Raw genomic sequence first — 54,299 nt, forward strand, 5'->3', positions numbered from 1 at the left:
CTCGAACCCATGTCTTCTGCATTGGCAGGCGAATTCTTAACCACTGCGCCACCATGGAAGTCCTATCACAGGATATTGAATATAGTTCCCGGTGCTATACAGTAGGACCTTGTTGTTTATCCATCCTATATATAATAGTTTACATCTGCTAATCCCACACTCCCAGTCCTTCTGTTCCCCACCCTGCTCTTCCTTGACAACCACAAGTCTGTTCTCTGTGTCTGTAGCACTTTCCCTCTTGATGCCTCCATTTCTTCATCTGAGAAGTGATGAGGACATTGCAGCACTAACCTCTAGGACAGGGTTTCTCACCATTGGCACCATTAACTTATTGGGCCAGAGAGTTCTTGGCTGTGGGGGGCTGTCCCGTGCCTTGTGGGATGTTTAGCCGTAGCCCTGGCGTCTATCCACTAGAGGGCAGTATTTCCTCACTTTACAACACCTGCTTCTGCCAAGTTAGACAACAAAAAATGATCCAGACATTTCAAAATGTCTCCTGGGGTCCAAATCTCCCACGATTAGGACCCACGGAGGTGCGGCCAGGCCAGGAGCTCTGCTTGCCTGGGTCTCCTCTGGGTCCAGGGCAGGGCTAGGTCAGGCATTCGCCCACCTGGGTAGGTGAGCTCCTCTTTTGCTTTGGCCCAAATAAGGCCTTTGCCCCCCTATTTTTTTGTCCTGAAAACTTCTATCCATCTTTAAAACAAATCAGTTTCTCCCTTATCTCTGCATTCAATGAATCCTTCCTCACATTTTCTTTTGGTGCCTTCTGGAATGTATCAATTCAACCCTAGTAATTGGCATATTTGACATATATGATACATGATATTGCCCTAAGTAGAGTTCTGATTCCTTTAAGGCAGAGAATGTGTTCTCGATTCTGCTATCCATGGGGCCTAATTCAGTTTATTTTACTTTACTTCACGAGGATGTTGCTCCTCCTCTTCAAAATACGAATAACACTTGAATTACTGGGCACTTCTTTTTGACCACACGGCTTGTGGAATCTTAGTTCCCTGACCAGGAATTGAACCTGGGCCCAGAGCAACGAAAGTACCAAGTCCTAACCACTGGACCGCCAGGGAAGTCCTGAATTATGGGCACTTTATTCCTTCATTCAATGTGTATTTATTGCTCACTGTATCAAATATGTGGCATTATATTGTCTCAAGGATCTCATGAGGTAAATAAACTATATTAAAGATGCTGTAAACTGTATACATGTACTTTATGTCCAAGGAGATTCATGTCCTGTGGTCTTTCTAAAGAGTATCTCTGTGTGGTTTCTCATCAATGTCTGTATGGTATTTCTTTTTTCCATCCTTTTACTTTCAACATTTCTGTAACCTGCTACTCAAATTGTGTCTTTTGTGAACAGCATATAGCTATTCATTTATTTTTACCCACCTGACCATCTTTGTCCTTAACTGTAGTGTTTGAGTTCATTTATGTTTAATGTCATTACAGACACACTTGGGTTTACTACCACCTGGCCACTTACTGTCTTCTAATTCATTTATTCTCTGCTTCATTGTTTTTCTTTGTTGCCTTCTTTTGGATTAACCCAAAACTTTTCATTATTGTAGTCTTCTTAATTAGCTTTCTAGTTACACATTCTTTTATTTTTCTGTTAGTTACCCTAGAAATCACAGTATTAATTTGAGACTTATTATATGATCACTTTCACAACTTTTTGGCCTAACCATCAGACAAACCAAGGGAAGAATAGGCACTCTGATTCTGAGACGTAATGGGATGGAAGTAGGAGAATCAGATGACAGAGCTGTAGATGCACGCCTGCCAAACGTCAGGCTGCGGGCACTGAGTCACCTGCCATCCAGAGGGGATGGGTGGGATTGGAAGGACCCTGTGACAGCTCTTTCCCTTGTTTCCCTCCCCCACCAGGGAAGGCAGGACCCACTCTACCCAGCTCCCTGTGCATGTTCCATTCTCTCTGAGGCATCGGGACTTTTGTTTCGGTTGCACATGAGACAGAATCTTCCAGACACCAGTATGGATTTTAAACACCTGTGAGTCTGAAAGGACGACAGGTTTTTGTTTGGTTGGTTGTTTGTTTTTATTGACCATGGGTTTTTCTGCAGCTCTTTGCTAGCATTTGCCAGCCCCTGTGCCTGGACTGACTTGAATACTCTTTCTTCCTGTGCCACTTCCCCTCCCACTTCCCCTTCCAGCCTTCCACCACCCTTGGATGAATGAATTTTTGTAATTCTAGCTGTTGTATTTTGTGGACTTGTTATTCTTGTTTTTCTGTGAAGCACACGTATTGGACGTGAGAGGTAAAGAAGAATCTGTTGCTCCTGGTCACTCCCTTTATACCCATCACTGCCTTGTTTCTTGTAACTCAGGTTAGATTTTGGTCTCTTGCTCCACTGCGAAACACAAGCCTGAAGAGATGGGACAGGAGGAGAGACCTCACAGCCCGATCTGCTGGGTTTTGAGGAGTGATTTTCTTTCTTCCCCTTGAACAGGAAAAAGCTTTTTTCACTGCTACATTTAAAGTTCCCCAACTATAGGGAAGTACCAATTTTAGACAAGTGCCACTCCAACACAGAATGCTCAGAGAACCTGAACTTTGAAACTCTGGAGGTCTGAACTTTACTTTGGCCATTGCTGGGTCTGTCTGGTATTTCCGAGGAATATTGGGTGCTGCAAATAGAAACTGAAGGGGTAAACTTATTAAACCCACTAAACATGTTGGTGGGGGGAAGCTGTAGATGCAGAGGCATCTGAGGCCTCTTCCTCTTGAACCCCAGCCCCAAAGACCCTCTCCGACTACGGCTGTCCCTGGCCTAGAGTTGAGATGCTCCAGACCCGGCCAAAGGTCACCTCCCTTTTCACAATGCGGTCATGCGCAGTGGCGACATGCATTGCCCTGAAGATGATCTGGCCTCTGAGACTTGTCTTTAAAAAGGAATACAGGGGACTTCCCTCATGGCGCAGTGGTTAAGAATCTGCCTGCCAATGCAGGGGACACGGGTTCGAGCCCTGGTCTGGGAAGATCCCAAGTGCCATGGAGCAACTAAGCCCGTGCGCCACAACTACTGAGCCTGTGCTCTAGGGCCCGAGAGCCACAACTACTGAGCCCACGTGCCACAACTACTGAGCTCATGTGCCTAGAGCCCGTGCTCTGCAACAAGAGAAGCCACCACAGTGAGAAGCCCGCACACCACAACAAGGAATGGCCCCCACTCACCACAACTAGAGAAAGCCCGCGTGCAACAATGAAGACCCAACAAAGCCAAAAATTAATTAATTAATTTAAAAAAAAAAAAAAAAAGGAATACAGGGACTTCCCTGATGGCAAAGTGGTTAAGAATCCGCCTGCCAATTCAGGAGACATGGGTTCAAACCCTGGTCCGGGAAGATCCCACATGCTGCGGGGCAACTAAGCCCATGCACCACAACTATTGAGCCTGTGCTCTAGAGCCTGCAAACTGCAACTACTGAGCCTGCATGCTGGAACTACTGAAGCCTGCATGCCTAGAGCCCGTGCTCTGCAATGAGAAGCCTGCTCACTGCAACGAAGAGTAACCCCCACTCGCCGCAACTAAAGAAAGCCTGCGCACAGCAACAAAGACCCAACGCAGCCAAAAAAACAAACAAACAAAAAATCCACTATTTTGTCTGTGCAGTGAATATTTATTACAATTTTTTGTCTACCATGCCTATTCCTTGCTAGTGCACCCCAGTATGCTTTAGGGAACTGTGATATGCCACCTGGATATAGCCTGGAAGGCCTGCTGATCAATGTTGATCTCTTCTTTTAGTGAAGGAGCGGACAGCAGGCCCAAGCTATATTGACTGGATATGCTGTCACGGGAATGTGAACCCTGAGCTAGTGCAGGAGTGTGAACATTGTGTGGTATTATATTTATTATCCCAATGGTCGTTCCTTAATGAGACTGAGGATCAGTTGTTGCTGCCCCTGTCCCAGCGCTGCCCTGGCCCCCACCTTCCCTGAGCCTTACTTCTTCGGCTGCACCTATGCGTCTATAACTTATATCCATTATTCCCAACACATTCCCTTTTTCCCACAGAGTAAGACTGCTTTTGTTTTTTACAAATAACCCAACAGATTACTTCACAAAGTACACAGTGCTGTGGGGATGTGACCTCAGATATACAGAGATGTTATTGGACCATTTTAATCTTTTTTTAATTAATTTATTTTTATTTTTGGCTGCTTTGGGTCTTCGTTGCTGTGCGCAGGCTTTCTCTAGTTGCAGCGAGCAGGGGCTACTCTTCGTTGAGGTGCACGGGCTTCTCATTGTGGTGGCTTTTCTTATTGCGGAGCACGGGCTCTAGGCACGCAGACTTCAGTAGTTGTGGCGCACGAGCTTAGTTGCTCCCCGGCATGTGGGATCTTCCCAGACCAGGGCTCGAACCCATGTCCCCTGCATTGGCAGGGGGATTCTTAACCACTGCGCCACCAGGGAAGTCTTGACAATTATTACCTTAAAAATAGTAAAAGTGATGAGTGATTTAAAAAAAAAAAAAAAAACGTGTTTATTACCTATTCAGTATAATTCCTAGTGTCAGGTGGAACTTGTAGGATTGTGAAGAGGTTTTCCAAATGAAAATCTAACAGATGAGTATATGTGACCCTTGTAGAATTTAAAGCATATAAGTGAAGGCAAACACAAGATTTGTCCAGGAACATAAAATACATGTTAAACAAGTATTCAGGGAATTCTCTTGCTGTCCAGTGGTTAGGACTCTGCACTCTCACTGTGGAGTGCAGGAACTAAGATCCCACAAGAAACGTGGCCACAAATACCCCAAAAACAAACAAACAAAAAACAAATATTCAGGGCTTCCCTGGTGGTGCAGTGGTTGAGAGTCCGCCTGCCGATGCAGGGGACACGGGTTCGTGCCCCGGTCTGGGAAGATCCCACATGCCGTGGAGTGGCTGGGCCCGTGAGCCATGGCCGCTGAGCCTGCGCGTCCGGAGCCTGTGCTCCGCAACGGGAGAGGCCACGGTGGTGAGAGGCCCGCGTACCGCCAAAAAGCAAACAAACAAACAAACAAAAAAACAAATATTCAGTGGGGTAAGCAGGTTAGCTCAGGGCCACAACTTTTTTGGGGAGAACTCAAGGAGAGTTAGTCCCTTTTTCCATCAGGTTAATGCCCACAGACCATGAGTTCTCACGTGCTAGTAGAATCTGAGGGACCCATTCTCATTTACCACCATGACCTTGGTCTCTAGGCTTACACTCTGATACACATCCCACGAAATGAACATAGGCCCATTTAAGTGGTTGTCCAGCCTGTGTTTGTCCATCCTGATTAATGGAGACCTGATTACCTTCTGGCTTTGGAGATTGTTCTTCTTCATGAATATCTGTAGCTATTTCCTCTCCCTTCCACCTAGACATAACCCATGAGGCCATATAGAATAAGCCTAATGTCTGTCATTTTGCCAACATTTATTCTTATAATTGAAGACGCACATCTTTTCTCTTTCTTTTTTTTTTTTTTTTTTTTTTTTTTCCGGTACGCGGGCCTCTCACTGTTGTGGCCTCTACCGTTGAGGAGCACAGGCTCCGGACGCGCAGGCTTAGCGGCCATGGCTCATGGGCCCAGCCGCTCCGCGGCATGTGAGATCTTCCCGGACCAGGGCACGAACCCGTGTCCCCTGCATTGGCAGGCGGACTCTCAACCACTGTGCCACCAGGGAAGCCCCTGTGAGCCTTTTTGTTCCACGACCTCTGGATAGCTTCATGGTACTGTACCAGGAGGCCACTGTGACATAAGTTAATTTCCCACACTACAACCCAGTTCTGACTTAAGCAAGCAGATAGGTCGGATGGTGATGCCACCTACCAGAAATGTAGGATGAGGACCAGATTGTTCCCTGGTGGGGGCTAAGGGGATATCCTTAGTTTAGATATGTTGAATTTAAGGTGATGTAGGACATTCTGTCAAGATGGCCAATAGGTGGTTGGGTACACTGATGTGAAGTGCAAGGATTTGGATAGTGGAGTCATTACTATCTAAAACTATGAGCCTGGATGAGATCCTGCAGGGCAGCCAGAGTTTCCCTTCCCATTGTTCACTCCCCATGCCCCTTACTCACTCTTTTGCTGTCCTAATGATAGTCCTACCTCTTTACCTTCTTACAGGATACTTGTGGAATCATCTCCCCAAAAAAGTGCCCACTAGAGATAACCCATTCCCACCATTTCTTTTCCCCTCAGGAACCTATTCTCTGCACTACAGCTTCATCACTCCTTCCCAGCCCAGCCCTGAGCAAGGCCCTTATGAATTCTCAAGCTCTTGGATGACCAGTCTTTCTAATGGTGCTGCAAGGAGGGCAGATGGGCAGAGTTCCAGGCATCCTGGTCTGAAGCCAGGGACCTAGGGGTTTGGGCAAAGCTGATTCTCAAAATGAAGGCCAAAGCCCAGTACCTTGTCATCAACTGAGAAGCATCATGGAGCAGAAGAATCAGAGCCAAGGTGATGGGGAGTGAAGGGAAGAGCTCAAAGCAGTCCTAAAGATAGGGAGTTGTTCATTCATTATTGTTAAACTAATATTTATTAAACTCGAAGCCAGGCCCCCTGCTGAGCGCTCTGGATACAGCACCCTTCACAGATGCTGCCTTCTCCTCCTGGGGCGTTTCATCCCTGACTCCAGACCCTAGTGTGTACCTGATGGTGTCCAAAAGATTGGATATTGAGTATTGGGTGTTGGAAAGGGTAGGACTTAAGTATAAGACTCCTACCTTTCTCCAGTCAGGGAACAGGCTAGAGAGTTCTCCGTTGTCTCAAGAACCCCAGGCCTTCCCTTCGGATGAAAAACAAAAAAATTGTATCCAACTTTTTCAAATCCAGGGTCGGGACATAAATGGCCTTTCTGACATAGCCACCTCCCCATCTCCACCAGTAGTTATAGGAACCCTGGAAACCTGGTCAGGGTCCCAAGAGAAGTATATTTCTAACCTACATCATTTTTTTTTTTTTTCATCTAGCAATATTTGAGGGTCTAGTAAATGCTGTTTATGGTGCTTTACCAATAATAAATATTACAATAGCAACTACTGGGACTTCCCTGCTGGTCCAATGGCTAAGACTCAGAGCTCCCAATGCAGGGGGCCCAGGTTCGATCCCTCATCAGGGAACTAGATCCCACATGTCAAAAGTAAAAGACCCTGCATGCTGCAACTAAAAAAGATCTGCATGCCACAATGAAGATAGAATATCCTGCGTGCCACAACTAAGACCCAGCATGGCCAAATAACTAAATAAATATTAAAAAATAAATAGCAGCTACTAGTTCTTGAATTTCTTGGATTCTTATTGGCAGGTATGACATTAACACTGGCATGCATTATATCATTTGATCACTATTGTTATCTCCAGCTCCCAGATGAGGAAATTGAGGCTTAGAGAGGTCCAGTTACATTTGCTATGGACAATATATCTAGTAGTGGCATTTAGATCTGGGATTTAAACATGTTGCTGTGTAAGGCATACGGTTAATATGGTTAATAATATGGTAGTAACATTTTTTTAAAAATATTTATTTATTTATTTAGGCTGTGCTGGGTCTTAGTTACGGCATGGGGGATCTTCGTTGCGGCATGCGGGCTCATTCATAGCTGTGGCATGTGGACTTCTTAGTTGTGTCATGCATGTGGGATCTAGTTCCCCGACCAGGGATCGAACCTGGGTCCCCTGCACTGGGAGCACGTAGTCTTACCCACTGGGCCACCAGGGAAGTCCCCAGTAGCAACACTTTTGGAGACAGATGGATACTACTTTTCGTGATGATCATTTCATAATGTATGCAAATGTCAAATCACCATGTAGTACACTTGAAACTAATATAATACTGTATGTGAACTATACTTCAATTAAAAAAAAGCTTGATGAGGCTTCCCTGGTGGTCCAGCGGTTAAGACTCTGCGCTTCCACTGCGCGGGTTCTATCCCTGGTCAGGGAAGTCCTGCATCGGCAAGGTGCGGCCAAAAACAAACAAAGAAACAAACAAAACCCCATGATGCTGGGCACAGGGCATGGGTCCCTGCCTTCAGGAGGGTTCAGTGTGGTCAGTACCATGACTGTGGCATGAGCAGGGCATGATGGGAGCAAAGGAGGGAGCCACTTGCTGCAGGGCATGAAGGGTGGGGTGCAGCATGACTTTGGTGGGGATGTGCATGACCGGGAAGATATATCTTGGAGAATGAGTGAAGGTTTATCAGCCGAGGAAGGGAATTCCAGGCATTTTGGGAAGTGGTGGGAGTGGAGGTAGAGAAAACTAATGTTTTGTTCTCCTTTGGAGTTCTGGGACTTCGGCATTTCAGAGTCACAGGACTTGCTTGGGAATCAGAGCACCTGGGGACACTGGCAATACAACTCTGATGGCCAGGACTCCCTTCTCAGTACACTTGAGTCTTTCAATTCCAGCAAAAGCAAGCTAGAAAAAAACAGAACTACAGATGGAGAGAAGTGAAAAGAGTAATCCTTCTTGACCAAGAGCCGCCTCCACCATTTCAGGAAATACCTGGAAGCTGGGGTGGGGCCCCAGCCTGCAGCCTATGATAGGAATGATAGGTGGGGACTGAGCAGTGGGGAAGGTGAAGGGGCCGAGGGCATGGCGGGGAGGGGTGAGGGAGCAGACCTCTATTGCATTCAATGTGCCCTTCGTGAGCACAGTTTTTTGTTTGTTTGGCCACACCACGTGGCATGTGGGATCTTCCCAGACCAGGGATCGAACCCGTGCCCCCTGCATTTGAAGTGCGGCGTCTTAACCGCTGGCCCACCAGGGAAGTCCGTGCATTATCTTTGTCCTTCATGAGCACAGTTCTGTTGCTGACCAGGCTAGCCACTGGCCTTGCCTTCTCTCACACATATTTGGTCGATCCATTCTCTACTTGGTGTTCAAGTTCTGGCCCAGGGCTTAGCACCCCAGGGTACTCAGGGCGGGGCGTGACCGACAGTCACCATGGAATGTGGTATGAATGGTGCCTGGGTGGCAGCCCAGGCCCTGTTGTGGAGGATGCATGGCAGTGTGGCAAGACCAGAGTTGGCAAGTCCCCCTGGTCTAGGAGTTTCTAGGTCCCCTTTGCCACCACTCCTCCCTGTCCCACTGGCCCCCTCAGTGCGTGTGCCTCTCGACAAAGCCCCCTAGAAGAGAGCCCATCCCAACATGCAGGGCCCGTGGCTTCTGTCCTCTGGTGTCCAGCTGTCCCTGAACCCTGGGTCTTTGGGACCTCAAGCCATCTGATCCCAGTGGGATGGGACTACTTAGAGCCAGCAGTCCACTGAGATGCCCTTTGACACAGCAGAGGTTTCCTGTCTGGTGGCATCCCAGTCTGATGCTGGGTCTCTGCAGGACCTCAGATGAGCAGACAGGGTAGCCCAGGGAAAGGGTGGGGGAGCCAGGCTGGTCTGTCAGTGCCTCACATGCCCACACCTTTCAGAGCCTCCTGGTTTTTTTTTTTTTTAAACCTATCTCCTTTTTTTAAACTTGTTCAATATGCTTTCTTTCTTTTTTGTAAATTTATTTTATTCATTTTTGGCTGTGTTGGGTCTTCGTTTCTGTGCGAAGGCTTTCTCTAGCTGCGGCAAGCGGGGGCCACTCTTCATCACAGTGCACGGGCCTCTCACCATTGCAGCCTCTCCCGTTGCAGAGCACAGGCTCCAGACGTGCAGGCTCAGCAGTTGTGGCTCACGGGCCTAGTTGCTCCGCCGCATGTGGGATCCTCCCAGACCAGGGCTCGAACCTGCGTCCCCTGCACTGGCAGGCAGACTCTCAACCACTGCGCCACCAGGGAAGCCCGAGCCTCCTGGTTTTAAGCAACACACACCCACCCTTGTCTGGATCTTCTTTGGGCTCCTGGCCTCTGGAGTGGTCACTGTGGGAGTTGTAGGCACCTTCCTCTGGAAGAAGTGGCAGAAGGGAAGGGCAGCAGGTATGCTCAGAATTTTAGAACTGGCTTTTTTTCTCTTTTTAGTTGCGGCATGCATGTGGGATCTAGTTCCCCAACCAGGGCTCGAACCCAGGCCCCCTGCATTGGGAGCACAGAGTCTTACCCACTGGACGACCAGGGAAGTCCCGACAGGTTTTGCTTTCTTTTTCTTTTCTTTTTTTTTTTTAGAATTTTAGAGCTGGAAGCGACCTTAAGGATCATCTGGTTTCCCTCTCTCTGGGAGGCTGAGGTCCAAGAGCAGCAATTTAGAGAAAAGCAACTGAGGAGGGAATATGAAAAATATGAAAAGAAGAAGGAGTAGGTTAGGACTTCCGTTTCCTCTCTAGCCTTTGTCCACACACACACACACACACACACACACACACACACACACACAGTTTTACTTCCTGAAGTATGTTTCTTATAAGTTCCCAAACACCAAAACCAAATCAAAACTGGCCTCCCAAACTCAGCAAACAAATCTTGATCAAACTCGAGGGGAAACTCTGCTAGATTTCCCAGGAAGGCTGCTGGGAGATGGGGGTGCGGGGCGGGAAAGCCTGTGCCAGCATCTCACCGAGTCCCTCCTCTCCCACCCCTCCAACCCCAATTTCTCTTCACAGGCGTGCAGAGAGAGATTGCTAGTCCCATGACAACTAAATGGTGAGGATAGAGAGGAGGGTGTACGGGAGAGGGGCAGCACTTTTATGTCTGAGCTGGAAGGAAATTTAGGGCTCATTTGGTCCAATTCCTCTTTATTAGATGAGGAAACCAAGGCACAGAAAGCGAGGCGCCGTCCGCTGGGGTGTCAGAGCCAGGGCCCAGGACCCTGGTCTGCAGACCCTTGGTTTATTCCTGACCTCTTCTCCTGGCTTCCCCTCCCTCTTGCTCTCACCTCTCTATCTCCCTACAGACTACAAGCAGAGAGCTGACTCCTAGATTTGAGGTAACAGTACCTGGATTTGGGAAAAGAAGATTTCAGTTTGCAGACCTCGCAGGAGAGATCATAGGGTCAGTTGTTGAGAAGAAGGGGTGTGGATTACAGTGAGCAGTGGAAAATGTGTAAACTGAGATTAAGGGAGATATTCTCCCAAAGTGGGCAAAGCCTGAATCCTTCTCTCCTCAGCCTTCCATTCTTTCCCTTTCTTCTGCCTTCAGATGGACAGCAGCCAGAAGTCAAAATAAGGGGTTTGCTACCGTGGTCTAGAGCAAGTCTCCGTTGGTCCCCTGAGCCATTTCAGCTGGTTTTCCCAACAGAAGAGCGAGGGGATGGCTGGGCCGACAGCAGCAAGGCCACCATCGCACCTCTTAGCAACCATGCCAGGCCAGCCACACCTGGCAGGGAGTGGTGGCCTTCACCTGTCCTCCCTGGGTCATGCTCTACAACCAGATACTTGCGTTTGTCTTTGTGTAGGACCTTGACATTGCACTATAATAAAGGTGTATGCGGAGAGTTTGTGAGCCCAGTCCTAAATTGTTTTTGGGGACTTGAAGTTGTTTCGTGACTCCCTAAGATCCAGGAGAGTGGAGGAGCCAGGTTTATTTATGACTTAACCCCGCTTCCAGTCTCCTCTGGGCCTGCGCAGAGCTGGCCTGGGTAGGGGCTGGCTAGGACTGCAGACAAACTTAACTTTCCATTAAGGTTCTGGGTCAGGCTCCAGGCAACACCTGACTGATCTGGCTCAGATCTCTGGCTACAAGCCAGCCAGGCAGCCAGGCACCCTCCCCTCCTCTGTCTCTCCCTCTGGAATGGGACTCTTGCCCAGGCCAGAAACATACCACCTAGAGCAACTATTGATTGAAATCTAAAAAACAGAGGGTGTTGTTGAGTGGGAGGAAAAGGGGAAGGTGTTTTAGGGGCCGCTGGGAAGACAGGGGTACAGGAGCTCTCTGGACCACATGGGGGAAGGGGTTTCTGGGAGCCTAGAGGGCGGCGAGCCAAGAAGCACTGCTGTAGATTTCCCAGGTCCGCCCATCCCCCTCCTCCGGGAGGCCGTCTTCTTGGCAGACAGCAGATAGATGCATGACAAAGGGGCTGTGATGGCTCTGTCCTGGGGGTTGGGGAGATGGCTGGGGAGGGGCCCCTCCTGGTCCAAAGCACACCTCTCCACCCCCACCAGGCCCCTTAATCTATCTGCCTTTTGGGCAGTTAGTGGTTTAGCGGTGAATACAGCTCCAGTTTCACTGCCCTGTAGATCTTCCAACAGACCTATGGGAAGTATTGAAATGCATGCACACAATTAGTTGCCCAAAAAGTACTTAGAGATGGGCTGGAGCAGGGGCTGTGTGATACAGATTCAGAGGAGAAAAAAAAACAAAACCCAAAAAAACAGGCTCAAAGGACTCCCAGATACCACCAAGTTGAAGACAGCTGGCCACAGTCAAGAGGACCCCCAGCAGGACCCCCGAGCCCCTCAGAAGGCAGATGCTGAGCAAACAACCTCAGACGGGGCTGAGATGAAGAGACGTCTAAGTCGGCAGAGGTCCATGTCCGAGGCTCAGGATTCTGGCCTTCCAAGCTGTAGGGAGCTCTGGTCTACAGCCTTTCCGGAGGCCCCCCAGTTCACCTCGGGGCCTTCATTTAGGGCAAGTTTGGGGAGCAGACAGGCAAACCTCATCCCAAGCAGACAGGCAGTCTGAAAGCTATTCTCCTGCAAACAGAATCAAGCACTATGCCTGCAGTGTGAGCCCTCAGGACAGGCCCAGAAAAATAGACCCTGTGGGAGAGCTTAGGGGCAGGCTTCCTGCACACACCCCCAAGTCGCTCTCCACCTCCTCCTCATCTTTTCACCAGCCCCACTACACAAAGGCCTGGGGGGGCTGGGGGAGGGGTAGATGATGAGGCTGGACGCCTGAGTCCTCTAGAGGGGGACAGGAGACCTAGGTCCCAGTGGGGGTCCCTGTCTGAGGCTCAGTCTTTGAGGGGATGGGGGCGTTATTGCTGGAGCTCTTTTAGCTGCTCTGAGGGGGATTCCGTGTGAGGGGATTGGGGCTGGGGGGTTGTGGGGCAGGAAGCTGTCCCCAGGGGAGCCATCCAGGCCCATTCAAGGGTTGAGCACTTGTTTAGGGTTAGAGTTGCCCCCTCTGGGGACCAGGATTGTCCAGCCAAGGCCATTGTCCGGCCCCCTTCCCCCGTCCCTCCCAAGCCTCTTTGAACCTGAAGTCAGATATTTTTTTCTTCCCCCCTCCCTCCTGGTCTTTCCCCACCCAGGGCCTAGGGCCGGAGGCCTGGGCTGGGAGGTGGGGGAGGGAGAACAGTCAACTACGGACTAGATAATGTGGGTCTCTGAAGAGGGGCGCAAGGAACTTGATGTCCGTGACCCACAGTGGGGCACTCATGAGGGGGCGTCCGATTCTTCTGTCTGGACAAAGGTTGGGAGACTCAGGACCAGTCAGCCCAGAGCCTGGCCCCTAGAAGGGAAAGTAGGGGTTCCATCTCTGACTCTGGTAGGTGAGGGGGCTCTGAGGCCGGGAAAGCCAGGGATGGAATGGAAGCCTGTCTGGCAGTCTGCCCCTGGTGATGGGGTGGAACTTAGAAGGCTGGGCAGATAGATGGCTGCTGGGCATCGCAGCTTTGGGGTAACTGAATCTGGCCAGTAGTCTAAATGGGAACACCTAGGTTCCTGGATTGGGGGTGCAGGAGGACAACGGGGAGGGGGGCTGTTAAGGAATTGAGGGGTAGCCCCATCAGGACTTGACACAAAAACAATTAATGTTTGAGGAGCCGAGAGGGTGGCTGGGCTCGGGTGAGGGGATGGTGCCAGGGTGTTTGGAGAGGGGTCCAGCAGCCGGGCTCCTGAAGAACGGGCAGGAGGTGTGGAAGAGATCCCAGGCAGCTCTGGTGTGTGCGGAGCGTCGGGAGGGCCGGGCGGCCTGCTGGGAGTTGGGAGTGAAGGCCCGCATGGGGGATCTGCACCAAGAGCCTCGGGATCTGGGGCCTGGAGAGGCGCCCGGCTGGAGCTGCCTGGCTTTCGGCTTCCAGACACCACCGCCACCAGCCGGCAAACACTCTCCGCCTCAGTTTCTCCCACCCCCACCGTCCCCTCCCCCACCCATCCAGGGGGCGGGGCCAGAGGTCAAGGCTAGTGGGTGGGATTGGGGAGGGAGAGAGGTGTCGAGCAGTCCCTTGGAGAGCCCTCGTTTTCCTAGGCCCCCGGCTTGGGGCGCCTTCCTTCCCCATGGCGGGACACCTGGCTTCCGACTTCGCCTTCTCGCCCCCGCCGGGCGGTGGAGGCGATGGGCCGGGAGGGCCAGAGCCGGGCTGGGTTGATCCTCGGACCTGGATGAGCTTCCAAGGGCCTCCTGGTGGGCCAGGGATCGGGCCGGTGGTTGGGCCCGGCGCCGAGGTGTGGGGTCTTCCCGCGTGCCCCGCGCCCTATGACTTGTGCGGAGGGATGGCCTACTGTGCACCTCAGGTTGGAGTGGGGCTGGTGCCCCAAAGCAGCCTGGAGACCCCTCAGCCCGAGGGCGAGGCGGGAGCCGGGGTGGAGAGCAGCTCCGAGGGGGCCTCCCCGGAGCCCTGCGCCGCCCCCGCTGGCGCCGTGAAGGTGGACAAGGAGAAGCTGGAGCCGAACCCCGAGGAGGCGAGTGAGCTGCTGGGGGCGGGCGGCGGGGGGCGACCGCGCCGGCCGGGGGCGGCCACGCGAGGGGAGGCGGTCGCCTGCAGCTGCCCGGGTCGCCGACCCAGGAGGGGAGCGGGCGAGGGCGGCGCCCCGGGACGCGTGTGTGGCGACTGCAGGCCACCCTGAGCAGGGGCCAGGTGGGAACTAGGGGCTGGAATTTAGAGAGAACCGCAGGTGAGGGCAGGGCGGCCTGGGGCAGTCGGAAGTTGGCCTTGCTTCCCCCCTCGGCCCTTGTCAAGTAGGTCCTTCCATTTCCTAGGTCTGACCTGGGTCGGGTCACTCATTACCAGCCCAGCACCAGACCCAGCTTGGGGTTGGAGCCCCTTCTTCTACCCGGATCCCTTCTTGAAAATTTGAGCTTGATCAGATCCAGGATCTCCGCCTTAGGGTTGAGTGTGGCCTGAGGGTGAAAACAGTGCTTATCCCTGGGTTATTGTTCCTGAAAGTCTAGGGTGTGACTGGTTTCTGATAGAAGCTCCTGTTTGGGCTGCGTGGATGTGTGGAGTTTGGGTTTACCCTCCATCAAGTTTAGGGCTTGTCTTCTCTTGACCTCTGCCTTGGGCCCAGTGAGTCACCGTCAGGCAGAGTGCACACCCTGACACCCCCTTGTAGAGAGCTGGAAACACCAATTTCAGCCGTAATTGCATAAGTAGTGAACAGGGGGAGAAAAGGGGAAGAAGTCATCTCCAGGCCATTCCCCAAACGTAGGGTTTGCTGAGGGAATTGAAGACTTCCACATCCAGCCCTGCTGGGGACTATTAAGGATGTATCTTCTAGTCCGAGGAAGAGACAAGTGCAAGCAATTAGAGATCAAGTACTAAACCTTTAGACCTCTTCGAAGGAGGTGTGATTGGTTGCAGCTGACCGAGTAGCCCTAGACCCTTTGCTCGAGGCGACGGCTGAGCCTTGAATGATAATGGCTGCCAATTGTGGTCCATTTCCTAAATGCCTGGCTGTGGGCTCAGTTTCTACATCATTATCTCATTAACTGGCACAAAATCTCCTAGGGAGGTATTATTAGCCTATTTCACGGGTCTTAACTGCCAAATGGTAAAGCTAGGATTTGAACTGGGGTTTACCTTATTTCAAATCCCCAAAATATGATTTGGAAAAGCCGAGATGGGAACAGCTGACGTTTATAGGTTTGCGACATCGGTTGAGCAGAAGTTGGGAATGGAAGTTACCGTATTTGAGTTTGATGTGATTGACGACCCTTGAAATACTTCCCTTAGGTTTCCAGGACCGCACAGAGGCCTGGCTGCTCCTCTCCATCTTCTGGCCACTGGCCTTCATTGGAGAGCTTCAGGGCTCCATCCGTCAACCTCTGCTCTGTCTACCTTTCATCCACCTCTCATCCACCCTCAAGACTCAAATATCTTCTAGACATGACCACCGCATTTTCTGTCTTCTGTTGGGATGGCTCCCTGCACTGCCCCACCCTGTCCATCTCCCAGTAGCTTAAGGCCCAAACCAGTCATCCTCATTCCTTTCACATCCTTACATCCAATCCTTTGGACACGCTGCTATCTTTACCTTGGATATATATCCTGAATCAATCACTTAGAGCCATCCTGGTCCCAGCCACCATCATTATGCTGGGATTGCTGCAGTTGCCTCTTTAGTCTATGGTCAATACATCAACTGGAGTGAACACTTAAAAATGTGAGAGTCTGATCATTTCACTGCACAAAACCCTTCAGCGGCTTTCCATTTCTCTGAGTAAACCAGAGTTACGGCGGCAGCTCCAGGATCTGCTGTGCTCACCTCTGACCTCATCAGCTCCTCTTCTTCCCTTTCCTCAGCCCTCTCACCCTGCTCCGGCCATGCTAGCTTTGCTGCTGGCCTTGCTGCTGGCTTTGCTACTACCAGGGCCCACACAGCTCAGGGCCTTTCCACTTTGCTCCTTCCTTTTGCTCAAACATCACCTCTGACTGTCTTATTTAAAATTGTCACCTTCCCCATAACTCCCTACTCTGCTTTACTTTTTTCCATAGCACTTCTAACATACTGGATAATAATTATATCATCACAATGAAAGCCCCTTGGGGCTAGGTTTCTTTCTTTCTTTTTTTTTTTTTTAAATTAAAAAAATATTTATCTAACTATGTGGCTGCGCCGCCAGGTCTTAGTTGTGGCACGTGGAGTCTTTTAGTTGAGGCATGCAGGCTTTTAGTTGTGGCGTGTGGGATCTAGTTCCCTGACCAGGAATGGAACCCGGGCCCCCTGCACTGGGAGTGTGGAGTCTCAACAGTTGGACCACCAGGGAAGTCCCTGGGGCCAGGGTTTTTGGTCTACTTTGTGTAGCCACTGGTTTGCAGAAGGTGCTCAATAAATATGTTGCATTAGTCAATGAGGATGCTTTTATATTGCAAAAAGATACAGTTAAAAATAAGGGATAATCAGGTTTTTTAAAACTGAGCACTAACTATATACAAAGCATGTTATTCATACCTCGTATGATGACTGTTTTGTAGTGTGTTTGTGTTTGTGCATGTGCATGCCTTGTCATAGTTAGTGGGACCCTCAGAGTAAGCTGGAGAGAGTATATTTGGAAAGAGAACCAGAGACATGGTGCTCTGTATCTCTACACTCAAAACGTCCTCAAACTGAGGTAATACTAGAGTCAGAAAGCTTTTGTGAGTGTTAAAGAACTGAAGGGCAGGATCCCCCTTCATAACCTGATAGATGTTCTCATTGAGGCCGGGCTTTTCTTTCCATTATCGAATGATGTTCTGCATCTGATGGATGTGTCACTTTCTGGGGTAAATGACATTTGTATATAGTTTATTTCTACTTGTTAGGTGGGCAGCCCGGAAGCAGAGATACTCCCATAGACTATTCCTTGGGGCCCAAATGGAAGGGTGGGTGGGGTGGCTAACTGGTATGTTTATATTCTTACATGTCCTCTGCTTTTTAAAATGCAGTCCCAGGACATCAAAACTCTTCAGAAAGACCTCGAACAATTTGCCAAGGTGCTAAAGCAGAAGAGGATCACCCTGGGATATACCCAGGCCGATGTGGGGCTCACCCTGGGGGTTCTCTTTGGTGAGTCTCGCCTAGCATGTTCTGACCCACAGAACACAGGGACCACATCTCCCCTGGAAGGAACATCCCTGAATGTGGGCCTTTCCTCCCCACCAAGGGAGTGAGAGAAGGGTGTTTCCACCCTCTGTAGGGGTGAGGGTAGAGGGGAAAGAGATACCGTACTTGGGTGGGATCTTGGGGGGGCAGGGGGAGGGGGCGAGCCCTGGGTCTTGGGGTCGAAGGGCCCTGCCTGTGGCCTCACCTGGCTTCTTTCAACCCACCTCCCCAGGGAAGGTGTTCAGCCAAACGACCATCTGCCGTTTTGAGGCTTTGCAGCTCAGTTTCAAGAACATGTGTAAGCTGCGGCCCCTGCTGCAGAAGTGGGTGGAGGAAGCTGACAACAACGAGAATCTGCAGGAGGTGAGGGTGGGAGGGATGCATAGGGACCTGCCTGGTCTCAGCCCGATTTCCACGGCTCCCATCCGTGGCTGGCAGCTCTCCCTCTTGGAGGCAGTGGTCCTCAGTGGGATGGAATGCAATTCCAGTTCTGCTGGGAGAAGCTCCGGGGCCACTGGTCTAAACCCAACCTTCCAGGATCTTTCTTGTGGCCCTGGTGCCAGCCAGTGCTCCTGAGCAGCTGGCTCTCGAGTCACTGACCTCATGATGCTGTTGCTCAGCAGGTTCGAGGCTTGCCCCCCCACTTCCTTCCTTGTCATCTCCTCCCCACCTGCCCAGATATGCAAGGCAGAGACCCTCGTGCAGGCCCGGAAGAGAAAGCGGACGAGTATTGAGAACCGAGTGAGAGGCAACCTGGAGAGCATGTTCCTGCAGTGCCCAAAGCCCACCCTGCAGCAGATCAGTCACATCGCTCAGCAGCTCGGGCTTGAGAAGGATGTGAGTGCCCCTGTCCGCGTCCCTGTGTGCTCCATCTCCCCAGTCACACCTCCCAGAGCTTATGATCGAATGTCCCTCTCCCCTGTCTTCCACTCCCAGGTGGTCCGAGTGTGGTTCTGCAACCGTCGCCAGAAGGGCAAACGATCAAGCAGTGACTATTCGCAACGAGAGGATTTTGAGGCTGCTGGGTCTCCTTTCTCAGGGGGACCAGTACCCTTTCCTCTGGCGCCAGGGCCCCATTTTGGTACCCCAGGCTATGGGGGTCCTCATTTCACTACGCTGTACTCCTCAGTCCCATTTCCTGAGGGTGAGGCCTTTCCCTCGGTGTCTGTCACCACTCTGGGCTCCCCCATGCATTCAAACTGAGGTGTCTGCCCTTCCCAGGAATGGGGGCAGAGGTAGGGGGACAGCTAGGGAGAGAACCCTGGGGTTCGTACCAGGGCTTTGGGATTAAGTTCTTCATTCACTAAGAAAGGAATTGGGAACACAAAGGGTGTGTGGGGGCAGGGAGTTTGGGGGAACTGGTTGGAGGGAAGGTGAAGTTCAATGATGCTCTTGATTTTAATCCCCACATCACTCATCACTTTGTTCTTAAATAAAGAAGCCTGGGACCTAGCAGGTGGATACTTTTGTCTTTGGTTTATTCTCCTCTAGTTACTGAAGAGTGGATGGGAATAGTTAATAGTGGATATTAATAGCTCTCCCACCCAAATGACCCTGAGACCAAGGATGCCACTTAAACTGCCCAGAGTCACAATGTCAGAGGGAGATCGGGGATTGGATCCCAAGTTTATACATAGAGGGCTCTTATAGGTGTGAGCTAGTTCTTAGGAGCCTGTGACCTGGGGAAATTGGAGGTGAACACCTTATTTTTGCCCAAAGATGCAGTTATTACATATCCCATTCCCTATTAGGAGCTGGCTTTTTGCTTTTCCCCCACTCTACTCTGGAAGTCCTCAGTGGCTTTGTGCTAAGAAATCAGGTCTTTTAGGTACTCATTTCTTCTGCACATCACCCCAACCGGAAACTCTACTTTGTGCTCTCTTGATACCTGGGTCCATTTGGTTTCTTAAGGTTTTTGCCTACCCTGTCTGACTCACCAAAACTCCCACATTTTAGTCCTGCCTCTGCCACTTCCTAATTAGGGCCCTTGCTCTGGAGCCTTTCCTCAATGTGTAAGAAACTTGGGTTGGTAAGTCTAAGTAGAGGAGGAAGGGGATGGATATGCAGGTACAATAGGATAGGTCAAGATAGGGCTTTCCTAATAAGAGCTACAGAAATGCTACTTTGACAGTATCTTGGCGTACGACTCTCAGAAGAGAATCAGTGTAGCATACGTGGGTTACGTTGATACACTGGGCCAGGTCGCCATCTGCTGTAGCTGGTGTCTCAGGTTTTCTGTTCTTGGTAGTACTGGTGAACCTTGTAAAAGTTCTGCCACCCTCATGAACTTGACCAAATCCCAAGTACCTTATTTTAATGGCAGTGGATCTGTTGTTTGTTGTTGTTGTTTTATAAATATTTATTTTGGCTGCTCCAGGTCTTAGTTGCGGCACGTGGGATCTATTAGTTGTGGTGCATGTGGGCTCTTAGTTGCGGCATGCGGGATCTTTAGTTGCGGCATGTATGCGGGATCTAGTTCCCCAACCAGGGATCGAACCCGGGCCACCCTGCATTGGGAGCTCAGAGTCTTACCCACTGGACCACCAGGGAAGTCCCAGATCTGTTTTCTTTTAAACTAGAAACTAATTACCTGGATTCCTTTTTTCCTGTCTTCCCACCTCCAGCTTACCTCATACATTTGCACCTTTTCAGCGAGCAGGTTTGTATTTCTCTGCCTTGCCTGCTCATCTCCTCCCCTAAGAATCTGAATTAGTTTTCCAGACTTTACCACTCCATTCTCAAGAATTGGAAAGCAAGGAGTATCAGACCCACAAAAAGAGTAAGCACCTTGGAGTATATGAAGCTGCTCATTCTTTATTTGGAAATGGAAGCAAAGCTCTGAAAAGTCAGGTCACAATCATGGTGATCAGCGGCAGGACTGCCCACAATGTAAGGAAGTTTGGGGGCTGTGCCCTAGGTTTTCCCAGAGATGCCTCAGGCGATGCCATCAAGAACATTTAGAACTTGCTTGTTCAAGTCTGGGGCTTATAACTTCCCAGGCATGACCTCTGCAGTTGATGGGTTCTCTTGACCAGACATTCTAGTGTCCATGACAACAAGGACCTACAGCTTGTGACAAGTGGGAATTTCCAGCTCACTGGCAACTTCCTGGAGGCAGCAATATCTTTGGCAGGAAGCCATCTCTTCTGTTACCTTGGCCATGAGGGCCTGCTCCAGGCCTTGAATTGATAATCCATAGGAATGGACCCTTCCCCTGTAGTCATTCCCTCCTAGAGAGGCAAGGGAAGAAGAAGGCATCTCTTAGGACCCATTGGCACCCCAGTGGAGGTGCCAGCTCTGTCCTCTGGTGTTTTGGTGGTGGGCCTTAGGTCTGGATGCCTACACGACAGCCTGGGCACTGGAAGTCGGCCTCCCTGGCAGCCTGGATGCTGCAGCCAACACAGGCCACGTGGAACCAGATGTCACAACCATCACACTGAACCCAGGCTACTGTCTCTTCTTGGGGTAGGCAGCAACAAGGGGCTGCACAGTGCTCCCCGCCCCCAACTGCAGGGGGAGCCCTGGGGTTGCTCACTGGGTGTTTCCGAGGACGCCCACGTCGATTTCTGAAGAAAGTGATACAAAAACCAGGGTCACTGGAAACCTGCAGAAGCCTAGAACTTTCCCCTGGATAACTGCAGAGTGAACCTATATAGATTCACTAGACTAAAGGTGAATCTGGTTAGAAGAACTAACCCAGGTCTTGTCATTCCAACCTCTTCCATCTCCTATCCCCATCCCCAAGCAGAGAGCTACCTCCCAGCCTAGGGCTCTAAAAGAATCAAAAGACAGTGAAATAACGAGACAAAGTTCTCTCCACTTACCCACTGGGTGTCAGTGGGGTTTTCTCTACACGGAGTTTCTTCCTGGGCTCCATAAGGACTGGTGGGGGGCTCTTGGGAGCCTCTCTCTCATCATCCAGTTCTGCCAACACGCGGTGAGCTGATTTCCTCCGGTTTCTTGGGGGTGGGACAGAAGGGGTTGTCCCCACTTCCCCAGCTGGAGTGGGAACAGGCAGGCTCTGTGGCCTACCCCCACTCCGTGAGAAGGTGAGGGGCTGGGAGTGGAGCTTGCTGAGGCTGCCAATGGAGTTGAGGATCAGCGTGGCTTTGGGGGCAGGGGAGAGGGTGCTGAGGGGGCGCTGTGGAGCCCCCTGGGAGGGCAGCATGGGCTGGAAACCAACCCCGGTTCCCTCTTCTCCCCTAGACCGTGGGGTAGTAATGGCAGCAAAATCTTGAGGTTTGACTCGGACTTGCTGAAACAAGTAGAACTCTGAGGGGCTGGTTTCTGGGGGCCCTTCAGGGCCAAAGGTCAGAAGGTCACCATCACTCAACTCCAGTCTGTGACCCTTTGGGAGTCGGACATTATTGACCAAAGTCCCTGTTGATTGTGGGGCACCAGACAAATACAGAGAACGACAAAAACAAATGACAGGTCAGAAGTGGAGAAATCTGGTCCTGTCTGGTTTTCTGGGGAACATGAGGAAGAACACGACACCTGTCATCAAATTCTCACATTCTAAATCTCAGCAGGTGACATCGGATATGAAACTCCTTGTGAGTTGGGAATGAGTTTATTTTTCTTATGCCCTCCCCCAGGGCACATGGAGGGAATGAACTCCTTCCCTCAATTCACTGAGGTCCAATTCTCAGAGATGCCCACTTTCACTCAGTTCCAACTCAGTACTAATCAGCATAGCTCAGATTGTCTGGGTTCAAATCCAAGCTCCACCACTTACCAGCCATGTGACCCTGGACAAGTTAGCTTCTTTATGCCTCATTTTCCTTGTCTGTAAAATGGGGTGTTTGTGCTCACCTACATTTAATGCCCTTAAAATGTTCTTGTCTCATAATAGTAAGCACTAAATGAATGTTGGCCACTATATCCAATCCCCACAGCACTCCCCAAAAACAGACCTTACAAAGATTTACATTCTACCTAAGAGGAAACCAAGATCTAAAAAGGTGAAGTGACAGGCCTGAGTGATACTGCCAGGTCCCAGTAGCAGAACTGAGATGGGAACCCAGGCCTTCTGAGGCTGACTTAACTGCCTCCAAGACACATGTCCAGATAATTAAGACATAATTCAACATATAATTGCCCTAAGCCAAGGACAAGGTGCCTAAACAAATCTGGAAACTTAGTCAAGTCTGAGCTTGTCCCCCAGTGGCCCAGAACAACCCCACTGTGATACTGCAGGCCCTGGATCTACCTCCCAGCCCCTCTAAGAGCTAAACAGGGTCAGCCCCACAAAGATCTGACACTGCACATTTCTGGTGGGAAGACAGGTCTGGATGACAACCATCCATCCAACCTGATGGGGAGTTTGGGAGGCAGGCAGAGTGCCTGTGGAGACTCTTGGTCATTCCAGCCCAGAACTGCAACTGCCCAGGCATAAGGCTGCTCTGCTCACTCCTCACCTTGGCTGCTATGGTTCTCCAGGCTGACCCTCCAGTCGTCACCCCGGCGTTCAGCGTGCAGCTCCGCATGGACTCCAGAGATGAAGCCGGGCTCCTGCTGGGGCCGCAGGGCCACATCACAGAGGTCGGCCCTGCAGCCCAAGCGGTAGGTGCAGCCAGCCCCACTTGGGGGGTGGAAGGTGTAGAGATCGCCACCCTTGCCGCCCCCTATGCGCAGCAGCTGGAAGCAAGGCAGCATGGGCGGTGCCCCCTCCACACCACTTCTTCCACTTTAGGAATCCATCACCTTTCCCACTCCCTGGGCCATGCACATCTGGCCTAAGTTCACTTTCCGTCTGATGCAAACTTGAGCTGTCCTTTGTGCAATTTCAACTTGGAGCACACTCCCTGAGTAGGGCAAATTCAGAGCGCAAGGAGCCTAGGACGCGATGCAAAATTGGCTGTCAACAGCTTTGCAACTGAAAAATTGGGTGAAGGTCCCAGTGTAGTGCAAAAATGAAGGTGTCTTGTGGCACGAAGCTGAATCGAATCCTCAGGCTGCTAAGTATTCCAGGAGCCTTCAATCTGTGCAAGGCAACAATACATTAGGCAGCTTCTAGGGAAATTCGAACTGTAGGTGTGGGGGTGAGGGTAGGGGCTGCTTCTGTGTGATATTAACTTGTCACCTCAGTGTAATTTGGAGAAGAGAAGCTTCTTCCTGTAAAACCTGCTGATCCAAATAGAGTAACCCTCCTGCTAGCCCACGCCTCACTCTTCTGGCCAATCCCTCACTCATAACTAGTTGGCTTGAACCCCAGTGGGAAGTGTATCCACTGTCACCCCTCAAAAGGCAGTGCAAACGGGTCTCTAACGTCCTCCAGCAAAGTGGATCTAAACCCTTGCTTACCGACTTCTCCGGGTGGGATAAAAACAGAAGAAAGGGCTCCCGGGATGATGCAAGGCAAACCCAGCCTTTTCCCTTCCCGCCCCAGCCCAGGTTCGTATCTACCGCGCGGTGCAGTCTCGGAATGGTCCCCTCTCCAGGCAGTGCCAGCTCGGCCAGGGTTGGTGCTCCTGCGGCTGTTTGACAGCGAGGAAACCCGGGCCAGGAGGGGCGCGGCCTCCGCGCGCGGGCAGCGCCGACCCCGCCTTCGGAATTCCCGGGTCCGAACCTCCCGCCGAGCGAGCCCGCCCCCCGTGCCGTTTCTGATTGGCCATTTCGTTTGCCCTCCTCCTTTCCATTGGGCGACGAGCTGGGAGGGTCCCCGATCTCCCGCCTTCCGCTTTTTCTGATTAGTTCACAAGTTTTCCCGGGTTCCCGGAGTTGGGCGGAGCTGCCAGGGCGCGGAGGTGCCCCCAACGCCTTAATTGGGCCAGGCTTTAGACACTACTGCGCCTGCGTGCACCTCTTCTCCTCCTTCCGGGGTGGTAGCCTTATAGGCTTTAGAGCGTCCCGCCAACCTGCCCGCTTTGCGCAGGCGCTGTCAGGGGCCGAGGCCGCGCCCGGGAGCTAGGTGTAGGGGGTGTGGCCAAAGGGCTGAGGGGGTCTCTCGCGCCGGGTAAGGGGCATTCGGGAAGAGTCGGTTGGGGGCGGGAAGGGGCTGAGAGGGGGTACGGGGGTGGGTTCAGGGATCCATAGGGTGGAGGGGTGCAAGGGCAGGGTAAAGGAACAAATGAGGTGGTCCGAACAGCCTTAGAGCTCAGCGTCCAGCAGGGCGAAGACTCATATCTGGGGGAGAGGAGGGAGGGAGAGCAGGCTATTGGGAGATGAGAGAGTGAGGGGCCAGAATAATTTCTTCAGGATAAAAGCAAATTAGGATGTAGGGAGGGATAGGAATCCCAGATTGGGGGAAAAATAGATGAATTCGGGTGGCAGGGTGGGGAGATCTTAAAGACCCCTCTCTCTGCTCTAGGACTCTGGAGAGGTGCGTGGGCGACAGGGATGGAAGCTGAGGAGGCAATAGAGAGAAACTGAGAGGAAGATTGCTGGAAGGGTTTGGATGTGACGTCAGGAAGCTGGCTTTTCTGCCAAGGGGTCTAGGCTGCGTGGATTCCCCGGGGGTCCTGGGTAGGCGTCCTGCCCTACATGTGGCCACGTTCATCGGGGGCCAGGCATTGGGCCAGCGCTTTGATAGGGAAGGACCCAGGAGTCGTGGCTTGGTGGTGTCTGGATGGGCTTCCCCAAGGCCTTGGTGAGCCATGGAGAGAACTCTGGAGACTGGGCTCACAGCCTCTGACCTGCATACCTCCTTTCTCACCTCCATCCAGGAAAGGCAGAGACTGTAGAAACTTAAGGAGGAGGGTTAAGGCACTGCCCAGAATTCTAAAAGTATGAGTAAAACCAGAGCCTCTCTCAGCCTGCCTCAGTAAATTCTCTCCATCTCATGGCTGTTGCCACAGTTCTATCAGGAACCAGATTGAGACAAGCAAGTGATCTTCGGGTATTTCCTACTTCTTTTGGGAAGTAGGATAAGAGGAGCTAAGAGTCAGATGGACCTGGCTGTTATTTAAGGATTATGACTTTGTTATTGTAGGGACTCTCTCTTTGGAAGGTGGCCTGAAAATTGAATTGGAGTGTCCTTGTTTCTCCTGTTGTCCAGGGGAGCATAGATGGCTGGACACAGACTCTAGAGACTTCAAATAATGTGGAAATGTTTCGACCATCAGGTCAGTGGGACCTGGCAAGGGGGCTGGTGATTATGTCTCCCTGGGAAACTGACCATCTTTGTCCTTATGATTCTTCAGGTTCCACTGGGCTGATTCCCCCCTCCCACTTCCAAGTTCGGCCCCTTCCAACTCTGCCAAGAATGGCTCCCACGTGGGTCTCAGATATTCCCCTGGTTCAGCCCCCAGCCCATCAAGATGTCTTAGAGAGGCGGCCAGATAACCAGAGACCTCAAGTGATCATGTGGGAACAGGAAGTTTCTGGCAAAGGGCAGGAGCCAGGGTGGAGAGGCAGGTACAGATCTAATGTTGCTGTTTGCTTGGGCTTGCTTGCCAGTGGCCCTTCTTCCCTGAAATAGATTCCTTACCCCATTTCAGCCCTTAGTTCCATGATTTATTCATTTTTATATAAGCAGTTGTTGCTTACAATGCATAAATAATAGCAGTGTGCTAGATGCTAGGGACAAGGATAACAATGAATAAGGGAGATCCTGATATCAAGGAATTTTATTTTATTTTTGATAATTTTTTTTTAATGAATTTATCTGTTTATTTTATTTTTGGCTGCGTTGGCCTTTGTTGCTGCGCACAGGCTTTCTCCAGTTGCAGTGAGCGGGGGCTACTCTTCGTTGCAGTGTGTGGGCTTCTCATTGCAGTGGCTTCTCTTGTTGCGGAGCACGGGCTGTAGGTGCGCGGGCTCAGTAGTTGTGGCTCGTGGGCTCTAGAACACAGGCTCAGTAGTTGTGGCACACGGGCTTAGTTGCTCTGCGGCATGTGGGACCTTCCTGGAGCAGGGCTCGAACCCGTATCCCCTGCCTTAGCAGGCGGATTCTTAACCACTGCGCCACTAGGGAAGCCCCTATCAAAGGATTTTAAATCCTAAAGGAAGAGATAGGTTGACCCACAGCTGATTGTATTAAGCGTAGTATAAGGCTGAAGAAGTATGGGCTGGGAGTACAGACCGTGTGCTGTGGTAGTAGAGGTTCATTCTGACGGAGCTGACCATGCCATCTGTCAATTTGTTGTCTGTGAAAATTCTTATTCTTGTTTCATGTGTGTCTTTTCCCAAATGTACTGGAACATCATCCTGCCATTTTGTTCTTGAGTGGATTGCAGGTGAGTCTACCTTGGACCTCATCAAAGGGAAAGGAGCATAATGATGAAAGCGGAGCATTGGAGTGAGTGTCAGGAGACAGAGACTCTTTGTGACTAATTTGGCTACCAGCTAGGGGTCCTTCGGCCAGTCACCTCATTTCTCTAGGCTACAGATCTCTGCCACTTAAAAAAGGTGCTGGGAAAAAAAAAAAAAAAAAAAAAAGGTGCTGGGGAATTCCCTGGCGATCCAGTGGTTAGGACTCTGCTTTCACTGCCAAGGGCACAGGTTCAGTCCCTGGTCAGGGCGCCAAGATCCTGCAAGCTGCATGGTGTGGCCAAAAAAAAAAAAAAAAAAAAAAAAAGTGCTGTGGTTCTGGGCCTCAGTGAGGGAGCTGTGTCAAGAGCCATGTTATAAGCTGGTTTCAACTTTATGTGACGCCAGTGGACTGTGCTCTGCAGCGGTTGGGACTATGTAATTCATTGAGGTACTGCACTCTCAGACTTCTCATGTGGTGTACCTGACACTCAATAAATGATTTTAACTAGTGCCTGGCCTCACCATATTGATACTCGTTGCCATGACCTCTCTTTCCACCTCCATCAAACTTTTCCTTGCCCTTAAATCAGAATTCAGAAATCTCTGAGTGTCCTTCCAGCTTCTCCAGTTTAGAACGTGTGGCCTAATGATGTGCACATCTGATGTTTAATACATCCGCCTGTATATTGTCCTCGAGAGAGGTCATGTTCCATGAACTCAGCTAGCCTTTAGGTCCTGTGGGCCCAGATATGCTTAGTAGGGCTGTTGTCAATGATGATGGTGATGGAAAAGCAGAGATCCCCATGGCCCAGCTTCATCCCCTGCCATCTCCCCCTATGGGAGCAGAGGGATCCTCTCCTCCTTCTCCTGTCTCCATTTATGCCTTGGCCACCCTCCCAGCACCAGAGACAGGTCTCACCTGTGCTAACCTGTCTTTGAAGGTCCGTGGAGCTGGCAGGGTCGCAGGCCCTGAGCCAGCAGGCTGAGCTGATCTCTCGGCAGCTGCGAGAGCTGCGGCGGCTCGAGGAGGAGGTCCGGGTGCTGCGGGAGACCTCGCTGCAGCAGAAGATGAGGCTGGAGGCCCAGGCCGTGGAGCTGGAGGCACTGGCACGGGCAGAGAAGGCTGGCCGCGCTGAGGCCGAGGGCCTGCGTGCTGCCCTGGCTGGGGCCGAGGTTGTCCGGAAGAACCTGGAAGAAGGGAGCCAGCGGGAGCTGGAGGACATTCAGAGGCTGCACCAAGAGCAGGTGAATGTGGGCCTGGTAAGGGTTCAGCTGCACAGTGGTGAGCTGGGCAGGAGCTCCCCAGCAAGGAGTAGGCATTGCAGAAAAGGGTGTTGAGATGTTTGCTGAAGGTGAAAGAAACAGGCGACCTGGAAAGAGGGAGAACTTGGACGTGTTGTTCTTATTCAGATTGCCCTTTTCCGCCAGGACTCAGGAGACTTCCCACCACTTGAAGCCCTTCTTCCTCTTCCAATAGGAAGTAGTTTGTCTTTCTACTTTACTCCAGGTACCCAGTTCATCTGGGAACACTGGGAGGGAGAGTGAGGAAGGTGGGAGTGGGGTCCTAAGATGGACTGGGAAGGGGCGATTATACAGTCAGCAAGCATTTATCCGTGCTTGCTCTTTGCCATCCCTGAGACAAGAGCCGGGATACTGGGGTGAGCAAATCAGCCAACTCTCTGCCTTTGTGGGTGGAGCTGACAGCCTAGTGGGGGACGCACACATTCAATGCTTAATTTAATTCTAATTAATTAAATGCAATTGGGAAAAGAGCCATGAAGGAGAAGGACAAAGGAGCCCTGACTGGTCTGGGGGTTTGGGAAGGCCACCCTAACCAGTCGATGTGTTAGGAAATGAAACCATAAAGATACTGGAAGAAAATATGAGTGAATTCCTTTATAACCTGGGAATGGGGAAACCTTTCTACCTGTGAATCAACATCCAGAGCCATTAAAGAAAAGATTGATATATTGACTTTATAATACCAAACTTAGGAATGACAAAATAAAAGTAAAATTAAAGGGTAAGTGATAAACTATAGAAGAATATTTCCAGGTCATATCACAAGAAAAAGCTAATATCCCTACTATATAACATGTGCCTAGAAATCAAGAAGAGAAAGACAGCAGTCCAGGCAGAAAATGGACAGAGGAAATTGTTCAAAGAAAAATATAAAGAGCCTTTAGATTCATGAGAGATGCTTAATGATAAGAAGTTGACATTTGTGTTAAATAGGAGTTGGCGGTGCCACAGTGGTTGGGAGTCCATCTGCCAGTGCAGGGGACATGGGTTCGAACCCTGGTCTGGGAGGATCCCACACGCCGCGGAGCAGCTGGGCCCGTGCGCCACAGCTACTGAGCCTGCGCTCTGGAGCCTGCGAGCTACAACTGCTGAGGCCCACGTGCCTAGAGCCCATGCTCTGCAGTGGGAGGGGCCACCACAATGAGAGACCCGTGCGCGGTGGCGAGGAGTGGCCCCCGCTGGCCGCAGCTGGAGGGGGCCTGTGCATGGCAACGAAGACCCAGTGCAGCTATAAATAAATAAATAAATAAATAAATAAACTAATTAATTAAAATAAAAAAATAGGAGTTAGCTGGTGGGCAGGCATGTGGGGAGGTGATGGGGGCTGGTGTGACACTTGGCTGCATGTAGATGTGAACGGGAGGAGGCCAGAGGGGCCTGAGTGCAGGCGACGAGAGGGGCTCTGGGTGTTGGGGTGGAGTGTGAGGCCTTGGGCCTGTTCAACTTTATACTTTACCTTAAGAGCAATGGGTAACTGCTGAAAGGTTTTAACAAGGAAATTACATGATCAGATTTATATTTTATGTGTAAAAGGACGAGTTTTGTGATTCGTGTCCAAAAAGCTCACAGTGACTATGGTATAGAGATAGGGCTAGAGGCGGGCAGACCGGAAGTGAGGGCAGCCACTTCCCCTCCTTCACCGGCCGAACCATGACTCCTTCAGTGTATCTGACACCCTTAACTACTGTTGGTGGTGCTGCAAGGAAAGGACAAGCTCCCTGCCTTCCTAGGGCTTCCTTCTGGATGGGGGGAAGCAGACAGTAAGCACGTGCAGAAGCAGGATCATTTCATAATGATAAGAAGTGCAGGAAGGGCACAAACAGGGGATAGGACGGCGCAGGTGCTGGGTAGGGAGTAGCGGTCCGGGGAGGCCTTCCCCACGAGGCGGCATCACTGAGGTCTGAGGAGCTGGGGGAAGCCAAGCCTCCAGGTAGACTCTGAGGTGGGAAAGAGCAGACCTGTTGGGGGGACAGTGGGAGAGCACTGTGGCTGGGGCAGAGCGGGCAGTGGGAGAAACAGGACAGAGGACAGAGCTCAGAGAAGCTGAGGCCAGGGCACGACAGGTTTCACAGGCCCAGGGAAGAAGCTGCTCTGAACGCCGTGGTAAGCCATTGGAGGCTTCTAAGAGTGGTCAGGAGATGGTTGCCATTGTCCAGGCCAGAGATGAGGGTGGGTTACCTCAGGTTGGTGGCACTGGATATGGAGAGAAGTAACAATGTTTCGGCAGGAGACCTGACAGGAACTGCTGGTGGATTGGAGGGTGATGGGGAGTGAAGCACCAAGGATGGTCTCCGTTCTGCTGTGCACAGTTGGGTGATTTCTTGGGTGCTTGTCCAGCGGATTTGGAAAGCCCAGGTGTGGGCGAGCTGGCCCCTGCTGAGCCCTCCCTTCTCTCCACAGCTCTCCTCCCTGACACAGGCTCACCAGGAGGCTCTTTCCAGTTTGACTAGCAAAGCTGGGGGCCTGGAGAAGTCTCTGAGTAGTCTGGAAACCAGGAGGTCAGGAGAAGCCGAAGAGCTGGCTGCGGCCCAGAGGGAGGCCGAGCTGCTGCGGAAGCAGCTGAGGTGAGTGGGCGGGTGGGCGACTGAAGGGCAGGTGGTCTGGCATTCGGTGGGTTGGTGGGTGGGCTGGGTCTCCAGGGTGCCCCCCGATGGCTACCCTGCTCCCACCCCAACCCTAGGAAGACCCAAGAGGATTTGGAGGCTCAGGTGACCTTGGTTGAGAACCTAAGGAGGTACGTGGGGGAGCAGGTCCCTCCCGAGGTCCACAGTCAGATGTGGGAATCAGAGCGACAGGAGCTTCTAGAAACCGTGCAGGTGAGAGAGTGCTGGGCATGGGGTGGGACATGAGGGCTCAGGTCCTGGGCGAGGGGGCCCTGGAGAAGAGCACAGTCCCTAGGAGAGAAGGCAGTGCTGTCAAGGGGCACACAGACTGGCCGCCGCCCGAGGGCCACTGGGAGACCCTGCAAGAGGTAGCTGTCCTCTCTCTCTCTCTCCCCCGACCCCGCCCGAAGCACCTGCAGGAGGACCGGGCCGTCCTGCACACCACCGCGGAGCTGCTGCAGGTGCGCGTGCAGAGCCTCACGCACATCCTCTGCATGCAGGAGGAGGAGCTGGCCCGGAGGGTAGGCCCCTGGCCCAGGCCCCTCACCCCCGGGTGCCCCCTGTGCGTGGGAGGAGTTGATGTGCCGCTCCTAGAACCTGCCCCTGTCTTTCTTCCCCTGAACACCTCTTCTTGCTCTGGCTCCTGACGCCTGGGCAGGACAGAAGAAATAAAACCCACCTCCTTCCTCTGCTGCCGCAGGAGCCCACACTCTCCCCACCTCCTCCACCCTCAGGTTCAGCCTTCAGACTGCCTGGAGCCCGAGTTCACCAAGAAGTGCCAGTCCCTACTGAAGCGCTGGCGGGAGAAGGTGTTTGCCCTTATGGTGCAGCTGAAGGCACAGGAGCTGGAGCACAGAGAAAGCGTGGAGCAGCTGAAGGGACAGGTCGCCTGGCTCTCCCCCAGCTCCCTGCTCCTTACAGGAGGGGTGGCATTTATTCACCACATACTTGGGTGGTTCCCACATGCTGGCAGCACAGCCCTGAGCAAAGGCTGACAAGGACCTGCTCTCATGAGCCTTACGTTCTGTGAGGTGGGCCGGCCTCCCCCAGAAGGTGACAGTGTCCAAGGATGGGTGGGTGGCATGGGCAGAGGCTGGCCACGGGTCCTGGTGGGTCGGTCACAGGGTAGTTCCTTAAGGTGTGGGCATGGGGAACATGCCTCTGGAAGGAAACCTGGACCCAGACTCCATTCTTAGGAACCCGGGCTTACTGTCTCCATGTGTGGCCTTCTTTCAGAGACCCCTGCACCTGCCCTTTCCTTCCCAGCGCCTCCCCTACAGCTTTGGCTCTCGACCGGCCTCCTCTCCTCCCCCAGGTGGCAGAGCTCCAGGAAGGAGTCAAAACCCAGTGCCAAGAGCAGGCCATCCTGCAGCGCTCCCTGCAGGACAAAGCTGCAGAGGTGGAGGTAGAGCGGATGGGTGCCAAGGTCAGTGTCTGAGACGGGCAGAGGCTGAGGGAGGGCAGGGAAACCCCAGGGAGGGGGACACTTTTGGTTTGTATTGGCTGTACCACGTGGCATGCGGGATCTTAGTTCCCCGAACCAGGGATCAGACCCGTGCCCCCTGCAGTGGAAGCGAGCAGTCTTCACCACTGGACTGCCAGGGAAGTCCTGAGGGGACCATTTTCTTTACCGTATCCTTCCTAGGCCCTGCAGACGGAGCTGAGCCGCATTCAGGAGGCCCGGCGCCGGGAGCAGCAGCAGACAGCCACAGCGGAAGAGCAGCTGAAGCTTGTGGCCGATGCTGTCAGCAGGTATCTGGGATGCAGCGTGGGTGGAGTAGCATTTCTGCTTCGACAGCTTCCTGGGCATCTTGGAGTTTAAGAGCCTCAGGCAAGAGGGGCTAGAAAGCTGGCCGTGTGGAAGGATGCAGGGCTGGAGGTATGTAGCCCTGTAAAATCTTTGTGTTTGTTTTTTCCTGGGGCAACCCCCCTCCACATTCACAGCAGGGTCACTTGTTATGACTCCCACCCACTGCGTGTTTGGCTGGAGATGAGGTATTACTAACTTCCTCTTGCAGTTAGTAATGGCTTGAGCTAAATAGAGCACCTAGGAGGGTCTCCACCTTCAGAACTGTTGGAGGATGGGGAATGTGGACACTTGATCTTTCTTCCTTCCCTCCTTCCTCTCTTTCTCTCTTTCTTTCTCTCTCTCTCTCTCTCTCTCCCTCCCTCTCTCTCTCTCTCTTTCTTTCAAATTTTGCACGCATGCCCTGTTGAGTTGAAAAAAATTTAATCTATTTTTTTTAAAGCTGAACATCCACAGGTATACCTCTTTTTTTTTTTTTTTTGCGGTACGCGGGCCTCTCACTGTTGTGGCCTCTCCCGTTGCGGAGCACAGGCTCCGGACGCGCAGGCTCAGCGGCCACGGCTCACGGGCCCAGCCGCTCCGCGGCATGTGGGATCTTCCCGGACCGGGGCACGAACCCATGTCCCCTGCATTGGCAGGCGGACTCTCAACCACTGCGCCACCAGGGAAGCCCGGTATACCTCTTTTTATTGTACTTTGCTTTATTAACTTCACAGATGCTGCTACAAATCGAAGGTTTGTGGCAACTCTGTGTTGAGCAAGTCTACTGGTGCCATTTTTTTTCCAACTGCATTGTTTTAAAATTAATGCTATTTTTAAATGTTTACTTGTTTTTTCAGACGTAATGCTATTGTACACTTAATGGACTACAGTATAGCATAAACATAACTTTTATATGCACTGGGAACCCAGAAAATTCGTGTGACTCGCTTTACTGCAGTTCCCCCCCTTATTTATTTATTTATTTGTTTATTTTTTTTTAACATCTTTATTGGAGTATAATTGCTTTACAATGGTGTGTTAGTTTCTGCTATATAACACAGTGAATCAGCTATACATATACATATATCCCCATATCTCTTCCCTCTTGCGTCTCCCTCCTACCCTCCCTATCCCACCCCTCTAGGTGGTCACAAAGCACCGAGCTGATCTCCCTGTGCTATGCAGCTGCTTCTCACTAGCTATCTATTTAACGTTTGTTAGTATATGTAAGTCCATGCCACTCTCTCACTTCGTCCCAGCTTACCCTTTCCCCTCCCTGCCAGTTTCCTTTTTAATCAATTGCAAGCCTGTCTCTCATACCAACTTCCTAGGTGTTTCCTTCACAGCTATTGTTAGATAACCTTTAGAAAGACCTCTAAGGAGAAGCACAGGTTTCTTTGCACAGGTAACAACCTCTCCTCGGCTTTGGACATGGGGACACGGAGGCGGTCTGAGGAGAGCTCTCAGCACAGTGCCTGGCTTATTGTCTGCATTCTGTAAATGTTCACTTTTCCCATGAGGCTCTTCTAGATGGATCACATAACAGTTTCGGCTTAGAAAAATTGTGATGCAGGGTGGGTCCTTGCCTACCATCCCTTTCTGTTGGATTTTTACCTTGAGGACTAATTTAACCAAAAAAAAATTTTTTTGAGAAAAATTTCAAGCGTGCGTGGCATTAGAGACACTAGTTATGATGAACTACTGCCCAGATTCAATCCATTGCATGTACCTCCTACCTCCAGGAAGACAGAAAGATACACTGTGGACAGGGTTTTACTTTGATACCAGGACATTACTGAAATGGTCCTTGCTAATGATTTATTGCCAAAAAGTCCACGTGGCCTAAAACAACCCAAGCTCGGATTGTTGCCAGGTTTGTTAGTCTCTTGGTGGCTTGGAGATCCTGTCAGGAAAAGGCTTTCATAAGAGCCACAGTAGGTGTTGGAAGCACCCGCTCAAACAATTTTCAGATAAAAGTGATCTCTGCTGTACTGCTAGGGATACAGCCTTCAGCCTTTGTCGTGCGCTTATTTTCCCCCTGGGTGCTGCATAGCCCCTCCTCCCAGGGGACCCGTTTAGACTTCTCAACTTCCATGAGCCACGTTGATCCTGCTTTGGGCACAGCCAGCTGATAAAGCACGTGGACCCGGCCTTTGTTGGTATCAGGGACTTGTTAGAGAGGATAACTTTGATCTCTGATACATAATAGTGATCAAAAAGCAGATCGTGAGAAATAAGCTTAGCACATTGCCTGAAAAGATGTACAATCATTTAATGCCTTCTTGGGGCAAACTGATGGAAGCTATGGGCTTTGTTCCATAGAAGAATGCACATAAGTTCATACACCCGAAAAGTGGCATATGGCGGCAGGAGACTCCCCAAACCTGGAGACGCACCTGGAGGCCTGAGATGCAAAAGTCTAAATCAGCTAGAGATAAGCCTGCTTTAGGGCACTTGTTTTAGCCCCCCCATAGAATCAATGTTACTGAACCCTTTACTTTGTGATGGCATCTGAGTCCAGATAAGGTGCGACCCCATGAACCTGATTATTGTTTTTACTGTAGGATTGTTTTGAAAGACACTGATTGCAAGGACGCAAATGAGAAGCTTATGTAGATTTTGGGACCAGGAATAGTTGCGCCTTTTTTTTTTTTTTTTTGGTCTGGACCGCACAGCATGTGGGATCTTAGTTCCCCCGACCAGGGATCAAACCCACACCCCCTGCAGTGGAAGTACGGAGACTTAACCACTGGACCTCCAGGGAAGTCCCTAGCTGTGCTTTTCTTATGAGCAACTGCATCATTTTTATTTGACAATCACTAAGGGGCTTAAGCTCTCAGTTTTCTTTCACGACTGGCAGGGCACAGCATTGGGGCCCCTACTCTTGGCTTCAGCTTCTCTTGTCCTTGCTCTGATTTCCCCTTCCCTGCTTTCCCCACGTACATAGCAATACAGGATAGAGGGGATCAAGTCCTTTTGGAAATAAGATGGGGTTGAAGGGTCATGACTTTGTGTCTTCTCCAGCTTTCAGACCTGGCTCCAGAGTGCCGTGACGGAGGTGAAGCAGGCCGCAGCCCGGCTGCCTGGCCTCAGCAGCCGAGTCAGCTATGCCGTCCGCAAGGTCCACACCATTCAGGGTGGGTAGGGCAACTGCCAGATGCGTCCTGCCCCTCCCGTTGCCCCACCAGCTCCCTCATCCTACACCCACCCTCCTGCCTCCTCCTTACCAGTCCGGGCATCTCCCGTTTTCCCTCTTCTCCACAAGCTCACCTCTCTGTTGCTCTCTGCCTTTTCTTCCCCAGGCCTGATGGCTCGAAAACTGGCCCTTGCTCAGCTGCGCCAGGAGAGGTGAAGTTTGGGCCACTTTGAGGTGGATCAGGGGCAGGAGTGGGGCTTTAAGGTGTTGGTTGCTGGGACCCAAAAAAACGAAGATGGAGGAAGGATGGGGGCTTAGGGGTCAGGCAGCTGGGTGATTCCCCCCATCTCTGTTTCCCTTCCCTGTCTCAGCTGCCCCCGACCCCCACCGGCCACGGATATGAGCCTGGAGTTGGAGCAGCTGCGGGAGGAACGGAACCGTCTGGACGCAGAACTGCAGCTGAGTGCCCACATCATCCAGCAGGAGGTGGGCCGGGCCCGGGAGCAAGGTACACCTGGTCCTCAAGTCCCCGAGCTTGAGCCGGGGCCAGAGTCTGAGTCTGGGGGGTGAAGAGGAAGAAGGAAGAGCTGGGGTCTAGGGTATGGAGAAGCCTGAGTGGGCACCACATCTTCCCAGGGGAGGCGGAGCGGCAGAAGCTGAGCCAAGTGGCCCAGCAGCTGGAACAGGAGCTGCAGTGCACCCAGGAGTCCCTGGCCAGTTTGGGGCTGCAGCTGGAGGCGGCTCGCCAGGGCCAGCAGGAGAGCACGGCGGAGGCTGCCAGTCTCCGGCAGGAGCTGACCCAGCAGCAGGAGGTCTACGGGCAAGGTGTGCAGGAGGGGACGCGGGCAGACCCATGGTGGGGGCGGGGGTGGGAACCATGAACCGAGGCTCCCCTGACACCCCACGTGCACCTCCACCCCAGCGCTGCAGGAGAAGGTGGCCGAAGTGGAGACTCGACTGCGGGAGCAGCTCTCAGAATCAGAAAGGAGACTGAACGAGGCTCGCAGGGAACACACCAAGGCCGGTGAGATTGGCTGGGGTGGACGTAGGTTTTCAGGAAGAAGAAAGTGTTGAGGCATGAGGTTGTTTTTAAAACTTTATTTTTAAAGCTTTTTTGAAGTGTGCGAGTCATGAAGTTATCAAGGAAGATGAGTTCTCAGGTGGTAAACACCCCTATGTAGCCAGCACCCAGATCAAGCAACAGCACTTGACCAGCCCTGGATCCCCTGCAGCCCCTCCCAGTCACCCCCCTCCGCAAAGGCAGTCTGACATCTCATACCAACGATTACCCCCAACTTTTTATTGGGAAACATTTCAAACACCTAGCCAAGTTACAAGAATCCTGTAATGGACGCTCATATACCTTCTCTGGTTAGAGGCGGCAGTTAATAACCTTTGGTCACATTTCCTGTCTGTCTGTATATATACACATACTGATATATAAACATTTTGGGGGGAATTATTGAAAGTAGGTTGCACACATCCTGACTGTTCAGCTGCATCTCCCACAAATAGGATATTTTCTTCTGTAACCTCAATACCATTGTCACACTTTAAGAAAATGAACATGAATTGCACAAAATCTGATATCCAGTCCCTATTCAGATTTCCCCTGCAGGACTCTGGGAAGCTTCAGTGATGGGGGAGGTACTTTGGGTTCGCAGATTCATAGGATCCTAGAGCGTCAGACTCCCCTCTGTACGGAAGACTGAAAGCCACAACGTGTCAGTGGCTCACCTGAGTCACAGAGCTGGGGACCCGGTGTTCCTGCCCATCCTTCCAGGCTTGTTTTCACGGTGCCTCATGGCCTCTAGGCTGCCCAACACCCGTCCCCTCTGTGGCCTGGCTTTCCCGTAGTGGTCTCCCTGCGCCAGATCCAGCGCAAAGCCACCCGGGAAAAGGAGCGGAACCAGGAGCTGCGGCGCCTGCAGGATGAGGCCCGAAAGGAGGAGGGACAGCGGCTGACCCAGCGCCTGAAGGAGCTGGAGAGAGACAAGAACCTCATGCTGGTAGGAGGCAGAGATGGGGTTCTTCACAGGGAGCAGGGCTGTGGAAAGGGGAGGGGACTCTGCCCGGGCTTGGTGGCATTTAACCCTCTCCTTCCCAGGCCACCTTGCAGCAAGAGGGTCTCCTCTCCCGTTACAAGCAGCAGCGACTGTTGGCAGTTCTTCCTTCCCCAGCGGATAAGGGGTTACCTGTGGAGTCCAGCCCCAGGCCCTCAGAGTCTTCAGCGCCTGCACCTCCGGCAGCCGCCCTATGCACCAAGGAGTCCATCAAAGGTAAGGGACAGATGGCGGGGGACTTCAGGCATCTCTCCTCCAGGCACTCTGGAATGCATGAGCCTTGTTCTCTGTGACCCCTGGAGGCCCACAGCCTCTCTTATTCACGCCCGCCTTGGACCAGGAGCCTTCTCCCTCGTAACCCTCACATCCTGCGGCGTGACTGTGACAGCCTTCTCTTGTCCACCTCCTGTCCCTTGGGGTCTTCTTTCCCAGGATCCCTTTCTGTCCTGCTCGATGACTTGCAGGGCCTGAGTGAGGCCATTTCCAAAGAGGAAGCTATTTGTGAAGGAGACAGCCAGACCTCTTCTTCTGTCTGCCTCTGAGCAGCTGCGAGGACCGGAGGGGTGAGGATGGAGGGAGGAGTGGGTTGGGGAGGGCGCCCAGCCCAGCTCCCTTCCCGTCCAGCTGCTCTCGGGGACAGCCACCAAGATGTTGTGAATTCTCCCATAGCTCAATAAAGATGACTACAGTAGGAGCCGCTGTTTGGACAGTTCTCTCTGGAAATAAAAGGAAATTTTCTCCCTGCAGCCTCTCTTGTCCAGGAAATGTGAGAAGTGGTCCCCCACACAGCTCTTTCTCTAGATGATTCCTTTTTCGAAACCCCTTTCCTAGGCTGCCCAGGAAGTTTTTGGAGAAGCTCCAGGTTTCTTTTTATTCTCAACTTTCGTTTTAAAACTACCTCTGGAAGGTGATCAGTGCCAGGAATGAAGCAGATAAAATATTCACATGTTGGACAGGAATCGCAGATCCAGGCAGCATCCTGCCCCGGGGGCCACTGTGGTGGGCTTGACGGGTGGGTCCCTGCTCCCGTGGCACTTACAGTCCAGTGGGAGAGACAGACGATGGGCAAGGACTTACATGAACAAATGAGCGTTTCAAACAATAATAAGTGCTATGAATATGAAGAGAAAAAAGAAATGACAGTGATGTGGTAGAAACTGGCTATGTGGGGAGGGGCGGCATTAGATGGGGGGACAGGCAAGGCCTCTCTCAGGAGGGATGTGGTGCTGAGGCCGGAGCGAGGTGAGGCGCAGGCTGTGCAGCCCCCTGGGAGGAGCACGAGGGTGGGCACAGGCTGGGCAGGCGCAGAGGCTGGAGGGAGCCCGAGGGAGGAGGATGCAGGGAGAGGCCAGGCCTGGTGGAGCTTGGAGTTTACTCTAAATCAGTAGAAAGTCCTTAGAGTACTTTTAAAACTGGGGACAGCCACACGATTTGACTTACATTTTTAAGAGATCTGTTGGCTGGCTGTGGAGGATGGGTTTGGGGTGTGGCAGCGGGATGAGGAGAGAGAGGAATGAAGTCCTCGAAAGTGAGCCACGAGGGACAGTGGTGTCCCTTACTGTGGGGGAGCAGACCCGGTGGGGGACAACCCGGGGAGGAAGTGAGTTCTGTTTTGGACACGTTACTTCTGAGAGGCTCATGAGATGTCCAGGCAGAGGAGTCCTTGCTAAGGAAAAGTTCTAGGGGGATCTCTGAACGACTCAGACCAGACAGACTGACAACTGAAGGAGGAGGGGAGAGAAGGGGTGGGCACAGAGTTCACACCAGGGACACAGAGAGGGGCTCAAGGGGCAGCGAGGAGGATTCCAGAGGGAGGAGAAAGGCTGAGAGGCCAGCGGGAGCTGAGGCAACTTCTTCCCGAGCCTCTGGGTGTGACTGATGGAACCAGCCCTGGGGTGGGGAGAAGGAATCAGGATGTCCTTGTACTTTCTCCTTCACCTGCAGTCACCCCAGGTGGCTCCTGGATGAAATTCTCAGATGTCACTGCGTGGGAGGCCCCCTTCACGCCTGGAGAAGGCATATGCTGGGAAGTGGAAGTTCCGGGAAGGGCTGAGCCCCAAGGAGAGGGTTCACACTGGGATGGGTGGGGGAGGCTCGGCGTACTAGCTGAGACCGTTCTAGCTGTGTCCCAGCTGTTCAAGGGAGCACTCCCTGTCCTCCCCCCAATTGCCCACCCCCTGTCCGGCATCCTGCCTCCCAGCCCCTGTAATTACACTGCTTCCCCACGCGTGGTTTGCTCCCATTCCTTGGCTTCCAATGACCTTGAGGGATTAGAGGTAGAAGTCCCTGTTATTAGGGGTTGCTGCAGGGTGTGTATGAAGGAGGACATGAAAACAATGGTGGGGAGACCAAGGTCTGGGTCATCGATAAAGCCTGGGTGGCTGGGTCCTGAGCTGGGGGTCTAAAATGAGGGACACCACCATCAGAGGTTACACATTAGCCATGGCCTTCCAAATGGGTTTGACCAGTTAGGTTCGGATGTGATTCCTTGTGTGACTGGGCTGGTCCCTCCCCAGAGATTGGCCTCCTCTTCCCCCTCCTCCCCTATAAAGCCTCTTGGGGTTCCCAAGCACCCAGACTCAGCCGACCCCTGACTTTGGGGGCCAGGAGACAGGCAAGATGCTCAACTGGAAGCTGCTGGGGATCCTGGTCCTTTGCCTGTTTTGCTGGAGGTGAGCTGGGAATAGAGGCCCGGAGTGTGATTTGGGGTGATGGGGGACGGTAAAGATGAGGCAAGGGTGAGATGGAGGCATAGGGATAGGGAGATCCTGGGAATTCACATAAGGGGGAGAGTTAAGGGGATGGAGGTGATGCGGGAAGGTGCATTTTAGCACAGAATAAATGTTTTGCTGGTTTGGGTGTAGCTCCATGTGGCCATTTAGATCAGCATTCAGGTGTGGGGCGAGTATTCCTCAGAGCTGAGGTCCGTGTTAAGGGGGTGGAGGTCATCGTAGAGATGGGGTCTTGGTGCCACGGGGGGCCAGGGTGTAGACAGCTTTGGGACTGCAGACACATATAGCGGCCCTAGCAGTGTGATGTCCCAGCCACGGTTGGATGGAGCTTATGTGGGTGGAGCAGGGGATCCTGTCAGTTTAAAGTTGGTCCAGTCAATAGTTCAGGACAGCGTTGCATGTCATTTTAAGATCACTTTACTATTTTGTGAATGTGTGAGAGTTGCTTTTGAGTTTTGTTTGTGGGATCAGCTCAGGCTGTGGTCCATCGCAGAGAGGTGATGCTCCCTGGGTCCGTAGCTACGGGGAGAGGGGGGATCCTCACAACCTCTTATCTTTCTCCTTCCTCCTCTACAGGCATCTCAGGCAGGGGAGACCATCCATCTCCCTCATCCACAGAGCCCTCAGAGGAGGAGGGTCCCCTGACATTGCCTCAGGGCCCCCCAATCCCTGGTGACCCCTGGCCATGGGTACCCCCTTCTCTTTGAGGACCTTCCACCTCCAGGCCCCAGTCGTCCCTGGAGAGACCTGCCTGAATCTGGAGTCTGGCCTCCTGTACCCACTAGAACTGATCCCCCTCAACCTCCCCGGCCTGATGACCCCTGGCCAGCCGGACCCCAGCCTCCAGAAAACCCCTGGCCACCTGCTTCTAAGGTGGGCCACGGATCTCAGGAGGAGCCAGATCTTGACCCACCCCAGGAGGAGTACAGATAATGGATCCCCCAGAGGTATCCTGGGCCTCTGCCCTCAAGCCCATCTCTACCCTTCTGATTTCCCTTGAATTCTCCCCAATTTAGCCTAACTCCTTAATTCCTTTCCTCATTCCTTCAGTTTTATTCTGAACCCGGAAGGTGTTGTTCTCAATATTTTCTGTCCCCTCTTGAGATCAGTATTTAGCCCCCGCCTCCCCCTTCTTTTTCCTCTGACAGCCAAAGTGAACACCCCCACCTCACCTCCAGTCCTCTCCCCTCCCACCGCCTCTTCCCCACCCCTGGGACTCTCCGGGCAGGGCTGGCAGCACTGTGTTCTCTGCTGCCACCTGGTGGCCACCAGCTGGGAACTACCAGGAGACCATGGTGCTTCCATGAAATGGAAAAACAAAACCATGTTTTCTAATTTTGACTCCAGGCTGCGTCTTTGCCAATGAGCAGGACTTTGAACATTCAGATGCCCTCATAACAGCCATGGACCTACAGAGATCTGGAAGTCATCTGAGTTCCTATCTTGCCCATATGCATAGGGATGTGGAACTCAGCCAGTGGAGGGTTGGAAATGCAACTATCAGAGTTACAAGGACATTCAGACCCACATTTCTCCCATTCTGGGATCCCTATTTTGGAGAATGAGAAACCAAGTTAAGTCTCTCTTTAATAGCTTATGGTTTGCATACCTCTGGCTGAACATGAAAACTCTCCCAGGGGGATGTGGGCAGGACTAAGTTTTAAGGGGATCAATTTCCAGAAGCATATGTGTCCCTTCCTAAAATGAATCTGCCTGAAAACTGTGTTCTCCTTTTCCACATGCCTCCATTAACAAGTGACCCTTCTCTCACTAGACAGAGGAAGGCCGAGCTCTCTCGCCCACCCTGAACTGAACCTGGGTGCTCTTCCTGGAGCTACCAAATGAAGTCAATGGAAAATAAAAATCAGCCCTTTCCATCTCATGAAGAGATGAATTTTTAGTAGAAGTTTACTTTTCTGTTTAATCATTGTCAATATTTGTAGTTTTGATCAATTGCATCTTTTAATAATTGTAATTATAAACCCAGGGCAGAATAATTGTTTTTAATATAGTCTTATGGTCACAGGGAAATAAATTCCAATTTATTGATATGTACATATTTTTGTTATAGAGATATACAATAAAAGACTTTCCAAAAAGACACTAAAATACAAAAAAGGTGATACAATGAAAACAATATTTCATTAGGACCAAACTCTATAGGGAAAATGAAATGGAAAAAGGAACTAAAAAGAAAAATAAATGAGGTAAATTTGCTGACTGGCTAGTGGACTTGTTCACTTATTAAAAGGGTGTTAATGAACATGAAAGGGCTATGGTGTTATATTCCATCCACTACATTTAAAAGAGTGATGTGACTTTCTAAATATATAAGTATTTACAATTTCCCAGAAAGTGTACCCTTTGCAGTATTTAAACTGAAGATTAAAAATGTTAGTTGTTGGGCTTCCCTGGTGGCGCAGTGGTTGAGAGTCCGCCTGCCAATGCAGGGGACACTGGTTCGTGCCCCGGTCTGGGAAGATCCCACATGCCGTGGAGCGGCTGGGCCCGTGAGCCATGGCCGCTGAGCGTGCACGTCCGGAGCCTGTGCTCCGCAACTGGAGAGGCCACAACAGTGAGAGGCCCGCGTACCGCAAAAAAAAAAAAAAAAAAAAATGTTAGTTGTTGACTTTAAAATGTGTAAGGGGTACATAGTTTCCCCAAATTCTTTAAGGGTGTATTTGAGCAGGAAAGTTGGAAGGGCAGGAGCCCAGAGATCCCAATGGCCTGATGTCAATCAAGTGGCTGGCCAGGGTGGGGTTGAAGAGGGCCTAAGAGAAATGACGGTTCCCTGACCTTAAAATCCACCGCTTTAGGACCCAGTTTGCTTACATGGTTAACTCCCATCAAAACCTATATGTGACCAGTTTGAAAAAAACAAAACGAAATAAAACAAACAAAAAGCCCCCTAAGTTTAGAATTTGGAAATAATCTTAGAACAGGTGTGAATTGTAGGTGTGAGCCTGTAATTTAATAGGCCTCAAAGTGGACTAGATTCACTCATTCATTCAATCATTATCTCATACCCTCAATATGTCCTGCAATGTCAGGTGCCACGGGGGAATATAACGAATAAAAATATACAGTTCCCATTCTCAGGAAGCTTAAAATTAGGCCAGGGGAGACAGGATTTACATGCAAAGCTAAATGACAATGTCACAGGCTGTAAGGATGCATTAACTAAATAACTACATGAGTAAACATCACAGTAATAGCCTTGGCAGTAAACGCCACGAATGCAGAAGAGAGTCACGCACGGGGAGCTGGAGTAGTCAGCAGAGGCTTCCTGGAGGCCCAGAGTGGCACGGCAGGAAGGCAAGGCTGCGTGACCGTGGCCGGAGGACCGGCCAGGAAGGGGCAGGCCGGGGGCTGCAGGCGCAGGAGCAGGCGCGGAAGCTGGGCCCCCGCAGGCCCACGCCCTCTTGCTTCAGGACTGGCCCTGAGCCTGTGCCCCTGTGTGTGCTGTTACAGCTCCCTGGAATGGCCGTCCTCTCCCCAGCCAGTTGTATTTATCTTCCGCAACACCTCTCCCGCGCTGCTCCCCACCCTCACCTGTACCCCTGCCTTGTGCGTGGCACCTTGTTCAGCGGTGCAGCCGCGCCTGGGACAGAACTCAGATGGCAATGTTTATTCCCATCTCCCCTCCCCTTCTAGGCTCCGAACCTCTCGGAGGCAGAGACTGTGTTCTGTGCATTTCTTCTCAGACCCCGTCAGCATTTGGTATTTACATTTTGGTACCCAGCAGCCCACCTGTGCCTCCAGGCTCCAGGACATTGCCCTGTGCAGGAAGTGCTGGAATCACCTGGAAACTTTCTCCCCCACATCCTCCTTCCCTCCCCTTCCCCACCCCAACCCGGAGCCTTTATTGGATGATGGAGAAATATGGGCGTCTTCTGAGCCCCGGTTGCCCTCTATGAGACTTTGCTTGGTTCCACACAGTTGCTTGGCCTCCTTCCCTTCCTGTTCCCACTTCCCCACTCCCTTTCCTTCCTCCCCACCCTTATAACTTTTTAATAAATCCCGTTTACTTGAATTTTTGTCTCAGGATCTGCTTCTGGGACATCCAACCTAAGACACAGTGAACAGTTTGCTATAAACCCTTGCAGCCGCTTTTTACTGCGCATGTGCAATAGGGGTACTGTTGCCCAAGGCATACAGATTAAGCTCTCACTTAATTTGCACAATAACCCTATTGTTATCACCATTTCTCAGAGGAGAGAAACAAAGGCCTGGAGAGGTACAGTGACTCATGCAAGGTCATACGGAGAAAAATGGCAAAACTGGGATCTGAACTGAGGCCTGTCCTGATTTTAATTACATTATCCCATCTCTTTATTCATCTGTGTAAATCTGACACGGAATACAGTGCCTGGGCCTGCATGGACACTGAATATGTTGTATTAGGATTCTCCACAGAAACAAAACCAGTAGAATATACATGGAGATTTATTATACGAATTGGCTGAGGATGCCCACAATCTGCCATCTGTAAACTGGAGAACCAGGAAAATTTAATGGGGCAATTTAATTCCAGTCCAAAGGCCTGAGAACCATGGGAGCCGATGGTTTTAAGTCCCAGTGTGAGTGCAAAGGCCCAAGAATCAGAGGACTGATGGGGTAAATCCCAGTCTGAGTCCAAAGACCAAGAACCAGGAGTGCCGATGTCCAAGGGCAGGAGAAGATGGGTGTCCCAGCTCAAACAGAGAGCAGATTTGCCCTTCCTCCACCTTTTTGCTCTGTTCAGCCCTCACAGATTGGATGGTGCCCACCCACATTGGTGAGGGCGATCTTCTTAACACTGTCTACCGATTCAAATGCTAATCTCTTCCAGAAACACCCTCACAGGCACACCTGAATGTAAGGTTTCACCAGGTCTCTGGCCATTCTTTAGCCCAGTCAAATTGACACATAAAATTAACCATCACATACATGTTTTATGAATGGCTGAATTCAGTAATGAATGGTGAGTTTGGGCAACAGAGAGTAGATCAAAATGTTTAAAGTGAAGGAGATATCTATATATAAATATATATATGTATAAATGTATATAAATATATATATTTTTTGGCCTCATCATGAGGCTTGTGGGATCTCAGTTCCTCAACCAGTGATGGAACCCAGGCTGTGGCAGTGAAAACCCGGAATCCTAACCACTAGGCCATCAAGGAACTCCCACAGTGAAGAGTTTATAGCCTGGAGAAGAAAGAAATGTTGTGGAACAAGTAGGTTGGGGGGAATTAGAGAAGGTCTTGGTGTTCGGCTCAGGAGCTCATATCTGAAAGTCTTTCTCCTTGGCTAGAACTGTGTTCTTTGTGGGGAGGCACACATAACCTGTCTGGGGTACTGTGGCAGGAAGGTATGGGATAGAAGGGAAGAAGGAAGTCTGGATTCCTCAAACTGGCCCTCCCTCAGCAACTTCTCAAGCCAGTGCAACGGAGTTTGTTGGGAATGGAAAGAGAAAAACATTCTTAAAGGAGAGAGAAAATGAGGGAAAGAACTGAGTCCCTGATGTAACCCAGGAAAGGATCTCAGGCTCTTTGCATCATTTCCACATTATGCTGATTCCCATGTCTTTCTCCCTTTGTAAAGTATGAGCTTCTTGAGGGCAGGGATTGTGCCTTGTCTGTCTTTGTATGGCTTACTTCTCTCCTAGTACTTGGCCCACAAGGTGTTCAATAAAGCAAATTATTAACCCCATTTTACAGATGAGGAAACTACTGTTGACAGAGGTAACTCACCTTCCCAGACAACACAAGTGCCAAAGTCAAAACTGGATGTAAGTTCCAAACCAACTCTTCGCAGTTTGACACAACAGGTGGATGAGTGGGAGAGGGAAGGGAAAGCAAGAAGTAATTGGAGGGCTTCCCTGGTGGCACAGTGGTTGAGAGTCCGCCTGCCAATGGAGGGGACACGGGTTCGTGCCCCGGTCCGGGAAGATCCTGCATGCCGCAGAGCGGCTGGGCCCGTGAGCCATGGCCGCTGAGCCTGCGCGTCCGGAGCCTGTGCTCTCCAACGGGAGAGGCCACAACAGTGAGAGGCCCGCGTACCGCAAAAAAAAAAAAAAAATGAAAAAAGAATTGGAGATTTTAATACCAATTAATAGGCAGCAGATATTGGTACCTAAAAATGCTGTGTTTATTAGCTGGGAGGAGGGTGAGTGGGACTGGATGGTATGGAATATTAACACAGGGGAACCCACTGTGCCAGCTTATCCATTTAGATTAGACAATGCTGATTCTTCCCCATCTGCCTTGGCTGACCTCACCTAAGAGTGACTGCGGTGGGGACACTATTGCATCTTATGTCAACATGGAGTCATAGAATTAAATAATAGAATAGGATCTCTAATAGATTTAGAGAACAATGACTCAGTACCTTAGACATGGCTGGTACAAATGCTTAGCCAATAAGAGAAAAGAACCTTGAACTGGTATCTTGGTATAACCTAATTATAGAAGCTGAGTTACCTTGAGAAAGCATTGGGCACGGCCCTCAGCCTTTGGGCAGGTGAATAATGTCTTTGGACTAGACAGAAGAGTTGGTTGTCTGCTCTGCTTTGAAGATCTCTAGGCAGGGAAACTCCAAACCACTCATTTGTTTGTCTATTTGCCCATATAATGGTCATTTATTGAGCATCTACTGTGTGGGGTGTTAGGTGATGGTGACAATCTCAGGGAGAAGTTTCAGTCTTCCCTGCCCTCGAGGAGCTCTGTGTCTAGAGAGGAAACAAAGATGTATTAATAAATCATGACAATAAAATGTGATAAAAGTTAAATTAGGGAGGGGCACACCCGTGCTAACTCCTCTGCCAATTTCATGTTTCAAACTCATCTGACCAAAGACTTGCTTTGGTATAAACTTAAGCTCTCTTACTGTACATTTTCTCCCTCTTATCTTTAGTTAGCTGCCCACCAGGTGTCTAGCACTGGCTCAAATAACTTTTCCAATTAAACCAAACCTCTCTCCAAAGGTTTTTCCAGCTAATACCCTTCTCTTTTGCAGCATAATCTCAACTGTGATGGGGACAGACAGGATGGTGTAGTGGTGAAGGCATCGGATTGTGACCCAATTCGTTGTTCCTACTCTGCCATCTGATCTCTGCGTGGCCCTGGGATGTGAATTTAGGACATTTCCTTAATAATCTCTAAATTCCCACGCAAGGCTGACAGCCTGTTCCTCGTCTGTGGTGTTCCACGACCTACCACCAGAGGGCAGCATAGAGACTCCTCCAGGGCGTTTCCCTCCAGAGTCCTCCTTGCTGTGTCGCTAGCATCATCACTCGTCCGGCCTCCAACAGGTCCCACTAATTCCCTCTTCGTCGCCAAGGTGACTCCTCTAAGGGGAGTCAGGCACATGAGGTGAAATGAGGCAGGCGCTGGGGCCCTCAGGAAAATTCAGGCCAGGCTGCTTGCCCAAGTGGTCCATTCATTATCTATTCTTTCTCTCAGTATTAACTGAGTTCCCTCCATGAGCCAGGCAGCGCTAAAGCTGTGGAACAGCGGTGAGTCAGAAAGGAGGGCCCCGCCCTCCGGAGGCTTACCTTCTCGTGGGGGTAGTGAACCACAAGCAGATGCACACAGGTTGTATGTAAGAGGCTATCACGTCCTGATAAGAGCTATGAAGAAAAGGAAGGCAAGAGGAAGGACATAGCGAATGATACGGTCCATGAGTGTGGGGATGGAGGGCTACAATTTTAAATAGGAAAGTCAGAGAGGGCTTCTGAGAAGATGGCAGGTCACAAGGACTGAATGAAATGAGGGACTGAGCCAGGTCATGTAACGATCCAGGGAGAAGAGGAAAAGCGAGCTGTGTGTAGCCTACAGCATCAGGATACCAGGCAAAGTCCCCAGCTACTGGTCGTGGGCATCATCTTAATGCACTGAACTTGTGTCTGCAGCTCCAAAGGATAAATAATAATTTCTGTCTCCTAGGAGCATTGAGAGAATCAAGATAAATCCTGCACCTGCAGATGTTTATGACGAGCTGATTGTTACACACTGTCGAGGAGGTGTCTATCCTTCTCTGGTTCTAGTCCTGGGGCCCCAGAGAACAGAGCTGGACATGGGACGCCCGCCTCTCCAATAGGATTCTGTGTTTACTGGTGTGTTACCTGTGTGTGTGGGTGATGCATCAGGCACCAGGGACACACTGTGGGGTGAGAGAAGCTCCCTGCCTACAAGGAGCTCTCAGCCAGAGGGATTCAGACAGTCCGGGAGAAGGAGAGAGGATGGGCCCCTGCAGATCCCACCCCCGGAAACAGTGAGGGCCACAGCCTGCCCAGAAGTCCCTCCTGGGACAAGTCCTTCCAGCCTCTCCTGAAAGCACATTCAGACTGCCTCAGTCCCCGTTTTCACCCTTCCCTGCTGGATCAGGAGGGAGCTGGGTCTCTAATCCTGGGTGACCAAAAACAATAAAATGCATGAATAGCAACAGTGGAAAGAATGACTATTTAATAGCTGAGCGTAATGAGCAGACAAGGAGTGCTGGTTTCCCTAGCACTTGCTCCACAGAACAGAGAAGAGGAAAAATATTATTGTTACTCTGAGAGCTAATCACAGCCTCTATATTCACCTCCTCACAAGACAGGAGGGCTGGTGGCCAAATCAGATGTGGCTTAAGCAGAGCTATGAAGTCTTGGACTCTAGGAGCATGACCGTCACTCAGCTGACTCCCTGCTGCTTGCAGGAGGGCAGGGGGAGGAAGGGAAAAGAACGGGGGTTGGGGGGACACATAGCCTGGTGGGCAGAGCCCCTGCCTGCCAAGTTTTTCCTCTACGGGATTCACTGGCTGAGGATGCTCCTTTGCTCTGACCCCGATCTTCACTCCCATGTCCCTGCTGTGGTACCCGGGTCCCTTGGAGGGTGCAAGCGGGGTTGCTAAGAGGGTGAGAACAGGGCCGGGAAGAGCAAAAGTAGATGCTCACCAGGCCAAGATCCAGGAGGTCAGTCCTAGAGGATAGAGTGATGGACCAGGGAGCTGAGGGGGAGAAGCAGGAAGGGTGTAGCTGAGTATGGACCACCCCATGGAATATATTTTGAGGGAGTGGATGTATTTTGATTGGGTGGAGACTGCCCCCCAGAGCAGCAATTCTCAGCCAGGGGTCACACGTTATGCTGGGGTGAGAGTCCCTGAAAGAGTCACTTAGGCGATTTTTTTACACAGCACTGCCTGCCTTACCCCAGCATCAGATGAATGCCTTGTCCAGGGGGAAATCCCCGTACTTCCTCTTCGTGGCCACGTGAGCGCTGCCATTTGTTAATGGAAGTGTGCTGTATCCCTCAGAGGAAAGAGCTCATCCAGGGGAGAGAAGAGTGGCTCAAGGGAGACAGTCACTCACGAGGAATGAGGGCAGGACAGACAGGCCCACGAGAGAGCACAGGTGGGTGGCTCTGTGTCAGAGCCCAGTTCACGTGCCTGCTGCCACTGCCTGGCTAGACCAAGCACTCTTTTTTTTTTTAAATTTATTTTTGGCTGTGTTGGGTCTTCGTTTCTGTGCGAGGGCTTTCTCTAGTTGTGGCTAGCGGGGGCCCCTCTTCATCGCGGTGCGCGGACCTCTCACTGTCACGGCCTCTCTTGTTGCGGAGCACAGGCTCCAGACGCGCAAGCTCAGCAGTTGTGGCTCACGGGCCTAGTTGCTCCGCGGCATGTGGGATCCTCCCAGACCAGGGCTTGAACCCATGTCCCCTGCATTAGCGGGCAGATTCTCAACTACTGCGCCACCAGGGAAGCCCCCTAGACCAAGCACTCTTGGAGGCCAGGCCTTGGCTATCGGTATATCCCACCCAGCACCTCTAGTGGGCTTTGCAGATAGTAGATGTGGTCGGGAGGGATAGAGGGCACAGAAACCAGAGAGGGGGGAGGTGTGTTCCAGAGAAAGGTAGAAGGGGGAGGGTGGCCTGGACACATTCATTCATTCTTTTGTTCCCCCAAATCACCAACTGCCTAAGTACTTGGAATTCAGTGGACAGACATGTGCCTAGCCCACTGCTGTGGAACCCACGGTCCAGAGCCAGAGGTTTCTGTCGCATTTTGAGGTCTCATGGGAGCTGCATAGATGAGGTACTACAGAATCTATCTGAGAGGAGGGTAAAGAAGTCAGGCGAGGTGGAACGTGGGTTCTGCCCTTGATCATCTACCACGGGGAAGGAACCACGAGGAGGGCAGAGAAGGGTAGACTAAAACTGAATATAGTTTAGCCAGTCACATGGGCTCACCTGGGCTAAGGAGAGTCCACCCTGTACAGGGTGGGCAGGAACCTCCAAATACAAACAAGTGCATTCTGTCCTTCTGCGTTCTTGGTCATGAGAGGGACCAGGTGGAGAGTGTGGATGACTCAGGGTCACCCATCCCCACCATGGGTAAAGCAACACCAGTGGACCCAGAATGTCAGCTTCCCGTGTGAGGGGGGATGAGTCCACCACAGGTGGAGGGAGTGTGATGGAGAAAGAGAGAGCAGGAGAGGAAAACGGCTTTGACTGAAGCAAAGGCAGGCAGAACCCACAGGTCCTGGAGCCCAGAGTGGCTCTGGTGGCCCCTTCACTACTCCCCACCACAGAATAACCTCCTCTTTCAGGCTTTTCCCCTTCTTCTTCTTCTTCTTTTTTTTTTTGTTTTGTGGTACGCGGGCCTCTCACTGTTGTGGCCTCTCCCATTGCGGAGCACAGGCTCCGGACGCGCAGGCACAGCAGCCATGGCTCACGGGCCCAGCCGCTCCGCGGCATGTGGTATCTTCCTGGACCGGGGCACGAACCCGTGTCCCCTGCATCGGCAGGTGGACTCTCAACCACTGCGCCACCAGGGAAGCCCTTCTTTTTTTTTTTTTTTCATTCCCTTTCCGCCTCTCTCAAGCCTAAGCCTTAAGTCTACCAAGAACCCCTGCATGGAACACTTGTTCCAGAACTTCTGTCCTTACTTTCAGGCCCATGGGTGAAATGCAGAGAAGAAAAGGTTGAGTGAGAGGGACTTTCTCACTTAGGGTTTACTTTCTGAGACTTTGATGACACAGGAATTTGCACACATTCTTATAAGATTTAAGGAACCTCTGAAGTCTGTCCACGGACCACTGTCATTAATTTTTGGCATGGTGTCAGCTGCATGAAGAAATGGGGCCTAAGTGGATTGGGTTTGAGTGCTTTCCAAATGCTTTTGCTGGTTATCAGCTGGTTCGGGCAAATAATTTAAACTCAGTTTTGTCATCTGTAAAATGGGGGAGAAAAAACATTTACCTGTAGTGCTGTTGTGAGGATTAAACACCAGAGCACGTGTTGAGTACGTAGGATCATATCCGGCCCACAGTCGGCGATCAGGAAATGGGGGTTCTCTGCCCCCAAGCCTCCTCTCCCCGAGCTGCTCTCCACTCAGACCCTTCAGTTTCTGCGCCCTCCTTTAGCCTGGTGTTATGATCACCGCCCTGCTGGTCCACGCGGCCCGTCCACTCCTCCAGCCCGCCATTCCTCTGCGTGTACGCTTCCCATGCCAACCCAAGCCAGCGCTCCTTCTAAACACACCTTCAGCACTGCCAGGGCCCCGAGTCTGAGCCATCATGCTCGTCTCATCATTCCTCAAGGGCCAGGGAGAGTCCCCCCACTTCTTCGAAGCCAAGTGCCTGCCCCATTTCTCCAGGCCCGTCTTCTCTCTACACTGTGAGTTCCCAGCTGGACTGCAGCTCCTCAAAGGCAAGGACAATTCCTCTTCCTTCTTGTTGCAGTTTAGGACCGTGCACCTTGAACCCGTGCCCCGTGCAGAACGCGGCAGCACAGAGCAGCCCAGGGTGGCTTGGAGGGGATGCAGCCCACCTTCTTCAGATATGGGGCAGGGACAGGTATGGGAGGCACATGCTTTAAGCTTGGCCTTGTCTGGTGGGGTTTACTGGGCCTCCCACGTTCTCTCACTCAGTCCTCCCACTGGGCAGGGCACTCGCTGGTGGGGTGAGGGGTAGCCCCGGGGCTGGAGAACACAGCAGACCCACCTGCACCACCGTGGGCCTCGTCTAACTGGTGAGCATCCCCAGGCGCCCTGGCCTTGGCGGTCTCTCAGCCAATGCCCTTTCCTGCTCCCCGGTCCCCATCAGCTTCAGATTTTCACGGCCTGAGCTGAGAGAGGGTGAGACCCAGGGACACAGCAGAGTAAGACACATTGGGGCAGATTTCAGGAAGAAACAGGGAGAGCGGAGGAGAGGGGCTCAGAGGGCCCACGTGTGGGCAGGCAGTGGAGGAATGGGGCGGACGTGGGTGGGGGACGGGGTGGAAGGGGTGGGCAGGAGGGCAGCGGTCAGGAGGAGGAACGTGGCCGCACCATTGCGTGGTGTGTGTGGCTGGAGATTTGGCGAGAGGCCCAGAGAGACTGTGCCTCCTTGAGCCCCCGCCGTCCCAGCCCAGGTTGGGAGGAGTGGGAGGAGAAAACAGGACAAACGTTGCCACCTGTTTATGCTGGAGAAGAATTCCCCACAGAGCGCAAGCCATTCCTCCTTTCCTGTCCACCCTCAAGGCTCCTCTTCTCTCGGCCACTCCCCTCCCGCTCCCAAGGCCCCCTCCCTCCCTCCCCGCTGGAGATGGAGCCAGTGAGGCCTGAGACTCTAGGGAGGAATTGACTTTCGGAAGGAGCGTCATCATTTTAAATTGAACCCTCGTGTGCACACGTGTCTGCTGCTCTGTAGGGGGTGGAGGGGAGTGGAGAGGAGACTCCTCCAGGTCAGCTGGGCTGGAGACTCGGGAGGGAGGGCCTGGGGCTGTGCGTGAGCCCATTTTAGTTGCCATCCCCCAGTGGAGGACACAGACAGGACATGCAGACTCCACCTGCCAAGAGCCTGTGCCAAGAGGGCCACATCCTTTTCCCATCTAATCTTTCTGATAATTTCCTATTCGATCCTCACAGAAACCCTGCAAGGTAGACATCATTTAAAATACTCCCAGGGCTTCCCTGGTGGCACAGTGGTTGAGAGTCTGCCTGCCGATGCAAGGGACACGGGTTCGTGCCCCGGTCCGGGAAGATCCCACGTGCCGCGGAGCGGCTGGGCCCGTGAGCCATGGCCGCTGAGCCTGCGTGTCCGGAGCCTGTGCTCCGCAACGGGAGAGGCCACAACAGTGAGAGGCCCGCGTACTGCCAAAAAAACCCCACAAATAAATAAATAAATTTATTTAATAAAATAAAATACTCCCATTTTACAGATGAGAATATTGAAGTTCAGGAAGGTTGGGTAAGTTGCCCAAAGCTGGGAGGTTAGCTGGGACTTGAACCCAGGTCATTCTGATTCTAAAAACCAGTAAGGGGACTTCCCTGGTGGTCCAGTAGTTAAGACTCCGTGCTCCCAGTGCAGGAGGCCCGGGTTCCATCCCTGGTCAGGGAACTGGATCCCACATGCTGCAACTGAGAGCCCGCATGCCACAACTAAAAGATCCCGCATGCGGCAATGAAGATCCCGCGTGCGGCAACTAAGACCTGGCACGGTCAAATAAAAAAATAATAAAATATTTAAAAATAAAATAAAACCAGTGTTTTCTTTTTTTCCTCCCTACTGCATCAACCCTCTTCAGGGGCTGCTCTCTCACTGCCCCCATGGCCCCTCTCCCTTCCACTCCTATTTTGGGTGCTAGGGGACAGTCAAGGGCTAGATTCGCTGGTAGCCACTAGTCGCATGTGGCTGTTTACATTTAAATGAATTAAAATTAAGTAAAATTAAGAATTCAGTTCCTCCAGTTGGTCATACTAGCCCCATTTCAAATGTTCAGTGGCCACATGTGGCTCGTGGCTACTGTATTGGGCAGCACAGAGAGAGAACATTTCCATCATGGCAGGAACTTCTGTGGACAGTGCTGGGCTGGGTCAGAAGCAGGGCAGGAGACAGAGAA

The 54,299-nt window shown here is 51.7% G+C and overlaps 4 protein-coding genes across 12 annotated transcripts; 3 read left to right on the forward strand and 1 right to left on the reverse strand.

Annotated features, from left to right (window-relative positions):
• Window positions 1-13,858: 13,858 nt before the first annotated feature.
• POU5F1 (POU class 5 homeobox 1) lies at window positions 13,859-18,835 on the forward strand (the record flags this gene model as incomplete). Its single annotated transcript, XM_081245956.1, is given in 6 exon segments — window positions 13,859-14,511; window positions 14,513-14,516; window positions 17,476-17,596; window positions 17,865-17,995; window positions 18,311-18,469; window positions 18,569-18,835. Coding segments are annotated over 6 exon segments (1,086 nt in total). The 5' UTR covers window positions 13,859-14,107.
• Window positions 18,836-20,428: 1,593 nt separating this feature from the next.
• Window positions 20,429-24,171, reverse strand: TCF19 (transcription factor 19). Of its 5 annotated transcripts, XM_081245953.1 has the most exons (5): window positions 24,041-24,171; window positions 23,053-23,616; window positions 21,457-22,012; window positions 21,168-21,198; window positions 20,429-20,862 (listed from the first exon to the last, which is right to left on the reverse strand). In XM_081245953.1, the coding sequence occupies exons 2-5, from the start codon at window positions 23,288-23,290 to the stop codon at window positions 20,782-20,784; spliced, it is 906 nt and encodes a 301-aa protein (XP_081102079.1). In that variant the 5' UTR covers window positions 23,291-23,616; window positions 24,041-24,171; the 3' UTR covers window positions 20,429-20,781. The 5 variants fall into 5 exon arrangements, with proteins under 5 accessions (XP_081102079.1, XP_081102080.1, XP_081102081.1 ...); XM_081245954.1 differs by lacking the exon at window positions 21,168-21,198 and having other exon boundaries at window positions 20,769-20,862; XM_081245955.1 differs by having other exon boundaries at window positions 20,774-21,198; window positions 21,457-21,631.
• A 293-nt stretch (window positions 24,172-24,464) lies between these two features.
• On the forward strand, window positions 24,465-38,414 carry CCHCR1 (coiled-coil alpha-helical rod protein 1). 5 transcript variants are annotated; one of them, XM_081245899.1, is made up of 19 exons: window positions 24,465-24,590; window positions 25,566-25,698; window positions 25,777-25,990; window positions 26,802-26,873; window positions 27,769-28,072; window positions 30,530-30,693; window positions 30,810-30,945; window positions 31,143-31,253; window positions 31,467-31,616; window positions 32,048-32,158; window positions 32,378-32,484; window positions 35,546-35,658; window positions 35,824-35,869; window positions 36,029-36,165; window positions 36,294-36,482; window positions 36,580-36,681; window positions 37,515-37,666; window positions 37,765-37,936; window positions 38,153-38,414. In XM_081245899.1, the coding sequence occupies exons 2-19, from the start codon at window positions 25,683-25,685 to the stop codon at window positions 38,260-38,262; spliced, it is 2,406 nt and encodes an 801-aa protein (XP_081102025.1). In that variant the 5' UTR covers window positions 24,465-24,590; window positions 25,566-25,682; the 3' UTR covers window positions 38,263-38,414. The 5 variants fall into 5 exon arrangements, 4 of the variants coding, with proteins under 4 accessions (XP_081102025.1, XP_081102027.1, XP_081102026.1 ...); XR_014016825.1 differs by lacking the exon at window positions 38,153-38,414 and having other exon boundaries at window positions 31,969-32,158; window positions 37,765-37,904; XM_081245901.1 differs by lacking the exon at window positions 31,143-31,253.
• Window positions 38,415-40,224: 1,810 nt separating this feature from the next.
• Window positions 40,225-42,387, forward strand: PSORS1C2 (psoriasis susceptibility 1 candidate 2). The gene is given in 5 exon segments (XM_081245971.1): window positions 40,225-40,381; window positions 40,383-40,392; window positions 41,029-41,150; window positions 41,152-41,399; window positions 41,800-42,387. Coding segments are annotated over 4 exon segments (408 nt in total). The 5' UTR covers window positions 40,225-40,339; the 3' UTR covers window positions 41,386-41,399; window positions 41,800-42,387.
• The last annotated feature ends 11,912 nt before the right edge of the window (window positions 42,388-54,299 follow it).

This window comes from Mesoplodon bidens, assembly GCF_964165515.1.
Source record: "Mesoplodon bidens genome assembly, chromosome: 10".
Classification (NCBI taxonomy): Eukaryota; Metazoa; Chordata; class Mammalia; order Artiodactyla; family Ziphiidae; genus Mesoplodon; species Mesoplodon bidens.

Bases quoted from the DNA above. Each gene is read 5' to 3' on its own strand.
- TCF19 (XM_081245951.1), bottom strand. From the start codon at position 23,290: ATGCTGCCTTGCTTCCAGCTGCTGCGCATAGGGGGCGGCAAGGGTGGC. The intron at 22,013-23,052 runs GTGAGGAGTGAG...CACAATCAACAG, and splicing joins GGAGAACCATAGCAGCCAAG to GGACTTTGGTCAATAATGTC. The intron at 21,199-21,456 runs GTAAGTGGAGAG...CACTTTCTTCAG, and splicing joins ACCCCACTGACACCCAGTGG to AAATCGACGTGGGCGTCCTC.
- CCHCR1 (XM_081245899.1), top strand. The intron at 25,991-26,801 runs GTACAGATCTAA...TTTGTTCTTGAG, and splicing joins GAGCCAGGGTGGAGAGGCAG to TGGATTGCAGGTGAGTCTAC. The intron at 26,874-27,768 runs GTGAGTGTCAGG...CTGTCTTTGAAG, and splicing joins GATGAAAGCGGAGCATTGGA to GTCCGTGGAGCTGGCAGGGT.